This window comes from Lepus europaeus, chromosome 16 (assembly GCF_033115175.1).
Source record: "Lepus europaeus isolate LE1 chromosome 16, mLepTim1.pri, whole genome shotgun sequence".
Taxonomy (NCBI): domain Eukaryota; kingdom Metazoa; phylum Chordata; class Mammalia; order Lagomorpha; family Leporidae; genus Lepus; species Lepus europaeus.
The window spans coordinates 80,604,892-80,675,986 of NC_084842.1; the positions used below are offsets into that span (position 1 = coordinate 80,604,892).

Genomic DNA, 71,095 nt, shown 5'->3' on the forward strand with positions numbered 1-71,095 from the left:
CCCAGAAGATAAGCCAGCAGGAGGACAAGCAGGACCAGCAGCACCAGACACAGCCAACCCAGCAGGATGAGCACAGCTTCAGCAGAAGTTCCAGTAGATGACCCGGGAGTGACGGGGCTCCCGGAGCTTGTTCTGCAGCATCGCCCTGGGCCCCAGTCTTCCTCCTGGCTGAGAAGGGAGCAGGTGCTCAGACAGGTGGTGTCTTAGGCTCCTCTGTGTGTGTGCAGCTCCCAGGTTCCCATAAGACCGGGACGTCTGTGCTAGGAGAGCACAGGGCGGTGTTGGGACAGAGTTTGTCTTCTGCCCTCTGCTGATGCTCACTTCCTGAGGTGTGACTGGCAGAGGCTGTGACCTGGGCGCCTGGCCCCTGGGCCCCCAGTGCTGTGTCTGAGCTGAAGGAGTCAGCCTGGTGATTTCAGTGAGACACCTGCACTTCCTGCTGAATTCACAAGCATAATATACTCAGGTGCTGGTTCAAAAAACGTTCACCCAGTGTTTGTGTCTCTCTGTGTCTGTTTCAACATCATCTTCTCAATCTAAACCAGAATATCAGTGGGTGGAACAGCCAGGGTGGGACTTCCACACCCATCCTCAGTGGTCCCCTGATGGGACCCAATCCAGGGTCCTTGCTTCATAGAGTCGTCCACTGGACTGTGGTTTTGGACTGGTATTCAGTGTGGTGATTTCAGGAGGGGAACCCAGTGAACCGTGGGGTTTGTTCACGGTCAGGGTTGCATAGTTTGTAAGGGAGACACAAGACTGGAACTCAGGAGTTCTGACAGCGTGCGGACAGCTAGATGAACCCCACTCCTCACTCAAGTCAGAGCAGCCAGCCCCTGTCATGTGTAGGTGCCCCGCCTTGCAGAGCTCCTTCCTGGGCAGTGGGAGAGAGGCCTGGGTACACACAGCAGCCTGAGAGGAGGCTGTAAGGGAAGCAGGAGGACACTGCAGGCATTTTCCTAGAGGCCAAGATGCCCAGGGCTCAGTACAGTGCCTGGTGCAACACTGGCTCTGCTCCTTTCCCAGTTCCTCCACATACAGGCCCTGGTGTGCAGTGGTGGTGACTAAAGTCACTGGGTTTCCCCCACCCACGTAGGAGAACTTGGTTAAGTATCCAGCTACATGATAGTCTCCAGGTTGAGGCTTGACCAGATTAGGAGTTAACCTGTGGAAGCAGAGCTCAATCTCTTTCTCTCTCCCAATGAACAAACTTAAGAAATAAAAGAATAAACTAACCAACACATGGGCAGTGCAGGCAGAAAGTGCTGGAAGACTTGGGGCTGAGGTTAACAGAAACAAACTGGAGCGCCCTCCTGAGCATCTTAGGAATGCAATGGGGGTAATGGGAACCAAGCTGGCACAGGGCAGCAAAGGGATGTGAGAATGGCAGAGGCTGGGCTAGGTCAAGAGGGAGGGGTGCAGGAGTGACTGCAGTCATTTATACACTAGTATAATAGATCTGATGTGTTTTAACTTAGGAGTTGGGAGGAGCAGAAGCACTGTTGTCAGTCCCTTGTCACCACCCCACCAAGAAGGAAACGTGAGGAAGCAGGGTAGTAGCACTGCTGCTTTTGGTGCCTCTGACAGACTCCGGGGGGATGGGCAGGTGGGGGACAGGACAACACTCTGCACTCACCAGAACATCAGGACATACACTGAGGTTTGCAGGGGTCAATGCACAGGGTGACAGCCTCACAGGGACATTTGGTATCACACCAACTCCACAGAAACCAATATCTGTCTCTCACTTGCTATGTACCAGGACCTGTGCTAAGTTCTTCCCAGGGACCATGCATTCACTCCCTCTCTCCCTCCCTAAAGAAATACAATTCAAAATCTCATTTTGACAGCCTCTCTCCTTGAGAGAAAACCATCTCTACGGAACCTCTCCTTAAAAACACAGTGTTGTTGAGACTGTGAGAAAATTGGGAACTTTGAGCAATTCAAAACTGAACTACGATTTGGTGTGGGAATTCTGCTGGTGGCATACACCCCACATGACAGAGGGCACATCTCCACTAGGTGTTGGCACTTCACATGCACAGCAGTGTTGTTCTCAGGAGCTGTAACAGAGAGGAGCACCCTCGTGTGCACTGGTGGGTGAAAGGACAGGTAACATATGGCACGGAAATCTATACAGTATTTTTCAGGTCTTCCACAAATGTAGATTCTGACATCCATGGCACAGAGAACAACAATGAGGATGTTACACACAGTGAAAGAAGCCATCACATAGATTAATGTTGTACCATGCCACCTACATGAAAGACCTAGAGGGAACTGTTAGAGACAGCAAGTTGAATACTGGCTGCCAGGGACGTGGGTTTGGTGAAATTGAACGTTAGCATTTATACATTTATACGTTCATCATTGAATGAGACTAGGCGTTATGGAGGTGGATGGTAGTGATAGTTATAAAACTATATGAAAAATTTTGATAGGACTAATCTACATAAAAATGGCTATGATGACTAATTTTATATGTCTTTTACTGTAATTTCAAAGAAAGTTTAAAAAATCTTTTCCTCAAATGAGACCAGCATAACTGAATATCCAAAAGAAGCACGACAACCAGCCATTTCTTCATTCTGTACAAAAAGTAACCTGAAATTGGGAGCGGCAAGATTGCGGAATAGGCAGACAGCAAACTATTAGTCCGGAGAGAGAGACAGGTTAATATAAGTGGAGATACTGCAGGGTCAAGGAAGAGTAGGGGATGAAACAGCAGAGGAAACTCTTCCGGAACTAGTAATTCACAGTGTACCTGCGTGGAGAGCGTGGGAGCCCAAGTTCGGGACACCAGCAGCAGACTCAACGCACCAGCGCTGGAACGCGAGGTGAGCTGAACCACAATAGCCCGAGACACCAGCGGGCAAGCGGAAAGAGGAGGCTAGAGGGAACGAGGCTTGAAACTTCGTGGGGAAAAGTTCACCAGGCTAACTAGAAGAGAGAGAGGAAAAAAATAAAAAAAGCGACCGATACGGACACAAGTTTCTCTCTCTCCGCTCACCTCTCAAAGGCAAGCAAGACAGAGCAGGCGCCATTTTGGACATACGTCATAAGCAGGGCGACCTCAGGTCTGCACCAGCCCTGAGCCTAGCAGAAAAACCTGACTCTGGGGGGAGGGGTGAAATAACAGGAGATTAGCATCTAACTTGGCAACCCAGTGGGAGATTTCAGGAGAATTGGAGCCCACACTGAGGGCAGCACAGATTCCCTGTGTGGTCCTCGGAAAAGAGCTTCCGATCTCTGGCTCCTGTGGGTATATCATTTGCCTGCTAACTACCTCCAAGTACGTTCAGCTGTGTGGAATTACTTCCCTTTTGAATCAAAAAAGAGAGAGATTTACCACACCTAACCTGGGAGTGTCATCTTTGACACACCCTCAGCCCTGAGGAACCAAACACAGCTCTCAGTCCACGCTCATCTCAAGCCTCTAAGGCACCACTGAAAGCAGACAGTCCACTTAATATAGAGCCATAGTGTAACAAGAAAAAACACCACAGTGAAGAAACCAAATATCTCCAACATGCCAAACAACAAACGCAAAAACCAAGCTAACAAGAACAAGGAAGACACTATGACACCCCCAAATGAAAAAGACACCCCAATTCAAGAATATGAAGATGAGGAGATTGAAGAAATACAAGAAGCAGATCTCAAAAAATTGATAAGAACATTAAGAAGTTCTCAAAAACAAATTCTTGAACTACAGAAATCCTTAATGGACAAGGTAGAAAATCTCTCTCATGAAAATGAAATATTAAGGAGGAATCAAAATGAAATGAAACAACTAGTGGAACAAGAAATGGTGATAGTGACAAGAAATCTTAATGAAATGAAGAATTCAATAGATCAAATGACAAACACATTAGAGAGTCTTAAAAACAGAATGGGCGAAGCAGAAGAGAGAATATCAGACTTAGAAGACAGAGAACACGAAAGGAAACAATCAAATCAAAGAAAAGAAGAAGAAATCAGAAATCTAAAAAATACTGTCAGGAATCTACAGGATACTCTTAAAAAACCCAACATTCGAGTTCTAGGAGTACCTGAAGGCATGGAGAGAGAGAAAGGATTAGAAGGCCTTTTTAGTGAGATACTAGCAGAAAATTTCCCAGGTTTGGAGAAAGACAGAGACATCCTAATACAGGAAGCTCATAGAACCCCTAATAAACATGACCAAAAGAGATCCTCACCACGACACGTCGTAATCAAACTCACCACAGTGAAACACAAAAAAAAGATCCTAAAATGTGCAAGAGAGAAACGCCAGATTACTCTCAGAGGATCTCCAATTAGACTCACAGCTGACTTCTCTTCAGAAACCCTACAAGCTAGGAGAGAATGGCGAGACATAGCCCAGGTGCTAAGAGAGAAAAACTGCCAGCCCAGAATATTATATCCTGCAAAGCTCTCATTTATGAATGAAGGTGAAATAAAGACCTTTCACAGCAAACAGACATTGAAAGAATTTGTCGCCACTCGTCCAGCCCTGCAAAAGATGCTTAAAGATGTGTTACATACAGAAACACAGAAACACGGTCACCAATAGGAAAGAAGGTAAAGGTAGGAAACCTCACACCAAAAGATCACAGGAATCTCAAACCATATACTAGAAAGTATCTTTGGCTAATGGCAGGGCAAAGTTACTCCTTCTCAATAGTCACATTGAATGTTAATGGCTTGAACTGTCCAGTTAAAAGACACCGATTGGCTGATTGGGTTAAGGAACAAAACCCATCCTTTTGCTGCTTACAAGAAACCCATCTATCCAACAATGATCCATACAGGCTGAGAGTGAAAGGCTGGAAAAAGATATACCACGCCAACAGAAATGAAAAGAGAGCGGGCGTAGCCATCTTAATATCGGACAACATAAACTTTACCACAAAAACTGTTAGGAGAGACAAAGAGGGGCACTATTTAATGATTAAGGGATCCATTCAACAGGAAGATATAACGATTATCAACGTATATGCACCTAATTACAGGGCACCAGCTTATTTAAAAGACTTGTTAAGGGACTTAAAGGGAGACTTAGACCCCAATACAATAGTACTGGGGGACTTCAATACTCCACTCTCAGAGATAGACAGATCAACAGGACAGAAGATCAACAAGGAGACAGTAGATTTAAATGACACTATAGCCCAAATGGATCTAACAGATATCTACAGAACATTTCATCCTACATCTAAGGACTTTACATTCTTCTCAGCAGTACATGGAACCCTCTCTAGGATTGACCACATACTAGGCCATAAAGCAAGTCTCAGCAAATTCAAAAGAATTAGAATCATACCATGCAGCTTCTCAGACCACAAAGGAATGAAATTGGAAATTGGCAACTCAGGAATCCCTAAAGCACGTGCAAACACATGGAGATTGAACAACATGCTCCTGAATGAACAATGGGTCATAGAAGAAATTAAAAGAGAAATCAAAAATTTTCTGGAAGTAAATGAGGATAACAGCACAACATACCAAAACCTATGGGATACAACAAAAGCAGTGTTAAGAGGAAAGTTTATATCAATAGGTGCCTACATCAAGAAATTGGAGAGGCACCAAATAGATGAGCTTTCAAGTCATCTCAAGGATCTAGAAAATCTGCAGCAAACCAAACCCAAACCCAGTAGGAGAAGAGAAATAATTAAAATCAGAGAAGAAATCAACAGGATTGAATCCAAAAAAACATTACAAAAAATCAGCCAAACGAGGAGCTGGTTTTTTGAAAAAATAAACAAAATTGACACCCCATTGGCCCAACTAACTAAAAAAAGAAGAGAAAAGACCCAAATAAATAGGATCAGAGATGAAATGGGAAACGTAACAACAGACGCCACAGAAATAAAAAGAATCATCAGAAATTACTACAAGGACTTGTATGCCAGCAAACAGGGAAATCTATCAGAAATGGACAGATTCTTGGACACATACAACCTCCCTAAATTGAGCCAGGAAGACATAGAAAACCTAAACAGACCAATAACTGACACAGAAATTGAAACAGTAATAAAGGCCCTTCCAACAAAGAAAAGCCCAGGGCCAGATGGATTCACTGCTGAGTTCTACCAGACATTTAGAGAAGAACTAACTCCAATTCTTCTCAAACTATTCAGAGCAATCGAAAAAGAGGGAATCCTCCCAAATTCTTTCTATGAAGCCACCATCACCTTAATTCCTAAGCCAGAAAGAGACGCAACATTGAAAGAGAATTACAGACCAATATCCCTGATGAACATAGATGCAAAAATACTCAATAAAATTCTGGCCAATAGAATGCAACAACACATCAGAAAGATCATCCACCCAGACCAAGTGGGATTCATCCCCGGTATGCAGGGATGGTTCAACATTCGCAAAACAATCAACGTAATACACTACATTAACAGACTGCAGAAGAAAAACCATATGATTCTCTCAATAGACGCAGAGAAAGCATTTGATAAAATACAACACCCTTTCATGATGAAAACTCTAAGCAAACTGGGTATGGAAGGAACATTCCTTAATACAATCAAAGCAATATATGAAAAACCCACGGCCAACATCCTATTGAATGGGGAAAAGTTGGAAGCATTTCCACTGAAATCTGGTACCAGACAGGGATGCCCACTCTCACCACTGCTATTCAATATAGTTCTGGAAGTTTTGGCCAGAGCTATTAGGCAAGAAAAAGAAATTAAAGGGATACAAATCGGGAAGGACGAACTCAAACTATCCCTCTTTGCAGATGATATGATTCTTTATTTAGGGGACCCAAAGAACTCTACTAAGAGACTGCTGGAACTCATCGAAGAGTTTGGCAAAGTAGCAGGATATAAAATCAATGCACAAAAATCAACAGCCTTTGTATACACAGGCAATGCCACGGCTGAGGAAGAACTTCTAAAATCAATCCCATTCACAATAGCTACAAAAACAATCAAATACCTTGGAATAAACTTAACCAAAGACGTTAAAGATCTCTACGATGAAAACTACAAAACCTTACAGAAAGAAATAGAAGAGGATACCAAAAAATGGAGAAATCTTCCATGCTCATGGATTGGAAGAATCAATATCATCAAAATGTCTATTCTCCCAAAAGCAATTTATACATTCAATGCAATACCCATCAAGATCCCGAAGACCTTCTTCTCAGATCTGGAAAAAATGATGCTGAAATTCATATGGAAACACAGAAGACCTCGAATAGCCAAAGCAATCCTGTACAACAAAAACAAAGCCGGAGGCATCACAATACCTGATTTTAGGACATACTACAGGGCAGTTGTTATCAAAACAGCATGGTACTGGTACAGAAACAGATGGATAGACCAATGGAACAGAATAGAAACACCAGAAATCAATCCAAACATCTACAGCCAACTTATATTTGACCAAAGATCCAAATCTAATCCCTGGAATAAGGACAGTCTATTCAATAAATGGTGCTGGGAAAATTGGATTTCCACGTGCAGAAGCTTGAAGCAAGACCCATACCTATCACCTTACACAAAAATTCACTCAACATGGATTAAAGACTTAAATCTACGACCCGAAACCATCAAATTATTAGAGAGCATTGGAGAAACCCTGCAAGATATAGGCACAGGCAAAGACTTCCTGGAAAATACTCCAACAGCACAGGCAGTCAAAACCAAAATTAACATTTGGGATTGCATCAAATTGAGAAGTTTCTGTACTTCAAAAGAAACAGTCAGGAAAGTGAAGAGGCAACCAACAGAATGGGAAAAAATATTCGCAAACTATACTACAGATAAAGGATTGATAACCAGAATCTACAAAGAAATCAAGAAAATCCACAACAACAAAACAAACAACCCACTTAAGAGATGGGCCAAGGACCTCAATAGACATTTTTCGAAAGAGGAAATCCAAATGGCCAACAGACACATGAAAAAATGTTCAAGATCACTAGCAATCAGAGAAATGCAAATCAAAACCACAATGAGGTTCCATCTCACCCCGGTGAGAATGGCTCACATTCAGAAATCTACCAACAACAGATGCTGGAGAGGATGTGGGGAAAAAGGGACACTAACTCACTGTTGGTGGGAATGCAAACTGGTTAAGCCACTATGGAAGTCTGTCTGGAGATTCCTCAGAAACCTGAACATAACCCTACCATACAACCCAGCCATCCCACTTCTTGGAATTTACCCAAAGGAAATTAATTTGGCAAATAAAAAAGCCATCTGCACATTAATGTTTATTGCAGCTCAATTCACAATAGCTAAGACCTGGAACCAACCCAAATGCCCATCAACAGTAGACTGGATAAAGAAATTATGGGACATGTACTCCATAGAATACTATACAGCAGTAAGAAACAACGAAACCCAGTCATTTGCAACAAGATGGAGCAATCTGGAAAACATCATGTTGAGTGAATTAAGCCAGTCCCAAAGAGACAAATATCATTTGTTTTCCCTGATCGGTGACAACTGAGCGCCAAAGGGGAAACCTGTTAAGTGAAATGGACACTATAAGCAACAATGAACTGATCAGCTCCTGTCCTGACTTTAGATGTACAATGCAATACTTTATCCTTTTTAGTATTTGATGTTGTTGTTGTGGTTCTAGTACTATTGGTTGAACTCAGTAATTAACACACAATTATTCTTAGGTGTTTAAATTTTAACTGAAAAGTGATCCCTGTTAAATCTAAGAGTGGAAAAAGAGAGGGAGGAGATGAAGAGCTATGGGTTATTTAACTATGTGCTTATTTTCAAAGACTTGAATAATCACCTTGTAACAATTATCAGACTTGGTCTATGTTATGTCATGATTTTAAGGAATCTTATTTCAACCAGATATTTTGGATTTTGATATTGGTCTATTATGCTATGTTATATGTGCGTACATATTGTATGTCCACATGGGGAAATTTTATTAAGAGTTTTATTTTAAATGGCTTTTAGATAAGATTGTCCATAAATTTAAGCTGCTAAAATCAATCAAAGATACATTTTAATTTGTATGACCTGAATCTGTGTATCATATGTTTTAAACTTGTTGGTAGAAAGAAACTAAAAACATTTTATATGGTTGTGCTTAAGTTTACTGGTTAAACAAACTACACCATGTTAGATATTTAAGAGGTGTTTTCAAATACATGATTCTTAAAATTTATAGAAGGCATTGGACCTTCCGGTAAATGTTTTATTATGTTCTTATCTAAGGGTTGAAACGGTTTGCTAAGTATTCATGTAATATTGCTATTGTCAGCAAGTGATCTAGGACTTGCTCCCTCATTTCTCTATTCTAAGCCCAACTTCTTCTTTCACTTCTCTATTCTCTTCAAGGTAGGGAACTAATTCTATTATGAAGGAATCTGTGGGATGCACAATTTAATCTTTAGACCTTATAAGAGATGGCTGACATTTTTCTGTAATAGCATAGCCAAAATAAGAACTTAACTAATAATCTCATAGCTAGATTCACATCGCCATCAGCGAAGTATACAGTAAGTAGAAAAAAAAAAACCTCCCTTTCAGACCAAAGGAAAAGAAAGTTTTAAAGTGAGAATATAATTTTCCTCATGGGCATTGTCTACCTTAGAAAAACTACTACAGAACATGCCTGTGACTATAGACTTGTAGTTCAGGCCACCGAAGATTAGAGATGGGACACGGGCACTCCCTTGACTTGCATCCTCTGGTCTGCTTGAACACAAACCAGGAGGAAAAGAAAGCTAGGCATCAGAAGCAATGGGTGGCAGGCCTATTAATGGCTGATCTGTGCAGTGATCTGCCCTCAAGGAGACCCAACAGGCCAGTCCACTGCAGTGGCTTTCAATGTGGTAAGCCTGGGCTTCAGCAGAAGTCAGCTTGTGAAGAGCCCTGGCAGCTCTGCCAAGAGTTGGATCACTGGAAATGGACCTGCCCTGGAATCGAAGGATGCCCAGGTCAGAGCCACAGATCTTATTGGCTCCAAGCTGAAAAGCCCTTCACTCAGCCCAACTTCCAAAGTGACCACTGCAGCTGAGGGGATGGTCAAGTAGGGTCAGCAACATTGCAGGCAGAACTGTAAATTTCTTGTTAGAGATGCCCCCTGCCTTTACCTGGCCAGCTCTCCTCCCAGGCCAGCCAAGTAATGAAAGTCAACAGAGTGCCTTCCCCTAGGTGGTTCACACCTCCCTTAGGATATACCCCATGTGAAGAGATAGATAGGTCTGGGCCTCTTAACTTACAAGGCCTAAAACCCAACAGATTATTATCAAGCCCCTTCTATCAGGTTCTATTTGCCTCTCAATCAGAAAAAATTACTTGTAGCTTAGACAGCACCTTTCTTAGCTCCTCTAATAATGACTCTGTCCTTTGTTCTAGACCCTGTCTAGTGCACTTGAGCCTCATTCCTTTGTAATCATAACCTCTACTCTACCACCAATGGCTCTACTCCCAACCTGTGTGTACTGATGGTCCTCTTCCCCACTTAATGCTGTATAATTGTTCAGACCTGGTTAAGGCCACTCTTAGGATCATTGGTTACTATCCTCACCCTGTCTTTTATGACCTTGTCTAAATATGATCAGAGTCGGGGAACTTGGAAGGCTTCCATAGCCTTGGCAACTCATGATGACAACCTAGGGTGGTTACTGGTGCCATAAACTAGAGTGTCAATTTGTTGGGTCAACAACAGGAGCCACTGTGCGCTTGCTCCTGATGTGGGATCTCTGTCCTTGATGTACTGTACATTTTGATTTAATGCTATAACTAGTACTCAAACAGTATGTTTCACTTTGTGTTTCTATGTGGGTGCAAACTGTTGTAGTATTTATACTAAATTGATCTTCTATATATAAATAGAATTGAAAATGAATCTTGATGTGAATGGAAGGGGAGAGGGAGTGGGAGAGGGGAGGGTTGCGGGTGGGAGGGAAGTTATGGGAAGGGGAAGCCATTGTAATCCATAAGCTGTATACTGGAAATTTATATTCATTAAATAAAAGTTAAAAAAAAATAAAAAAAAATAAAAAAAAAGTAACCTGAAATTGGATTATATATCTAAACACAACAGGTGTTTACTCTGCAGGTTTTGGGGGTGTGACTTTCCTCCATGGTGGTCTAGCCTGTTTGTTCAAATCCAGTAGTCACTGAGTCTCCTTCTGCCACTCAACCACCTACCCAGAGGCAGACCTCACTTACAGAGAGGTCAGTATTCATGGATGTACATAATGAGAGAACTGGCCAAGTTCAATGTTGTCCCCTCTTGCTTCCCAGTAAACTGCAGTGAGAGTCCTCCAGAGTTTAGAAATTCTAACAACTCATCAAGAGCTCATGATCCGGAACCTTTTTCCAATAAGTAGAAGCTCGTAGAGTTAGAAGAAACCAATGTGAGTCCACGACTCCTTGTTGTCCCCAGGATGTCCCCTAACATGTTACCAGTAGGATCAAGAAACACAACACAACACAACAGAGCAATGGTAGAGGGATTCTAGGCTGAGAGGGATACAGAGAGCTGGTCTTTCTGAAATGCAACCTTTTCTGTTCCAGTTTCAACAATGGGCATCCTCTGTCAGAGGTCCAGCTGACTAAGACTCAAGCCACAGTGCTACGAACACCAGGTGTCCAGCTTATTTTTCAGTCAAGTCTCTTTTTAATAGTCCAGCGGTTATCTTTTATCTTACAGATATCACACCATGAACTTTAGGGAACAGGTCTCAGTGGCTTGGGTCTTTCCACTGCTTCTGACAAAGTGTGCTTCTCTAAGTGGAGCAGACTGGGGCTTCCATAGAACCCAGCGACACCTAGTCATTCACAGGAGAAGGTGAGAGGCGCAGCCTGTCCCTCCGGGGTGTGACCCGAGGCAAGAGCACTGGCTGGCTGTCTGGCTCATGGACTGCAAGCTTTTATTCAGTCTCTTCACACAGACTTCTCATGGGCTAGATGACTGCTGCCACCTAGTGGAAGCATCAGTATTTACTGGGCTGAGTTTTCAGCCAACCAAGCCCAAGCATCCTCAGGGAGGAGAGTTCTAAGGCCCTGGGGATGGGGAATCTGCTTGATGTCCACGTCTGTCCTTAGGTCTGAGGGGTCCCAGGCAGGATGGGGAGTCCTGGGTGCAGTGGGGTCTGGCACTCCTTTCTAAGAACCCAATTCTCCATTAAGTGCCTGAGGCTTCATCCCTAACAGAGTGTAGCAGGGAGCCCTGTTCCAATGAGGGCTCTGGGCCCCCCTGCCACACTTCACCACACACGCCACTCAACATGCCTTCAGCAGCAGACACCTGTATTCCCACACATCCTTGGGTTTATAGATCCTGAATATACGGCTGCCAGGGCACCTGTTCACCACCTCCAAAGCGTCTGTTGTAAAGTTGTCCAGATAACATTTGATCTACACAGGCAGTGAGCACATAGCTATCATATTAACTAGTGGCATTGACCCACATACTCCCTGCTACATATTCCTGTTTTCACATGCAGGATTCAAATTTCATTTGATTACTGAACCAAAAGGACATTGGGCCAATGACTGAACATTTAACAATCACCATACTTACTGCAAGAAATATTTGACAAATTCTAGGGAGATGCACACATTGTAAATATAATTTCTTAGGTTTTAGGAGATATATGATAACCTTTGGGTGGCATGAAAAATATGTTGTCAGAGGATCAGCAGCAGGAGTGCCCAGCTTCCTGCAGGATCACAATAGACTTGAGAGAGACATGTGTCCTTGAAAGGGGTCTTTGATGCTGAATAACTGCCATCGTTCTGGGGCACCCAGATCTGTAATGTTGCAAAGGGACACTCAGCAAGGGATGCGCCAGGCTCTCCTTTTTTTTAGGTGTTTTATTCAAAGTATGAATTTGACTGATTGCCAAAAAATTCAAAGAAAATGCATTCTGTGAAAAATATACACATGGATTAAACAAATTTTTTAAGGATTTATTCATTGATTTGAAAATGAGAATTACAGAGAGAGCAGAAGAGAAAGAGAGATCTTCCATCTGACGTTCACCCTCTAAATGTCTACAATGGCTGGACCAGGCTGAAGCCAGGAGCCAGGAGCTTTCTCAGGGTCTCCAAATGGTGCAGCGACCCTCGTACTTGGGCCATTTCTGCTGCTTTCCAAGGCCATTAGCAGGGAACAGTATTGGAAGTGGAATAGCTGGGACTCAAACTGGCCCCCATGTGGCATGCTGAGGTCCCAGGGGGAAGTCTTTCCCAGGATGCTGAAATAGCTGACTCTCAAACTTCGTTGAACCAAAACAAATGTATCTCTTAACTGCATTCTTTTCCCATGATTTTGAAGCACTCTTGCATTGCAGGTGATAGCAATGGCCACACCAGCACAGAGCCATAAAGATCTGCTGTGACCAGGCTGGGAAAGACTTGCAGATGCCCTGTGCTGTGCAGGTGAGTGGGCTTATCAGTCAGCTGGAAGGAGATCTCCCTGCTCAAGGGCAAGGAGGAAGCTCTGCTCACCCCAGGGCTTGTCTCTCGGGATGGGGTCAGTGCATGAGGTCACCATGGAGTCCCCAGTTCCTCTGGAAACTACAACAGGTGTCCTGACATCAGTCTGGGAAGGAAGTGAAACTAATCAGTTGGATCATACTGCTAGATAGGAAACTTGTTCAACTTTTGGATGGATTAATTTCTTAATCTAAGTTAATTATCTCATCGAATTCTGTAGATAATTGAGTTTTAAGAATATTGTAAAATTTTAGCCGACACGTGTGAATGTACATATTTTTAGATTAAGATTGGTATTATGACAAATGGATGGTAGTGGTAAAACGAGCGCACTTAGCAAATGCATCACCGGATTGAGTTTTCTTTGGTTGGGTACATTCAAATCCTCTCTTACAACTAGTATTAAATGGACAATAAATTATTGCCCACAGCAGTCCCCCACTGTGCTATAGAGCGTCAGAGCTGCCATTTTGTGCTCGCTCCTCACCCCTTCCTCATCTCTTCCTCTCTCTATCTTCTCAGTCCCTGGGGACCACTATTTGTTCTCCACTTCTCTTTCAGATCAACTTTTTCAGCTTCCACTGTTAGGGGAGGACATGTGGTATTAATCTTTCTGTGTCTGTCTTGTTTCTCTTAAACTACTGTCCTTTATTTCCTCCCACATTGCACCCATGACAGTATTCTATTATTTATTTGGCCCTGACCATGCTTCCCTGTATGTCTATGCCTATGTCCATGTGAACGCATCAGATTTCCTCTGTGTCCCAGCCACAGCCGTGACTCTTGTCTTTCTGATAATCATTCTTCTGCCTGCGCTTTGATGAGATCTGATTGTGGGCGGCCTGCTTCCCAGCAAAGCTGAGCCCTGCTGGCTGCAGTCAGATCCTCTGTTCCTCCCAGTGTCACACCCACAGACGTGCGTTAACTGTCAGTGTCAGTGCTGGGCTCTGCCAGGTCCTCAACTTGCTGGGTCCTACCTGTGCCCTCTTCCCGTCCCTCAGTCGAATTCCTGTGCCTTTGTCATTTTCACTGGCAGCGTTGTTATCTCAAACTTTTCTAAGCAGTGTCCCCAAAGGACCCCAGAGCTGAGAAGGGGCAGTGGTGGGAGATGTGCAGGGCATAGGAGTAGAAGCAGGCGTGCTCATAGGGAATCAAGATGCATTCAATTAGCAACATGTGTGCTAAATCAATGTGAAGTTCATTTCAGGTAACAGTGGATAGTTTTCCACCCAGCACTTTCCCTGCCGGACCTGCCTGGTTCCACACAGCACTTTACCTAAAGGACCTGGCTGGCTGGGAAGAAGGGACATGGCTGGGGGCAGTGTGAGCTCAGCTCCTCAGGTATGTGAGCTGTAAACCCCTGTGTGCTTGGGCTCCTGTACAAATAGTGGACCCTGCCATGCACCACCCCTGAGACAGCTGCAAGCCTGCAACTCGCCTGGCATCGGGGATTGCGCTGGATCTGCAGACTCAGGACTGGTAAGAGCCTCGCTCGCGCCCTCTCCAGAGCTTCATTTCCTGCCCCACTTCCCCAGGCTCTGAGGGGCCCCAGTGTGCTCAGGAGGAGACCGTTGGACACGCCTGGGCCATCAGCTGCCATATTAGTTCTCCAGTCCCACCTTCTGTGGCTCTGGTCCACCCCCAACCCTGCAGGTGGCCCCAACTCAGGTGGAAATGGAGTAGGGCCATTTCCTGGGCCTATGCCCCTGAGAAACAAATTTCATGGCTTCTGGGAATAGTTCACAGTGTGTGGATCATCTTATCATCAGTGCCACATCCTGCTGGGTTCACAGCTGTCTTCCTTTTGCCAGCATTGTCTCATGGTTAGGCGAGCAGTGCAGGGCAGGGGTGAGCTACAAGAGGTGGCAGGAAGGGTCAGGGAGATGAGGTCGCTCTCTGTGGGGCTCTGTTCCTCCACACCACGGGACCGCCACAGTTACTTACCTGGCCGGGCCTCACAGTCGGGGCTCTTCATTGGAGCTGTTCTGTAATCAGCCTGGTTGTAGGGTTCTAGTGTGGATTAAACAAGGTGAGACTGGAATGCTGGGCCAGTGCTCAGTGGGTAGTCAGTGCCATAGAATTGAACTTCTCTTCTCCTGCTCAGTGTGGTTTGATGGTTCTCCTGGTGAACTTGGTGCATTAACCGCTGTTCCCAGTATGGAATTAGGCCCCTACTTCCATGCTCAATGGTGACTAGGCAGTGGGAGACTGAGCTGGCGACAGAGGTTTTCAGAGTGGCTCGGGAGGAAGCAGGTGCCTTAGCACAGAATAAGCTGCTCCCCTGTGCAAGCCTGCAGAGAGAAAGGGCAGTTGTGGAGGACGGGGAGACAATGGGTCCTGAAGTTCTTAGGAGAACAGTTAAGTCCAGGGCTAGTAAGGGAGGAGTCACCAGCCTGGTAGTTGGTTCTGGTTAGTTACGATGTGAAGAAGGGAAGGGAAATGCATTTGTGTATGGTTTCTGTTGGCACTGAAGGCCTTGCTAGGAATTCAGTAATTTTTGTCAAGGATTGGTGAAGGGCATTTGTATGCTCAGCACCCAGGTTCCAGACCCAATCAGGTGGGATTCTTGTCACCTGCACTCAAACGCGGTCTGAAACTCGTCACTCCTCTCCCCGTTTCTCTTTCCCACTGGGGTCAGAAGAGCTCCCCCCTTCATGCCTTTCCTGAGCTCTTACTCCTCCCAGACAGCTCTACCCCAACCCCACCCCACCCAGCCCCTGTGTCAGCCTCCATGGGTTCAGCCTCTGGGTCACCTCCTGGCACCTTCAGGACTCTCCCTGCCCCCTTTGCATCTTGGGTCCTGGGTGTGTGGAGCAATAGATAGAGACCAAGCACGGGGCAGCAGGAGGAGTTGCTGATGAATTCGTGCAGACCTTGAGAGCCAGGTGCAGGAACTGAGGCACAGAGGAGAAATGACATTTCCTAGAAGAGATTGAGGACACAGATGGGACAGAATCCCTGGGCGGTGCTATTTACAGTTCCCAGGGATCAGCGTCAAATTCTTAAAGACCCAAGGCTTTCTCATTCACCTAATTAGTGCATGGCATGCAGTAGGTGCTCAGTAAGTGCTTGCTGAGTGAGTGCTGCAGGACCGAGTGGGTGGGAGGAGCAGGAGTGGTTGAGTGAGGGGACGAGGGACTGAGAGTTAACAAGGCTCGGTGAGTGTGGAGGGAAGGTGAGGACTGGCAGCCTGGGTCACTGCAGTCTCAGGTCAGGCGCAGCTGGGAGAGGTTGGGCTGCTTGCCCTGGCATCCCAGAGCCAGAGGATGCTTGGTCTCCTCCTTAAGTAGCAGGACTGTGGCAGGGAGGAGGGAGGCCACTCTGTACCTTTTCACCTCCACTTGTTTCTGACCCTACACAATGGAAGCCAGCACCTCTGAATCAGAATCATCGACCCCACACTCTGTCCTGTGCCTGAATTCCAGCACTAACCTCTGCACCACGGAGCCTGCAAACTGACCCTGAACTAAGGACCCTGCACCACTGACCCTGAACCAAGGACCCTGGACACTGACCTACCTCCTGACTCTGCACCCTGACCCTGCACTACTGACCTTACACCACTGACCCTGCCTTTTGTCCAACAGGTGCCCGCCCAGCTGAACCATGTGGACCCGCAGTCTCACCCTGCTCTCCGTCCTCCTGCTGGCTGCTCAGGTGCTCTGCACAGAGGCCCAAGACAGAGAACAGGATAAAGTGAATTTGGAGGCGGAGCAGGATGGGTGGGTTCCTCTGGAGAAGCCCATGATAGTGTCAACAAGCCCGCCAACCCAGGTCATTGTCACTGGCAGCTTTGTGAGCAGAGACCAAGCCAAATGCAAAGTGACCGTGACCACACAGGAGGAAGGAGTCCATCTGCAGGTCGATTGTGTTCGATTGGAGCACGAGTTTTCCTGTGTCTTTGCGGGCAATCCCACGGCGTGCCTACACTGCTTGAACAACGACAAGGTCTACTGGAGACAAATTGGCTGGCACCTGCGCCATTTGAACCGCATCTGTGAGGACTCCAAGGTCATCTTGAATACCAGGGTGTGTAGTACGAAGTATCCAGAATCCAATCTCAAGCTGGTGAACTCCACTCTGGCTCGCAAGACGTCTGTCCAGGGAATGAAGCCCACCCCAACGATGTCAGTCAAGGGGAAGCAGCCATCCCAGACAGAGCCATCCAAAGACAAACATTAAGAGTTCTCCACCGTGGCAAAGAAGAGCAAAAGGCCCAGCCCCATCAGACAAGTCAAAACACCATAAGCCACTCCCACAAATCCTAGAATGCATCCCAGAAGACAAGGCAGCACAAGGGCCAGCAGGACCAGCAGCACCAGACACAGCCAACCCAGCAGGATGAGCACAGTCCAGCAAGTTCCAGTAGATGACCCGGGAGTGACGGGGCTCCCGGAGCTTGTTCTGCAGCGTCGCCCTGGGCCCCAGTCTTCCTCCTGGCTGAGAAGGGAGCAGGGGCTTCTGGCATGTCCTGTCTTGAGCCCACTTGTGTATGCAGCTCCCAGGTTCCCACAAGGCAGGACGTCTGTGCTAGGAGAGCACAGGGCGGTGTTGGGACAGAGTTTGTGTTCTTCTCTTTGCTGATGCTCACTTCCTGAGGTGTGATTGGCAGAGGCTGTGACCTGGGTGCCTGGCCCCTGGGCCCCCCGTGCTGTGTCTGAGCTGAAGGAGTCAGCCTGGTGATTTCAGTGAGACACCTGCACTTCCTGCTGAATTAACAAGCATAATAAACTCAGGAGCTGTTTCAAAATACGTTAACCCAGTGTTTGTGTCTCTGTGTCTGGTCCCACGTGATCTCATCAATAAACAGGAGTGTGAGTGGGTGGAACAGCCAGGGTAGGACTTCCCCACCCATCCTCAGTGGTCCCCTGATATTACCTGGTCCAGTACCCCTGTCTTCATAGAATCATCCATTGGACTGTATGGTTTGACCCATATAAAGTGTGGTGATTTAAGGAGGGGAACCCAGAGTGCTGTGTATTTATTTGGTCGCTGTCAGGGTTGCATAGCTTGTAAGGGAGAAGCAAGACTGGAACCTAGGTGTTCTGGCAGTGTGCAGACAGCTAGATGAACCCCCACTCCTCACTCAAGTCAGAGCAGCCAGCCCCTGCCTTGGGAATGGCTCCCGCTTTGCAGAGCTAATTCCTGGGCAGTGAGAGTGAGGCCTGGGTGCACACAGCAGCCTGATAGGAGGTCCTTAAGGAAGGAGAAGGCGCTGCAGACATTTGTCCTAGTGGCCAAGATGCCCAGGGCTCAGTCACAGTGCCTGGGTCCAACACTACTGCTCCTTTCTCAGTTCCTGCCCATACAGGCCCTGGTGTGCAGTGGTGGTGACTAAAGTCACTGGGTTCCCCAAACCCACGTGGGAGTACTTGGTTGAGTTTCAGCTCCATGATTGACTCCCGTTTGAGGCATGGCAGGTATTGGAGTTAAGCAGTAGAATGAGTTCAATCTCTTTCTCTCACCATGAATGAATAAAAAAAAAAAAAAAACTGAAGAAACACATGGGCAGTGCAGGCAGAAAGTGCTGGGAGACTTGGGGCTGAGGTTAACAGAAACAAACTGGAGCGCCCTCCTGAGCATCTCAGAAATGGAATGGGGTAACGGGAACCAGGCTGGTACAGGGCAGCAAAGGGATGTGAGAATGGCAGAGGCTGACCGAGGTCAAGAGGGAGGGGTGCAGGAGTGACTGCAGTCATTCTCACACTAGTATAAAAGATCTGATGTGTTTTAACTTAGGAGTTGGGAGGAGCAGAAGCACTGTTGTCAGTCCCTTGTCACCACCCCACCAAGAAGGAAACGTGAGGAAGCAGGGTAGTAACTGCTGCTTTTGGTGCCCTGACAGACTCCGGGAGGATGGGCAGGTGGGGGACAAAACAACACTCTGCACTCACCAGAACACCAGGACATACACTGAGGTTTGTAGGGGTCAATGCACAGGGTGACATCTCACAGTTGGAAAGCACACCAACTCCACTGAAACCAACATCTGTCTCTCACTTGCTATGTCCCAGGACCTGTGCTAAGTTCTTTCCAGAGACCATGTATTTACTCCCTCTCTCCCTCCCTAAAGGAATAGAATTCAAAATCTCATTGAGAGACAACCTCAAAACCATTTGTGTGGAAACTCTGCAAAAATACAGTGTTGTTGAGACTGTGGGAACTTTGAGCAATTCAAAATGAACTACGATTTGGTATGGGGATTCTACTACTGGTGTCCACCCCACATGACAGAGGGCACATCTCTTCTAGGTATTAGCACTTCACACACACAGCAGTGTTGTTTCAGGAGCTGTAACAGAGAGGAGCACCCTCGTGTGCACTGGTGGGTGAAAGAACAGATAACATATGGTACAGAAATCCTATAGAGTATGTTTCAGGTCTTCAGAAAAAGGAGATTCTGACATCCAGGGTACAGAGAACAACTATGAGGATTGTACACACAGTTTAAGATGCCTTCACAGAGACTAATATTGTACCATGCCTCCTACATGAGAGACCTAGAGGAAACCTTTGGAGACAGATAGTTGAATGCTGGAAGCCAGGGACTTGGGTGAGGTGATATTGAACATTCATTTATACATTTATACGTTCTTCATTGTATGAGATTAGAAGTTATGCAGGCGATTGTACTGATATTTATTCAACTACATGCAAAAGTTAATAGGACTAATTTATCTAAAAATGGCTATGATGATAAATTGTATATGTCTTTCACAGTAATTTCAAAGAAAGTTTAAAAAACCTTTTCCTCAAATGACACCAGCATAACAGAATATCCATAAGACAACAGGACAACCAGCCATTACTTCATTCTGTACAAAAAGTAACCTGAAATTGGTTATATATCTAAACTCAACAGGTGTTTACACTGTAGGTTTTCGGAATCTGACTTTCCTTGCATGGTGGTCTAGCCTGTTTGTTCAAATCCAGTAGTCACTGAATCTCCCTTTGCCACTCAACTACCCACCCACAGCCAAACCTCCCTTAGAGAGAGGTCAGTATTCATGGATGGATGTAATGAAAGAACTTGCCAAGCTCAATGTTGTCCCCTATTGCTTCCCAGTGGAAGCGCTGTGGGAGTCCCCAGAGTTGACAGATCCTACCGACTCATCTTGATTCTCATGCTCTGGAATCTTCCATATCCAATAACCAAAACCATTACTGGTAGAAGAAACCAATTTGATTCTACAACTCCTTGTTTTTACCCAGGATGTCCCCTAACATGTTACCAATAGGATCAAGTACATAGCAACAACTACAACATCAAAATATACAGAGCAATGATTGAGGGATTCTGGGCTGAAATGATACAGACAGCAGGTCTTTCTGAAATGCAACCTTTTCTGTTCCAGTTTCAACAATGGGCATCCTCTCTCAGAGGTCCAGCTGCATAAATGCTCCTGACATCTGACTGAGACCCAAGCCACAGTGATAAGAACACCAGTGTCCAGCTATTTTTCAGTCTAGTTTTTCCTTCATAGCCCAGAGGTCTTCTTTTAATCCTACTGATATCACACCATGAATTTTAGGGAACAGGGCTCAGCAGCTTGGGTCCTTTCCACTGCTTCTGACAAAGCGGCTTCTCTGAGAGGAGCAGGCTGGGGCTTCCGTAGAACCTGGTAGCTTGCTCTCTGCTTCCTTCTCTTTCTGATCGTTTTCCTTCAACAGTTCAGGAAGCTAGCTCGGCTCTCAGCGTGCTCAATATGCTCAAAAGCCACCTTCCTTCTCTTGTTCAGAATCTTGTCCTTGACTTGTTTCTTTACAACGATGCCTGCAGCAAGCTGGGTATCACTGTAGCTCTCCAGTTTCACCATGGGAACATTTACACGGCATGGCAGTGCATAGAGGTCCTGTTCCCAGGTAATGGAATATCATGTTCCTTGTGGATCGAGTGTATGTGGCCAAGGATACAACACCATATTCTCTAAGTCTAGAAGAATGTGGATCTGGTGTCTCTCCTGTTTCCCTTGGTGTTGGTCATCTTGGGGAATTACTATAAGATGGTAGTCACAGCCAATAGGGCAGTCAAGTCATGAAAATGCATTCCAGTGCTTGGGGATGTCACCAACCTGAGAATGACAAGGAGCTTGAAGTGGCCCTGACTGTCCTGGCTGTGAGCCACTATAGGGGCTCCTTTTAAGTGCACAGTGTGGCATCACCTAACTCTGAGTGATACAGCTACCAAAACTATGGTGGAGCAGTACTCAATGCACCTGTGGTATGGCCAGATTCTGCCACATCACAGAGAGCAACTCCAGTATGACATTGAGTCAAGTGCCCTACAGGCCTTAGTGCCACCAGATGGCAACCCAAGAACAACATGGATTCGGCAGGGAGGGTCAGGCCTACCCCTCGAGCCAAACCAGACCTATCAGTTGCTGAGAGGGGCGCAATTATGTTATGCCATTAAATTGCCACAGCACACAGCTGGAATACCAATTACACAATCATATGTTACTGGCAGAAATGCTCTTACCCAGTCCCACAGTGGACAGAGGTAATGATGATAATCTCCAGGAGTACACAGGCCCAATCATCTTGATTGTCCCACTCAATCTTAGGGTGGGATCACTATTCCCATGGGCATCCACATAAGGTACAAAGAAAGGCTTGCTAGGCTGCAGTACTGATGGCCATGGCTTGCAGCCCACTGTAGAGTGTCCCCAACACAGCAGTCATCTCTCAGCGACACCTCGTCTTTCACAGGAGAAGGTGAAAGGGGCAGCCTGTCGCTCCGGGGTGTGACCCCAGGCAGGTGCACTGGCTGTCTGTCTGGCTCATGGACTGCAAGCTTTTATTCAGTCACTGCACACAGACTTCTCATGGGCTAGATGACTGCTGCCACCTAGTGGAACCATCAGTATTAATTGGGCTGAGTTTTGAGTCAACCAAGCCCAAGCATCCACAGGGAGGAGAGTTCTAAGGCCCTGGGGATGGGGAATCTGCTTGATGTCCAAGTCTGTCCTTAGGTCTGAGGGGTCCGAGGCAGGATGGGGAGTCCTGCGTGCAGTGCGGTCTGGCACACCTTTCTGAGACTCCAGGTCTCCACAAGTGCCAGTAGCTTCATCCCTAACAGAGTGTAGCAGGGAGCCCTGCTCCAATGGGGGCTCAGGGCGCCCCCTGCCACACTTCAAAACACACTCCACTCAACATGCTTTTCAGCAGAACATGTCCTGGGATTTATGGACCCTAGAGTCTATAAATGCTGAAACAGCTGTTTGACAGCCTCTAATGCACCTGTTGTGAAGTTGTCCAGACCTGCACAGTTTGCACAGAACCTGTCTCAGCTCTACCAGGCACTGAGTTAATAGTTATCATATTAACTAGTGGCATTGACCCACAAGATCTCTGCTACATATTCCTGTCTTCACATGCACTATTCAAATGTCATTGGATCACTGAGTCAAAAGGATATTGGGTCAATAACTGAACATTTAACAATCAAATTACTTCCTGCAGAAAGGATATGGCAAAGTCTAGATAGCCTGTAAGTATAATTTATTCGGTGTCTGTTGGTCTATAACTAAAACATACGTTGAAATAAGATCAGCAACAGGAGTGCCCAGCCTCCTGCAGGAAGGCAATAGACTTGAGTTAGAGCAAAATGTGTCCTTCCAAGGGGTCTTTGATGCTCATAAATGCAATATTCTGGGGCACCCAGATCCGCAATATTACCAAAGCAACAAGCAGCAAGGGATGTTCCAGGCTCATCTGTCTCTTAGGAAGTTTATTCAAAGTATGTATTTGACTGATTATCAAAGAATTCATGGAAAATGCATGCTGTGAAAAATCTACACATGGATTATAAAAACTTTTGAGAGATTAATTTATTGCTTTGAAAAATCAGAATTATAGACAGAGCAGCAGAGACAGGAAAAGAGATCTTCATCTGCCAGTTCACTATCTAAATATCTACAATGGCCATGTCTGGACCAGGCTGAAGCCAGGAGCCAGGAGCTTTCTCAGGGTCTCCAAACGGTGGAGGGACCCTCGTACTTGGGCCATTTCTGCTGATTTCCAAGGCCATTAGCAGGGAGCAGCATTGGAAGTGGAATAGCTGGGACTCAAACTGGCCCCCATGTGGCATGCTGAGGTCCCAGGGGAAAGTCTTTCCCAGGATGACACAATGCCTGACTCTCAACCTTTTTAGAACCAAAACAAATGTATCTCTTAACCGCATTCTTTTCCCATGATTTTGAAGCACTCTTGCATTGCAGGTGATAGCAATGGCCACACCAGCACAGAGCCATAAAGATCTGCTGTGACCAGGCTGGGAAAGACTTGCAGATGCCCTGTGCTGTGCAGGTGAGTGGGCTTATCAGTCAGCTGGAAGGAGATCTCCCCGACCAAGGGCAAGGAGCCAGCTCTGCTCACCCCAGGGCTTGTCTCTCGGGATGGGGTCAGTGCATGGGGTCACCATGGAGTCACCAATCCCTCTGGAAACTACAACAGGTGTCCTTCATCAGTCTGGGAAGGAAGTAAAACTAATCAGCTGGATCGTACTGCTAGATAGGAAACTTGTTCAACTTTTGGATGGATTAAGTTCTGAGTTTAAGATTAATTAGTCTTTGAATTCTGTCAGATGATTGAGTTTTAAAAATATTTTGTAAAATCTTAGTCAACATGTGAGAATTGTATGAATTTATAGATTAAGGTTGGCATTTTGACACACAGATGTAATATGAAGTGGCAAAACCAGGGTTCTTAGCAAATGCATCACCTGATAGAGTTTTCTTTGGTTGGGAAGATTCAAATCCTCTCTTCCAATATTTAGAAATGGACAATATTGTCCACAGTAGTCCCCCCACTGTGGTGTAGGGCATAGAGCTGAGCCACCAAATGTGCTTCCATTTTGTGCGTGCTCCTCATCCCTTCCCCATCTCTTCCTCTCTCGTCTTCTCAGTCCATGGGGACCACTATTTAGTCTCCACTTCTCTTTCAGATCAAAATTTTCAGCATCCACCGTTAGGAGAGATTATGTTGCTATTTGTCTTTCTGTGTCTGTCTTGTTTCTCTTAATATAGTGTCCTTTAATTCCACCCACATTCCAGCAATATATTTCATGATTTATTTTGCCCTGATGATGCTTCACTGTATGTCTATGTCTATGCCCATGTGAACACATCAGATTTCCTCTCCCCGTTTATCCACTGCAGGGCCCTGGTCTATGGTGAGCAGTAAGTGCCACAGTCACACCTCTCCCCCAGCTCACGTCCTTTCCTATACACACACCCGGGGTGGGGTTGCTGGATCTGGGGGAGATCTGTCTGCAGTGTCTGAACAGCCCCCACGCTGCTCTCCATAGTGGCCATGCTGGTTCACATTTCCACCAGCAGTGTGTGAAGTCCTCCTTCCACTGCGACCCTGCCACAGCTGTGACTCTCGGTCTTTCTGAATATCACTCTTCTGACTGGGGTGGGAGGAGATCTGACTGTGGCTTTGATTGCTCATCCCTGGAGATGTGATGTTGAGCATTTTCCAATGTGCCTGGTGGCTGTTTCTGGCTTTCTTTTGAGAAATCGGACAAATGATTTCTTCAGAGAGAACCTGAAAGAGGTTTCAGTCCCTGTGAAGGTGAAGAGGGGGGCCTGCTTCCCAGCAAAGCTGAGCCCTGCTGGCTGCAGTCAGATCCTCTGTTCCTCCCAGTGTCACCCCCAGAGACCCGCGTTAACTGTCAGTGTCAGTGCTGGGCTCTGCCAGGTCCTCAACTTGCTCGGTCCTACCTGTGCCCTCTTCCCATCCCTCAGTGGAATTCAATGGCTTTGTCATTTTCACTGGCAGTGTTGTTATCTCAAAATTTTCTAAGCAGTGGCCCCAAAGGACCCCAGAGCTGAGAAAGTGCAACGGTGGGAGAATGTGCAGAGCTTAGAGGTAGAAGGAGGCGTGCTCATAGGGATTCAAAAGCCATTCAATTAGTAACATGTGTGTTAAATCATGTGAAGTTCATTTCAGGTAACAGTGGATCATATTCCACACAGCACTTTACCTAAAGGACCTGGCTGGCTGGGAAGAAGGGACATGGCCGGGGGCAGTGTGAGCTCAGCTCCTCAGGTATGCGAGCTGTAAACCCTGTGGGCTTGGGCTCCTGTACAAATAGCGGACCCTGCCCTGCACCACCCCTGGGACAGCTCCAAGCCTGCAACTCGCCTGGCATCGGGGATTGCGCTGGATCTGCAGACTCAGGACTGGTAAGAGCCTCGCTCGCTCGCTCTCTCTCCAGAGCTTCATTTCCTGCCCCACTTCCCCAGCCTCTGAGGGCCCCCAGTGTGGTAGGAGGAGGCTTTGGGACATGACTGGGGTGTCAGCTGGCATATTAGTCTTTCTGTCCCACCCTCCGTGGCTCTGGCCCATTCCTAATCCCTGGAGTTGGTCCAGCTCCTAGGTGGAAACCTGAATAAGGCCATTTTCTGGGCCTGGCCCATTTTCAAACAAATTTCTTTCTTTCTGGGAAAAGATCACAGATTACATGAATCATCTTATCATCAGTGCTGATTCCAACTGGTTCACAGCTGTCTTCCTTTTGACGGCATTGTCTCAAGGTTAGGGGAGTGGTGCAGAGTAGGGGTGATCTACAAGAGGTGGCAGGAAGGGACAGGGCGCTGGGGTCGCTCCCTGCGGGGCTCTGTTCTCCACACCACAGGACTGGCACAGTTACTTACCTGGCCGGGCCTCTCTGTCAAGGCTCTTCCCCAGGGCTGTTCCTGTAATCAGCCTGGTTGTAGGGTTCTTGTGTGGATGAAAGAAGGTGAGACTGGAACGCTGGGCCAGTGCTCAGTGTGTAGCCAGTGTTCCATAGAATTGGACTTTTCTACTGCCAGTGTGGTTTGATAGTTCACCTGGTGAACGTGAGCATTAACCGCTGTTCTTGGATGGAGTTAGGCCCCCTGATCCACACTGGACAGTGACAAGCCAGAGAGAAGACTGAGCAGGGGGACAAGGAGTTTACAGAGCGGCCTGGGAGGAAGCAGGTGCCTTGGTCCAGAACAAGCTGTTCCCCTGTGCAAGCCTGCAGGGTGACTGTTAAGGGAGAAAGGGCAGTTGTGGAGGACAGGGTAACAATGGGTCCTGCAGTTCTTAGGAGAACAGTTTAAGTCCAGGGCTAGTAAGGGAGGAGTCACCAGCCTGGTAGTTGGTTCTGGTTAGTTACGATGTGAAGTGGGGAAGGGAAATGCATTTGTGTATGGTTTCTGTTGGCACTGAAAGCCTTGCTAGGAATTCAGTAATGTTTGAAAAGGGTCAGCAAAGAACATTTGTATGTTCAGTACCCAGGTCCAGAATGCAATCATGTTTGATTGTTGTCACCTGCACTCAAACGCGGTCTGAAACTCGCCACTCCCCTCCCCGTTTCTCTTTCCCACTGGGGTCAGAAGAGCTCCCCCCTTCATGCCTTTCCTGAGCTCTTACTCCTCCCAGACAGCTCTACCCCAACCCCCAACCCACCCAGCCCCCGTGTCAGCCTCCATGGGTTCAGCCTCTGGGTCACCTCCTGGCACCTTCAGGACTCTCCCTGCCCCCTTTGCACCTTGGATCCTGGGTGTGTGGAGCAATAGATAGAGACCAAGCACGGGGCAGTGGGAGGAGTTGCTGAAGAATTCGTGCAGACCTGGAGTGCCAGGTGCAGGAACTGAGGCACAGAGGAGAAATGACATTTCCTAGAAGAGATTGAGGACACAGATGGGATTGAATCCCTGGTCAGTGCTCTTTACAGTTCGAGGGATCGTGGGAATCTCTTAAGGACCCAAGGCTTTCTCATTCACCTCAGTGTGTAGACAACCTAACTAGTGCATGGCATGCAGTAGGTGCTCAATAAGTGCTTGCTGAGTGAGTGCTGAAGCATGGAGTGGGTGGGAGGAGCAGGAGTGGGTGAGTGAGGGGACGAGGGACTGAGAGTTAACAAGGCTCGGTGAGTGTGGAGGGAAGGTGAGGACTGGCAGCCTGGGTCACTGCAGTCTCAGGTCAGGTGCACGTGGGAGAGGTTGGGCTGCTTGTCCTGGCATCCCAGAGCCAGAGGATGCTTGGTCTCCTCCTTAAGTAGGCAGGCCTGTGGCAGGGAGGAGGGAGGCCACTCTGTAATTTTTCACCTCCATTTGTTCTGACCCTGCACAATGGAAACCTGTACCACTGACCCTTCACCCTGAACCTGATCCACTGACCCTGCACACTTACCCTGCACCCTGACCCTGCACCACTGACCCTGCCTTTTGTCCAACAGGTGCCCGCCCAGCTGAACCATGTGGACCCACAGTCTCACCCTGCTCTCCGTCCTCCTGCTGGCTGCTCAGGTGCTCCGCACAGAGGCCCAAGACAGAGAACAGGATGAAGTGAATTTGGAGGCGGAGCAGGATGGGTGGGTTCCTCTGGAGAAGCCCGTGATAGTGTCAACAAGCCCACCAACCCAGGTCATTGTCACTGGCAGCTTTGTGAGCAGAGATCAAGCCAAATGCAAAGTGACCGTGACCACACAGGAGGAAGGAGTCCATCTGCAGGTCGATTGTGTGCGATTGGAGCACGAGTTTTCCTGTGTCTTTGCGGGCAATCCCACGGCGTGCCTACACTGCTTGAACAACGACAAGGTCTACTGGAGACAAATTGGCTGGCGCCTGCGCCGTTTGAACCGCATCTGTGAGGACTCCAAGGTCATCTTGAATACCAGGGTGTGTAGTACCAAGTATCCAGAATCCAATCTCAAGCTGGTGAGCTCCACTCTGGCTCGCAAGACTTCTGTGCAGGGAATGAAGCCCACCCCCACGATGTCAGTCAAGGGGAAGCAGCCATCCCAGACAGAGCCATCCAAAGACAAAAGTTAAGAGTTCTCCACCGAGGCAAAGAAGAGCAAAAGGCCGCCCCCACCACAAGTCAAAACACCATAAGCCACTCCCACAAATCCAAGAATGCATCCCAGAAGACAAGGCAGCACGAGGGCCAGCAGGACAGCAGCACCAGACACAGCCAACCCAGCAGGATGAGCACAGCTCCAGCAGAAGTTCCAGTAGATGACCCGGGAGTGACGGGGCTCCCGGAGCTTGTTCTGCAGCGTCGCACTCGGCCCCAGTCTTCCTCCTGGCTGAGAAGGGAGCAGGTGCTCAGACAGGTGGTGTCTTAGGCTCCTCTGTGTGTGTGCAGCTCCCAGGTTCCCATAAGACCGGGACGTCTGTGCTAGGTGAGCACAGGGCGGTGTTGGGACAGAGTTTGTGTTCTGCCCTCTGCTGATGCTCACTTCCTGAGGTGTGATTGGCAGAGGCTGTGACCTGGGCGCCTGGCCCCTGGTCCCCCAGTGCTGTCTCTGAGCTGAAGGAGTCAGCCTGGTGATTTCAGTGAGACACCTGCACTTCCTGCTGTATTAACAAGCATAATAAACTCAGGTGCTGGTTCAAAATACGTTCACCCAGTGTTTGTGTCTGTGTCTGGTCCCACCTGATCTCATCAATAAACAGGAGTGTAAGTGGGTGGAACAGCCAGGGTGGGACTTCCACACCCATCCTCAGTGGTCCCCTGATATTACCCGGTCCAGTACCCCTGTCTTCATAGAATCATCCATTGGACTGTATGGTTTGACCCATATAAAGTGTGGTGATTTCAGGAGGGGAACCCAGAGTGCTGTGTATTTATTTGGTCACTGTCAGGGTTGCATAGCTTGTAAGGGAGAAGCAAGACTGGAACCTAGGTGTTCTGGCAGCGTGCAGACAGCTAGATGAACCCCCACTCCTCACTCAAGTCAGAGCAGCCAGCCCCTGCCTTGGGAATGGCTCCCGCTTTGCAGAGCTAATTCCTGGGCAGTGAGAGTGAGGCCTGGGTGCACACAGCAGCCTGATAGGAGGTCCTTAAGGAAGGAGGAGGCGCTGCAGGCATTTGTCCTAGTGGCCAAGATGCCCAGGGCTCAGTCACAGTGCTTGGGTCCAACACTACCTCTGCTCCTTTCTCAGTCCCTGCCCATACAGGCCCTGGTGGTGACTAAAGTCACTGGGTTCCCCAAACCCACGTGGGAGTACTTGGTTGAGTTTCAGCTCCATGACTGACTCCCGTTTGAGGCATGGCAGGTATTGGAGTTAAGCAGTAGAATGAGTTCAATCTCTTTCTCTCACCATGAATGAATTAAAAAAAAAAAACTGAACAAACACAAGGGCAGTGCAGGCAGAAAGTGCTGGGGGACTTGGGGCTGAGATTAACAGAAAAAACTGTAGCCGCCCTCCTGAGCATCTCAAGAATGGAATGGGGTAACGGGAACCAGGCTGGTACAGGGCAGCAAAGGGATGTGAGAATGGCAGAGGCTGACCGAGGTCAAGAGGGAGGGGTGCAGGAGTGACTGTAGTCATTTACACACTAGTATAATAGATCTGATGTGTTTTAACTTAGGAGTTGGGAGGAGCAGAAGCACTGTTGTCAGTCCCTTGTCACCACCCCACCAAGAAGGAAACATGAGGAAGCAGGGTAGTAACTGCTGCTTTTGGTGCCTCTGACAGACTCCGGGAGGATGGGCAGGTGGGGGACAGACAACACTATGCACTCACCAGAACATCAGGACATACACTGAGGTTTGCAGGGGTCAATGCACAGGGTGACAGCCTCATACGGACATTTGGGTATCACACCAACTCCACAGAAACCAACATCTGTCTCTCACTTGCTATGTACCAGGACCTGTGCTAAGTGCTTCCCAGGGACCATGCATTCACTCCCTCTCTCCCTCCCTAAAGAAATACAATTCAAAATCTCATTTTGACAGCCTCTCTCCTTGAGAGAAAACCATCTCTATGGAACCTTTTTAAAAACACAGTGTTGTTGAGACTGTGAGAAAATTGGGAACTTTGAGCAATTCAGAATGAACTACGATTTGGTGTGGGAATTCTGCTGGTGGCATAGACCCCACATGACAGAGGGCACATCTCCACTAGGTGTTGGCACTTCGCATGCACAGCAGTGTTGTTCTCAGGAGCTGTAACAGAGAGGAGCACCCTCGTGCGCACTGGTGGGTGAAAGGACAGGTAACATATGGTACAGAAATCCATAGAGTATTTTTCAAGTCTTCCGCGAATGTAGATTCTGACATCCATGGCACAGAGAACAACTATGAGGATTGTACACACAGTGAAAGCAGCCATCACATAGATTAATGTTGTACCATGTCACCTACATGAAAGACCTAGAGGGAACTGTTAGAGACAGCAAGTTGAACACTGGCTGCCAGGGACATGGGTTTGGTGAAATTGAACGTTAGCATTTATACATTTATACGTTCATCATTGAATGAGACTAGGAGTTATGAGGTGGATGGTAGTGATATTTATAAAACTATATGAAAAATTTTGATAGGACTAATCTACATAAAAATGGCTATGATGACAAATTTTATATGTCTTTTACTGTAATTTCAAAGAAAGTTTAAAAAATCTTTTCCTCAAATGAGACCAGCATAACTGAATATCCAAAAGAAAACATGACAACCAACCATTACTTCATTCTGTACAAAAAGCAACCTGAAATTGGATTATATATCTAAACACAACAGGTGTTTACTCTGCAGGTTTTGGGGGTGTGACTTCCCTCGCATGGTGGTCTAGTCTGTTTGTTCAAATCCAGTAGTCACTGAGTCTCCTTTTGCCACTCAACCACCTACGCACAGGCAGACCTCACTTACAGAGAGGTCAGTATTCATGGATGTACATAATGAGAGAACTGGCCAAGTTCAATGTTGTCCCCTCTTGCTTCCCAGTACACTGCAGTGAGAGTCCTCCAGAGTTTAGAAATTCTAACAACTCATCAAGAGCTCATGATCCGGAACCTTTTTCCAATAAGTAGAAGCTCGTAGAGTTAGAAGAAACCAATTTGAGTCCACGACTCCTTGTTGTCCCCAGGATGTCCCCTAACATGTTACCAGTAGGATCAAGGAACAAAACACAACACAACAGAGCAATGGTAGAGGGATTCTAGGCTGAGAGGGATACAGAGAGCTGGTCTTTCTGAAATGCAACCTTTTCTGTTCCAGTTTCAACAATGGGCATCCTCTGTCAGAGGTCCAGCTGACTAAGACTCAAGCCACAGTGCTACGAACACCAGGTGTCCAGCTTATTTTTCAGTCAAGTCTTTTTTAATAGTCCAGCGATTATCTTTTATCTTACAAATATCACACCATGAACTTTAGGGAACAGGTCTCAGTGGCTTGGGTCTTTCCACTGCTTCTGACAAAGTGTGCTTCTCTAAGTGGAGCAGACTGGGGCTTCCATAGAACCCAGCGACACCTAGTCATTCACAGGAGAAGGTGAGAGGGGCAGCCTGTCGCTCAGGGGTGTGACCCCAGGCAGGAGCACTGGCTGGCTGGCTGGCTCATGGACTGCAAGCTTTTATTCAATCTCTTCACACAGACTTCTCATGGGCTAGATGACTGCTGCCACCTAGTGGAAGCATCAGTATTTACTGGGCTGAGTTTTCAGCCAACCAAGCCCAAGCATCCACAGGGAGGAGAGTTCTAAGGCCCTGGGGATGGGAAATCTGCTTGATGTCCAAGTCTGTCCTTAGGTCTGAGGGGTCCCAGGCAGGATGGGGAGACCTGGGTGCAGTGGGGTCTGGCACTCCTTTCTAAGACCCCAAGTCTCCATTAAGTGCCTGTAGCTTCGTCCCTAACAGAGTGTAGCAGGGAGCCCTGTTCCAATGGGGGCTCGGGGCCCCCTGCCACACTTCACAACACACTCCACTCAGCATGCCTTCAGCAGCAGACACCTGTATTCCCACACATCCTTGGGTTTATAGATCCTGAATATACGGCTGCCAGGGCACCTGTTCACCGCCTCCAAAGCATCTGTTGTAAAGTTGTCCAGATAACATTTGATCTACACAGGCACTGAGCACATCGCTATCATATTAATTACTGGCATTGACACACATACTCCCTGCTACATATTCCTGGTTTTACATGCAGGATTCAAATTTCATTTGATTACTGAACCAAAAGGACATTGGGCCAATGACTGAACATTTAACAATCACCATACTTACTGCAAGAAATATTTGACAAATTCTAGGGAGATGCACACATTGTAAATATACTTTCTCAGGTTTTAGGAGATATATGAGAACCTTTGGGTAGCATGAAAAATATGTTGTTAGAGGATCAGCAGCAGGAGTGCCCAGCCTCCTGCAGGATCACAATAGACTTGAGTTGAGAGAGACATGTGTCCTTCAAAGGGGTCTTTGATGCTGAATAACTGCCATCGTTCTGGGGCACCCAGATCTGTAATGTTGCAAAGGGACACTCAGCAAGGGATGGGCCTAGCTCTCCTTTTTTTTAGGTGTTTTATTCAAAGTATGAATTTGACTGATTGCCAAAAAATTCAAAGAAAATGCATTCTGTGAAAAATATACACATGGATTAAACAAATTTTTTAAGGATTTATTCATTGATTTGCAAATGAGAATTACAGAGAGAGCAGAAGAGAAAGAGAGATCTTCCATCTGACGTTCACCCTCTAAATGTCTGCAATGTCTGGACCAGGCTGAAGCCAGGAGCCAGGAGCTTTCTCAGGGTCTCCAAATGGTGCAGCGACCCTCGTACTTGGGCCATTTCTGCTGCTTTCCAAGGCCATTAGCAGGGAACAGCATTGGAAGTGGGACAGCTGGGACTCAAACTGGCCCCCATGTGGCATGCTGAGGTCCCAGGGGGAAGTCTTTCCCAGGATGACACAATGCCAGAATCAAACTTTTTTGAACCAAAACAAATGTATCTCTTAACTGCATTCTTTTCCCATGATTTTGAAGCACTCTTGCATTGCAGGTGATAGCAATGGCCACACCAGCACAGAGCCATAAAGATCTGCTGTGACCAGGCTGGGAAAGACTTGCAGATGCCCTGTGCTGTGCAGGTGAGTGGGCTTATCAGTCAGCTGGAAGGAGATCTCCCCGACCAAGGGCAAGGAGCCAGCTCTGCTCACCCCAGGGCTTGTCTCTCGGGATGGGGTCAGTGCATGAGGTCACCATGGAGTCACCAATCCCTCTGGAAACTACAACAGGTGTCCTTCATCAGTCTGGGAAGGAAGTGAAACTAATCAGTTGGATCATACTGCTAGATAGGAAACTTGTTCAACTTTTGGATGGATTAATTTCTTAATCTAAATTAATTATCTCATCGAATTCTGTAGATAATTGAGTTTTAGGAATATTGTAAAATTTTAGCCGACACGTGTGAATTGTACATATTTTTAGATTATGATTGGTATTATGACAAATGGATGGTAGTGGTAAAACGAGCGCACTTAGCAAATGCATCACCTGATAGAGTTTTCTTTGGTTGGGAAGATTCAAATCCTCTCTTCCAACTAGTATTAAATGGACAATAAGTTATTCCACAGCAGTCCCCCACTGTGCTATAGAGCGTCAGAGCTGCCATTTTGTGCTCGCTCCTCACCCCTTCCTCATCTCTTCCTCTCGCTATATCTTCTCAGTCCCTGGGGACCACTATTTGTTCTCCACTTCTCTTTCAGATCAACTTTTTCAGCTTCCACTGTTAGGGGAGGACATGTGGTATTAATCTTTCTGTGTCTGTCTTGTTTCTCTTAAACTACTGTCCTTTATTTCCTCCCACATTGCACCCATGACAGTATTCTATTATTTATTTTGCCCTGATCATGCTTCCCTGTATGTCTATGCCTATGTCCCTGTGAACACAACAGATTTCCTGTGTGTCCCAGCCACAGCCGTGACTCTTGTCTTTCTGATAATCATTCTTCTGCCTGCACTTTGATGAGATCTGATTGTGGGCGGCCTGCTTCCCAGCAAAGCTGAGCCCTGATGGCTACAGTCAGATCCTCTGTTCCTCCCAGTGTCACCCCCACAGACGTGCGTTAACTGTCAGTGTCAGTGCTGGGCTCTGCCAGGTCCTCAACATGCTGGGTCCTACCTGTGCCCTCTTCCCGTCCCTCAGTTGAATTCCTGTGCCTTTGTCATTTTCACTGGCAGCGTTGTTATCTCAAACTTTTCTAAGCAGTGTCCCCAAAGGACCCCAGAGCTGAGAAGGGGCAGTGGTGGGAGATGTGCAGGGCATAGGAGTAGAAGCAGGCGTGCTCATAGGGAATCAAGATGCATTCAATTAGCAACATGTGTGCTAAATCATGTGAAGTTCATTTCAGGTAACAGTGGATAGTTTTCCACCCAGCACTTTCCCTGCCGGACCTGCCTGGTTCCACACAGCACTTTACCTAAAGGACCTGGCTGGCTGGGAAGAAGGGACATGGCTGGGGGCAGTGTGAGCTCAGCTCCTCAGGTATGTGAGCTGTAAACCCCTGTGGGCTTGGGCTCCTGTACAAATAGCGGACCCTGCCCTGCACCACCCCTGAGACAGCTCCAAGCCTGCACCTCGCCTGGCATCGGGGATTGCGCTGGATCTGCAGACTCAGGACTGGTAAGAGCCTCGCTCGCTCGCGCTCTCTCCAGAGCCTCATTTCCTGCCCCACTTCCCCAGGCTCTGAGGGGCCCCAGTGTGCTCAGGAGGAGACCGTTGGACACGCCTGGGCCATCAGCTGCCATATTAGTTCTCCAGTCCCACCTTCTGTGGCTCTGGTCCACCCCCAACCCTGCAGGTGGCCCCAACTCAGGTGGAAATGGAGTAGGGCCATTTCCTGGGCCTATGCCCCTGAGAAACAAATTTCATGGCTTCTGGGAATAGTTCACAGTGTGTGGATCATCTTATCATCAGTGCCACATCCTGCTGGGTTCACAGCTGTCTTCCTTTTGCCAGCATTATCTCATGGTTAGGCGAGCAGTGCAGGGCAGGGGTGACCTACAAGAGGTGGCAGGAAGGGTCAGGGAGATGAGGTCGCTCCCTGCGGGGCTCTGTTCCTCCACACCATGGGACCGCCACAGTTACTTACCTGGCCAGGCCTCACGGTCGGGGCTCTTCATTGGAGCTGTTCTGTAATCAGCCTGGTTGTAGGGTTCTTGTGTGGATTAAACAAGGAGAGAATGGAACGTGGGCCAGTGCTCAGTGGGTAGTCAGTGTCATAGAATTGAACTTCTCTTCTCCTGCTCAGTGTGGTTTGATGGTTCTCCTGGTGAACTTGGTGCATTAACCGCTGTTCCCAGTATGGAATTAGGCCCCTACTTCCATGCTCAATGGTGACTAGGCAGTGGGAGACTGAGCTGGAGACAGAGGTTTTCAGAGTGGCTCGGGAGGAAGCAGGTGCCTTAGTACAGAACAAGCTGTCCCCCTGTGCAAGCCTGCAGAGAGAAAGGGCAGTTGTGGAGGACGGGGAGACAATGGGTCCTGAAGTTCTTAGGAGAACAGTTAAGTCCAGGGCTAGTAAGGGAGGAGTCACCAGCCTGGTAGTTGGTTCTGGTTAGTTACCATGTGAAGAAGGGAAGGGAAATGCATTTGTGTATGGTTTCTGTTGGCACTGAAGGCCTTGCTAGGAATTCAGTAATTTTTGTCAAGGATTGGTGAAGGGCATTTGTATGCTCAGCACCCAGGGCCAGAGCCCAATCATGTGTGATTCTTGTCACCTGCCCTCAAACGCGGTCTGAAACTCGCCACTCCTCTCCCGGTTTCTCTTTCCCACTGGGGTCAGAAGAGCTCCCCCCTTCATGCCTTTCCTGAGCTCTTACTCCTCCCAGACAGCTCTACCCCAACCCCCACCCCACCCAGCCCCCGTGTCAGCCTCCATGGGTTCAGCCTCTGGGTCACCTCCTGGCACCTTCAGGACTCTCCCTGTCCTCTTTGCATCTTGGGTCCTGATTGTCTGGAGCAATGAGATAGAGACCAAGCACGGGGCAGCAGGAGGAGTTGCTGAAGAATTCGGGCAGACCTGGAGTGCCAGGTGCAGGAACTGAGGCACAGAGGAGAAATGACATTTCCTAGAAGAGATTGAGGACACAGATGGGACTGAATCCCTGGTCGGTGCTATTTACAGTTCCCTGGGATCAGCCTCAAATTCTTAAAGACCCAAGGCTTTCTCATTCACCTAATTAGTGCATGGCATGCAGTAGGTGCTCAGTAAGTGCTTGCTGAGTGAGTGCTGCAGGACCGAGTGGGTGGGAGGAGCAGGAGTGGGTGAGTGAGGGGATGAGGGACTGAGAGTTAACAAGGCTCGGTGAGTGTGGAGGGAAGGTGAGGACTGGCAGCCTGGGTCACTGCAGTCTCAGGTCAGGTGCACGTGGGAGAGGTTGGGCTGCTTGTCCTGGCATCCCAGAGCCAGAGGATGCTTGGTCCACTCCTTAAGTAGACAGGACTGTCGCAGGGAAGAGGGTGGGCACCCTGTAACTCTACACCTGCACTTGTTCCTGTCCCTGCACGCTGACCATTGCACCACTGAGCTGTGTCTGACCCTGCACCTCTAACCTCTGCACCCCTGACTCTGATTTTGTCCCACAGGTGCCCGCCCAGCTGAACCATGTGGACCCACAGTCTCACCCTGCTCTCCCTCCTCCTGCTGGCTGCTCAGGTGCTCTGCACAGAGGCCCAAGATGGAGAACAGGATGAAGTGAATTTGGAGGCGGAGCAGGATGGGTGGGTTCCTCTGGAGAAGCCCGTGATAGTGTCAACAAGCCCACCAACCCAGGTCATTGTCACTGGCAGCTTTGTGAGCAGAGACCAAGCCAAATGCAAAGTGACCGTGACCACACAGGAGGAAGGAGTCCATCTGCAGGTCGATTGTGTGCGATTGGAGCACGAGTTTTCCTGTGTCTTTGCGGGCAATCCCACCGCGTGCCTACACTGCTTGAACAACGACAAGGTCTACTGGAGACAAATTGGCAGGTGCCTGCGCCGTTTGAACCGCATCTGTGAGGACTCCAAGGTCATCTTGAATACCAGGGTGTGTAGTACCAAGTATCCAGAATCCAATCTCAAGCTGGTGACCTCCACTCTGGCTCGCAAGACGTCTGTCCAGGGAATGAAGCCCACCCCAACGATGTCAGTCAAGGGGAAGCAGCCATCACAGACAGAGCCATCCAAAGACCAAAGTTAAGAGTTCTCATTGAGCCAATGCAGAGCAAAAGGCCTGCCCCCACCACAAGTCAAAACAACAGAAACCACTCCCACAAATCCAAGAATGCATCCCAGAAGACAAGGCAGCAGGAGGGCCAGCAGGCCCAGCAGCACCAGACACAGCCAACCCAGCAGGATGAGCACAGCTCCAGCAGAAGTTCCAGTAGATGACCCGGGAGTGACGGGGCTCCCGGAGCTTGTTCTGCAGCGTCGCCCTTGGCCCCAGTCTTTCTCCTGGCTGAGAAGGGAGCAGGTGCTCAGACAGGTGGTGTCTTAGGCTCCTCTGTGTGTGTGCAGCTCCCAGGTTCCCATAAGACCGGGACGTCTGTGCTAGGAGAGCACAGGGTGGTGTTGGGACAGAGTTTGTGTTCTGCCCTTTGCTGATGCTCACTTCCTGAGGTGTGACTGGCAGAGGCTGTGACCTGGGCGCCTGGCCCCTGGTCCCCCAGTGCTGTCTCTGAGCTGAAGGAGTCAGCCTGGTGATTTCAGTGAGACACCTGCACTTCCTGCTGAATTATCAAGCATAATAAACTCAGGTGCTGGTTCAAAATACGTTCACCCAGTGTTTGTGTCTGTGTCTGGTCCCACCTGATCTCATCAATAGACAGGAGTGTCACTTGATGGAACAGCCACAATGAGACTTCCCCACCCATCCTCAATGATGCCCTGATGGTGCCCAGTCCAGTGCCCCTGTCTTCATAGAGTCGTCCACTGGACTGTGGTGTTTGAATGGCATGCAATATGGTGATTTCAGGAGGGGAACCCAGTGTACCATGGGGTTTTAACACGGTCAGGGTTGCATAGTTTTGAAGGGAGAAGCAAGACTGGAACCCAGGAGTCCTGGATGCCATGTCTACATGCTAGAGGTCCCCTGTCCTCACTGAAATCAGAGCAGCCAACCCCTGCCATAGGAATGGCTCCCACTTTGCAGAGCTCCTTCCTGGGCAGTGGGAGAGAGGCCTGGGTACACTCAGCAGCAGGAGAGAGGGCTGTAAAGGAAGGAGGAAGAAGCTGCATCATTTGCCCTAGAGGCCAAGATGCCCAGGGCTCAGTCACAGTGCCTGGTCCAACACTGGCTCTGCTGCTTTCTCAGTTCCTGGCCATACAGGCCCTGGTGTGCAGTGGTGGTGACTAAAGTCACTGGGTTTCCCCCACCCACGTGGGAGAACTTGGTTGAGTTTCAGCTCCATGTTTGACCCCCATTTGAGGCACGGCAGGTGTTTGGAGTAAACCTGTGGAAGCAGAGCTCCATCTCTTTCTCTCTCTCAATGAATAATCAAAAAAAAAAAAAACGTGCACATACATGGGCAGTGCAGACAGAAAGTACTGGGAGACTTGGGGCTGAGATGAACAGAAGCAAACTGGAGCCGCCCTCTTGAGAGCATCTCAGCAGTGGAATGGAATAACGGGAACCAAGCTGGCACAGGGCACCAAAGGGAGGTGAGAGTGGCAGAAGCTGGGCGAGGTCAAGAGGGAGGGGTGCAGGAGTGACTGCAGTCATTCACACACTAGTATAAAAGATCTGATGTGTTTTAACTTAGGAGTTGGGAGGAGCAGAAGCACTGTTGTCAGTCCCTTGTCACTACCCCACCAAGAAGGAAACGTGAGGAAGCAGGGGAGTAGCACTGCTGCTTTTGGTGCCTCTGACAGACTCCGGGAAGATGGGCAGGGGGGGGAAAGGACAACACTCTGCACTCACCAGAGCACCAGGACATACACTGAGGTACATTTGGTATCACACCAACTCCACTGAAACCAACATCTGTCTCTCACTTGCTGTGTACCAGGACCTGTGCTAAGTGCTTCCCAGGGTCCATGCATTCACTCCCTCTCGCCCTCCCTCTAAAGAAATAGAATTCAAAATCTCATTGAGAGACAACATCAAAACCATTCGTATGGAACCTCTGCAAAAACGCAGTGGTGTTGAGAGTGTGGGAACTTTGAGCAATTCAAAATGGACTATGATTCCGTGTGGGGATTCTACTACTGGTGTCCACCCCACATGACAGAGGGCACATCTCTACTAGGTATTAGCACTTCGCATGCACAGCAGTGTTGTTCTCAGGAGCTGTAACAGAGAGGAGAACCTGGTGTGCACTGGTGGGTGAAAGGACAGGTAACATATGGTACAGAAATTCTATAGGGAATTATTCAGGTCTTCAGCGAATGTAGATTCTGACATCCATGGTACAGAGAACAACTATGAGGATTGTACATACAGTGAGAGAAGCCAACACATAGATTAATGTTGTACCATGTCACCTACATGAGAGACCTAGAGGAAACTGTTAGAAAAAGCAAGTTGAATACTGGTTGCCAGGGACTTGGGTGAGGTGAAATTGAACATTAGCATTTATACATTTATGCGTTCATCATCGTGTCAGATTAGATTATGCAGGTTGATTGTAGTGATACTAATTCAACTATATGCAAAAGTTAATAGGACTGATGTATCTAAAAATGGCTATGATGATAAATTTTATATGTCTATTACTATAATTTCAAAGAAAGTTTAAAAAACCTTTTCCTCAAATGACACCAGCATAACTGAATATCCAAAAGAAAACATGAGAACCAGCCATTACTTCATTCTGTACAAAAAGTAACCTGAAATTGGTTATATATCTAAACTCAACAGGTGTTTACCCTGTAGGTTTGGGAATCTGACTTTCCTTGCATGGTGGTCTAGCCTGTTTGTTCAAATCCAGTAGTCACTGAATCTCCCTTTGCCACTCAACTACCCACCCACAGCCAAACCTCCCTTAGAGAGAGGTCAGTATTCATGGATGAAAGAACTTGCCAAGTTCAATGTTGTCCCCTCTTGCTTCCCAGTGGAAGCGCTGTGGGAGTCCCCAGAGTTGACAGATCCTACCCCCTCATCTTGATTCTCATGCTCTGGAATCTTCCATATCCAATAACCAAAACCATTACTGGTAGAAGAAACCAGTTTGATTCTACAACTCCTTGTTTTTACCCAGGATGTCCCCTAACATGTTACCAATAGGATCAAGTACATAGCAACAACTACAACATCAAAATATACAGAGCAATGATTGAGGGATTCTGGGCTGAAATGATACAGACAGCAGGTCTTTCTGAAATGCAGCCTTTTCTGTTCCAGTTTCAACAATGGGCACCCTCTCTCAGAGGTCCAGCTGCATAAATGCTCCTGACATCTGACTGAGACCCAAGCCACAGTGATAAGAACACCAGTGTCCAGCTATTTTTCAGTCTAGTTTTTCCTTCATAGCCCAGAGGTCTTCTTTTAATCCTACTGATATCACACCATGAATTTTAGGGAACAGGGCTCAGCAGCTTGGGTCCTTTCCACTGCTTCTGACAAAGCGGCTTCTCTGAGAGGAGCAGGCTGGGGCTTCCGTAGAACCTGGTAGCTTGCTCTCTGCTTCCTTCTCTTTCTGATCGTTTTCCTTCAACAGTTCAGGAAGCTAGCTCGGCTCTCAGAGTGCTCAATATGCTCAAAAGCCACCTTCCTTCTCTTGTTCAGAATCTTGTCCTTGACTTGTTTCTTTACAACGATGCCTGCAGCAAGCTGGGTATCACTGTAGCTCTCCAGTTTCACCATGGGAACATTTACATGGCATGGCAGTGCATAGAGGTCCTGTTCCCAGGTAATGGAATATCATGTTCCTTGTGGATCGAGTGTATGTGGCCAAGGATACAACACCATATTCTCTAAGTCTAGAAGAATGTGGATCTGGTGTCTCTCCTGCTTCCCTTGGTGTTGGTCATCTTGGGAAATTACTATAAGATGGTAGTCACAGCCAATAGGGCAGTCAAGTCATGAAAATGCATTCCAGTGCTTGGGGATGTCACCAACCTGAGAATGACAAGGGGCTTGAAGTGGCCCTGACTGTCCTGGCTGTGAGCCACTATAGGGGCTCCTTTTAAGTGCACAGTGTGGCATCACCTAACTCTGAGTGATACAGCTACCAAAACTATGGTGGAGCAGTACTCAATGCACCTGTGGTATGGCCAGATTCTGCCACATCACAGAGAGCAACTCCAGTATGACATTGAGTCAAGTGCCCTACAGGCCTTAGTGCCACCAAGATGGCAACCCAAGAACAACATGGATTCGGCAGGGAGGGTCAGGCCTACCCCTCGAGCCAAACCAGACCTATCAGTTGCTGAGAAGGGCGCAATTATGTTATATCATTAAATCACCACAGCACACAGCTGGAGGCCCAGTAAAGCAACCATATGTACTGGCAGAAATGCTCTTACCCAGTCCCACAGTGCATTGAAGTAATGATGATAATCTTTGGCAGGCCCAATCATCTTGATTGTCCCACTCAATCTTAGGGTGGGATCACTATTCCCATGGTATCCACATAAGGTACAAAGGAAGGCTTGACAGGCTGCAGTAGTGATGGCCATGGCTTGCAGCCCCACTGTAGAGTGTCCCCAACATAGCAGTCATCTCCAAGCGACATCTAGTCATTCACAGGAGAAGGTGAAAGGGGCAGCCTGTCGCTCAGGGGTGTGACCCCAGGCAGGAGCACTGGCTGGCTGTCTGGCTCATGGACTGCAAGCTTTTATTCAGTCTCTTCACACAGACTTCTCATGGGCTAGATGACTGCTGCCACCTAGTGGAAGCATCAGTATTTACTGGGCTGAGTTTTCAGCCAACCAAGACCAAGCATCCTCAGGGATGAGAGTTCTAAGGCCCTGGGGATGGGAAATCTGCTTGATGTCCAAGTCTGTCTTAGGTCTGAGGGGTCCCAGGCAGGATGGGGAGACCTGGGTGCAGTGGGGTCTGGCACTCCTTTCTAAGACCCCAAGTCTCCATTAAGTGCCCGTAGCTTCATCCCTAACAGAGTGTAGCAGAGAGCCCTGTTCTAATGGGGGCTCAGGGCGCCCCCTGCCACACTTCACAACACACTCCACTCAACATGCCTTCAGCAGAACATGTCCTGGGGTTTATAGACCCTAGAGTCTATAAATGCTGAAACGCCTGTTTGACAGCCTCTGATGCACCTGTTGTGAAGTTGTCCAGACCTGCACAGTTTGCACAGAACCTGTCTCAGCTCTACCAGGCACTGAGTCAATAGTTATCATATGAACTAGTGGCATTGACCCACAAGATCTCTGCTACATATTCCTGTCTTCACATGCAATATTCAAATGTCATTGGATCACTGAGTCAAAAGGATATTGGGTCAATAACTGAACATTTAACAATCAAATTACTTCCTGCAGAAAGGATATGGCAAAGTCTAGATAGCCTGTAAGTATAATTTATTCGGTGTCTGTTGGTCTATAACTAAAACATACGTTGAAATAAGATCAGCAACAGGAGTGCCCAGCCTCCTGCAGGACGGCAATAGACTTGAGTTAGAGCAAAATGTGTCCTTCCAAGGGGTCTTTGATGCTGATAAATGCAACATTCTGGGGCACCCAGATCCGCAATATTACCAAAGGAACAAGCAGCAAGGGATGTTCCAGGCTCATCTGTCTCTTAGGAAGTTTATTCAAAGTATGTATTTGACTGATTATCAAAGAATTCATGGAAAATGCATGCTGTGAAAAATCTACACATGGATTATAAAAACTTTTGAGAGATTAATTTATTGCTTTGAAAAATCAGAATTATAGACAGAGCAGCAGAGACAGGAAAAGAGATCTTCCATCTGCCAGTTCACTAACTAAATATCTACAATGGCCATGTCTGGACCAGGCTGAAGCCAAGTACCAAGAGCCTTCTCAGGGTCTCCAAATGGTGCAGCGACCCTCATTCTTGGGCCATTTCTGCTGATTTCCAAGGCCATTAGCAGGGAACAGCATTGGAAGTGGGACAGCTGGGACTCAAACTGGCCCCCATGTGGCATGCTGAGGTCCCAGGGGAAAGTCTTTCCCAGGATGACACAATGCCTGACTCTCAACCATTTTAGAACCAAAACAAATGTATCTCTTAACCGCATTCTTTTCCCATGATTTTGAAGCACTCTTGCATTGCAGGTGATAGCAATGGCCACACCAGCACAGAGCCATAAAGACCTGCTGTGACCAGGCTGGGAAAGACTTGCAGATGCCCTGTGCTGTGCAGGTGAGTGGGCTTATCAGTCAGCTGGAAGGAGATCTCCCCGACCAAGGGCAAGGAGGAAGCTCTGCTCACCCCAGGGCTTGTCTCTCGGGATGGGGTCAGTGCATGATGTCACCATGGAGTCACCAATTCCTCTGGAAACTACAACAGGTGTCCTTCATCAGTCTGGGAAGGAAGTAAAACTAATCAGCTGGATCATAACTGCTAGATAGGAAACTTGTTCAAGTTTTGGATGGATTAAGTTCTGAGTTTAAGATTAATTAGTCTTTGAATTCTGTCAGATGATTGAGTTTTAAAAATATATTGTAAAATCTTAGCCAACACGTGAGAATTGTATGAATTTATAGATTAAGGTTGGCATTTTGATACACAGATGTAATATGAAGTGGTAAAACCAGGGTTCTTAGCAAATGCATCACCTGATAGAGTTTCTTTGGTTGGGAAGATTCAAATCCTCTCTTCCAATATTTAGAAATGGACAATATTGTCCACAGTAGTCCCCCCACTGTGCTGTAGGGCATAGAGCTGAGCCCCCAAATGTGCTTCCATTTGGTGCGTGCTCCTCATCCCTTCCCCATCTCTTCCTCTCTCGTCTTCTCAGTCCCTGGGGACCACTATTTAGTCTCCACTTCTCTTTCAGATCAAAATTTTCAGCATCCACCGTTAGGAGAAAACATGTGCTATTTGTCTTTCTGTGTCTGTCTTGTTTCTCTTAACATAGTGTCCTTTAATTCCACCCACATTCCAGCAATATATTTCATGATTTATTTTGCCCTGATGATGCTTCACTGTATGACTATGTCTATGCCCATGTGAACACATCAGATTTCCTCTCCCCGTTTATCCACTGCAGGGCCCTGGTCTATGGTGAGCAGTAAGTGCCGCACTCACATCTCTTCCCCAGCTCACGTCCTGTCCTGTGCACACAACCGAGGTGGGCTTGCTGGATCTGGGGGAGATCTGTCTGCAGTGTCTGAACAGCCCCCATGCTGCTCTCCATAGTGGCCATGCTAGTTCACATTTCCACCAGCAGTGTGTGAAGTCCTCCTTCCACTGCGACCCTGCCACAGCTGTGACTCTCGGTCTTTCTGAATATCACTCTTCTGACTGGGGTGGGAGGAGATCTGACTGTGGCTTTGATTGCTCTTCCCTGGAGATGAGATGTTGAGCATTTTCCAATGTGCCTGGTGGCTGTTTCTGGCTTTCTTTTGAGAAATCGGACAAATGATTTCTTCAGAGAGAACCTGAAAGAGGTTTTAGTCCCTGTGAAGGTGAAGAGGGGGGCCTGCTTCCCAGCAAAGCTGAGCCCTGCTGGCCGGAGTCAGATCCTCTGTTCCTCCCAGTGTCACCCCCACAGGCCTGCGTTAACTGTCAGTGTCAGTGCTGGGCTCTGCCAGGTCCTCAACTTGCTGGGTCCTACCTGTGCCCACTTCCCATCCCTCAGTGGAATTCCTGTGCCTTTGTCATTTTCACTGGCACTGTTGTTATCTCAAACTTTTCTAAGCAGTGGCCCCAAAGGACCCCAGAGCTGAGAAAGTGCAACGGTGGGAGAATGTACAGAGCTTAGAGGTAGAAGGAGGTGTGCTCATAGGGATTCAAAAGCCATTCAATTAGCAACATGTGTGTTAAATTGATGAGAAGTTCATTTTCAGGTAACAGTGGATAATATTCCACCCCGCACTTTCCCTGCAGGACCTGCCTGGTTCCTAAGGGCAAGTAGCATGGCCAGGGGCAGTGTGAGCTCAGCTCCTCAGGTATGCGAGCTGTAAACCCTGTGGGCTTGGGCTCCTGTACAAATAGCGGACCCTGCCCTGCACCACCCCTGGGACAGCGGCAAGCCTGCAACTCGCCTGGCATCGGGGATTGCGCTGGATCTGCAGACTCAGGACTGGTAAGAGCCTCGCTCGCTCGCTCGCTCGCTCGCGCTCTCTCCAGAGCTTCATTTCCTGCCTCACTTTCCAGGCTCTGAGGGGCCCCAGTGTGGTAGGAGGAGGCCGTGGGACATGACTGAGCTGTCAGCTGGCGTATTAGGTCTCCCATCCCAGCCTCCGTGGCTCTGGTCCACCCCCAACCCTGGAGGTGGCCCAAACACAGGTGGTAATGCAGACAGGGCCATTTTCTAGGCATATCCCCTTTTTCAAACAATTTCTTTCTTGCAGGGAAAAGTCACAGCTGTTGTGAATCATCATCAGTGCTAATTCCAACGTGGTTCAATGTTGTTGTCTTTTTGCCAGCATTTTCTCAATTTTAGGAGAGTGGAGCAGAGTAGGGGTGATCTACAAGACGTGGCAGGAAGGGACAGGGCGCTGGGGTCACTCCTTGCAGGGCTCTGTTCCACCCACATCACAGGACCGCGACAGTTACCTACCTGGCTGGGCCTGACTGTCGGGGTCTTCCTTGGAGCTGTTCTGTAACCAGCCTGGTTGTAGGGTTCTTGTGTGGATTAAACAAGGAACCACTGGAACGCTGGGCCAGTGCTCAGTGGGTAGTCAGTGTCATAGAATTGAACTTCTCTTCTCCTGCTCAGTGTGGTTTGATGGTTCTCCTGGTGAACTTGAGCATTAACCGCTGTGCCCAGATGGAGTTAGGCCCCCTGATCCACACTGGACAGTGACTAGGGCAGAGAGAAGACTGAGCTGGGGGACAAGGAGTTTACAGAGTGGCCTGGGAGGAAGCAGGTGCCTTGGTTCAGAACAAGCTGTCCCCCTGTGCAAGCCTGCAGGGTGACTGTTAATGGAGAAAGGGCAGTTGTGGAGGACAGGGGACACAATGGGTCCTGCAGTTCCTAGGAGAACAGTTAAGTCCAGGACTAGTAAGGGAGGAGTCACCTGCTTGGTAGGTGGTTCTGGTTACTTACGATGTGCAGTAGGGAAGGGAAATGCATTTGTGTATGGTTTCTGTTGGCACTGAAGGCCTTGCTAGGAATTCAGTAATTTTTGAAAAGGGTCAGCAAAGAACATTTGTATGTTCAGTACCCAGGGCCCAGACCCAATCAGGTGGGATTCTTGTCACCTGCACTCAAACGCGGTCTGAAACTCGCCGCTCCTCTCCCTGTTTCTCTTCCAAACTGGGGTCAGATGAGATCCCTCCTCCCAAACAGCTCTGGCCCAACCCCTACATCACCAGCCCTGGTGTCAGCCTCCATGGGTTCAGCATCTGGTTCTCCTCCTGGCACCTTCAGCACTCTCCCTGCCCCCTTTGCATCCTGGGTCCTGGGTGTGTGGAGCAATGAGATAGAGACCAAGCACGGGGCAGCGGGAGGAGTTGCTGATGAATTCATGCAGACCTTGAGAGCCAGGTGCAGGAACTGAGGCACAGAGGAGAAATGACATTTCCTAGAGAGATTGAGGACACAGATGGGACTGAATCCCTGGTCGGTGCTATTTACAGTTCCAGCGATCGTGGGAATCTCTTAAGGACCCAAGGCTTTCTCATTCACCTCAGTGTGTAGACAACCTAACTAGTGCATGGCATGCAGTAGGTGCTCAGTAAGTGCTTGCTGAGTGAGTGCTGCAGGACCGAGTGGGTGGGAGGAGCAGGAGTGGGTGAGTGAGGGGACGAGGGACTGAGAGTTAACAAGGCTCGGTGAGTGCGGAGGGAAGGTGAGGACTGGCAGCCTGGGTCACTGCAGTCTCAGGTCAGGTGCACATGGGAGAGGTTGGGCTGTTTGTCCTGGCATCCCAGAGCCAGAGGATGCTTGGTCTCCTCCTTAAGTAGGCAGGACTGTCGCAGGGAAGAGGGTGGGCACCCTGTAACTCTACACCTGCACTTGTTCCTGACTCTGCAAGCTGACCATTGCACCACTGAGCTGTGTCTGACCCTGCACCTCTAACCTCTGCAGCCCTGACTCTGATTTTGTCCCACAGGTGCCTGCCCAGCTAAACCATGTGGACCCGCACTCTCACCCTGCTCTCCGTCCTCCTGCTGGCTGCTCAGGTGCTCCGCACAGAGGCCCAAGACAGAGAACAGGATGAAGTGAATTTGGAGGCGGAGCAGGATGGGTGGGTTCCTCTGGAGAAGCCCGTGATAGTGTCAACAAGCCCGCCAACCCAGGTCATTGTCACTGGCAGCTTTGTGAGCAGAGATCAAGCCAAATGCAAAGTGACCGTGACCACACAGGAGGAAGGAGTCCATCTGCAGGTCGATTGTGTGCGATTGGAGCACGAGTTTTCCTGTGTCTTTGCGGGCAATCCCACCGCGTGCCTACACTGCTTGAACAACGACAAGGTCTACTGGAGACAAATTGGCTGGCACCTGCGCCGTTTGAACCGCATCTGTGAGGACTCCAAGGTCATCTTGAATACCAGGGTGTGTAGTACCAAGTATCCAGAATCCAATCTCAAGCTGGTGAACTCCACTCTGGCTCGCAAGACGTCTGTCCAGGGAATGAAGCCCACCCCAACGATGTCAGTCAAGGGGAAGCAGCCATCCCAGACAGAGCCATCCAAAGGCAAACATTAAGAGTTCTCCACCGTGGCAAAGAAGAGCAAAAGGCCCAGCCCCATCAGACAAGTCAAAACAACAGAAACCACTCCCACAAATCCAAGAATGCATCCCAGAAGACAAGGCAGCAGGAGGGCCAGCAGGACAGCAGCACCAGACACCGCCAACTCAGCAGGATGAGCACAGTCCAGCAGAAGTTCCAGTAGATGACCCGGGAGTGACGGGGCTCCCGGAGCTGGTTCTGCAGCGTCGCACTCGGCCCCAGTCTTCCTCCTGGCTGAGAAGGGAGCAGGTGCTCAGACAGGTGGTGTCTTAGGCTCCTCTGTGTGTGTGCAGCTCCCAGGTTCCCATAAGACCGGGACGTCTGTGCTAGGAGAGCACAGGGTGGTGTTGGGACAGAGTTTGTGTTCTGTCCTCTGCTGATGCTCACTTCCTGAGGTGTGATTGGCAGAGGCTGTGACCTGGGCGCCTGGCCCCTGGGCCCCCCGTGCTGTCTCTGAGCTGAAGGAGTCAGCCTGGTGATTTCAGTGAGACACCTGCACTTCCTGCTGAATTCACAAGCATAATAAACTCAGGTGCTGGTTCAAAATACGTTCACCCAGTGTTTGTGTCTCTGTGTCTGGTCCCACCTGATCTCATCAATAAACAGGAGTGTCAGTGGATTGACCAGCCAGGGTGGCTTTGCACCCATCCTCAGTGGTCCCCTGATGGGACCCTATCCAGTGTCCTTGCTTCATAGAGTCGTCCATAGACTGTGGTGTTGGATCGGTGTGCAGTGTGGTGATTTCAGGAGGGAAACCCAGAGTGCTGTGTATTTGGTCACTGTCAGGGTTGCATAGCTTGTAAGGGAGACACAAGACTGGAACTCAGGAGTTCTGGTAGCCGTTTTTACAAGCTAGAGGAACCCCCTGTCCTCACTCAAGTCAGAGCAGCCAGCCCCTGCCTTGGGCATGGCCCCCACTTGCAGAGCTCCTTCCTGGGCAGTGAGAGTGAGGCCTGGGAACACACAGCAGCCTGATAGGAGGTCCTTAAGGAAGGAGGAGGGAGCTGCAGGCATTTCTCCTGGTGGCCAGTTGCCCAGGGCTCAGATCACAGTGCCTGGGTCCTACACTTCCTCTGCTAATTTCTCAGTTCCTGCCCATACAGGCCCTGGTGTGCAGTGGCGGTGACTAAAATTTCTGGGTTTCCTCGACAAGTGTGGGTGAACTTGGTTGAGTTTCCAGCTCCATGTTTGACTCCCATTTGAGGCTCGCAGGTGTTTGTTGTTAACCTGTGGAAACAGAGCTCCATGTCTTTCTCTCTCCCAATGAACAAATTTAAAAATAAAAAAAAACAAACCTGAGCAAACACATGGGCAGTGTAGGCAGAAAGTGATAGAAGACTTGGGGATAAGATTAACAGAAACAAACAGGAGCTGCCCTCCTGAGCATCTCAATAATGGAATGGGGTAACGGGAACCAAGCTGGCACAGGGCACCAAAGGGAGGTGAGAGTGGCAGAAGCTGGGCGAGGTCAAGAGGGAGGGGTGCAGGAGTGACTGCAGTCATTTACACACTAGTATAATAGATCTGATGTGTTTTAACTTAGGAGTTGGGAGGAGCAGAAGCACTGTTGTCAGTCCCTTGTCACCACCCCACCAAGAAGGAAACGTGAGGAAGCAGGGTAGTAACTGCTGCTTTTGGTGCCTCTGACAGACTCCGGGAGGATGGGCAGGGGGGGACAGGACAACACTCTGCACTCACCAGAACATCAAGACATACACTGAGGTTTGCAGGGGTCAATGCACAGGGTGACAGCCTCATACGGACATTTGGGTATCACACCAACTCCACAGAAACCAACATCTGTCTCTCACTTGCTATGTACCAGGTACTGCGCTAAGTGCTTCCCAGGGACCATGCATTCACTCCCTCTCGCCCTCCCTCTAAAGAAATAGAATTCAAAATCTCATTGAGAGACAACATCAAAACCATTCGTGTGGAACCTCTGCAAAAACGCAGTGGTGTTGAGAGTGTGGGAACTTTGAGCAATTCAAAATGGACTATGATTCCGTGTGGGGATTCTACTACTGGTGTCCACCCCACATGACAGAGGGCACATCTCTACTAGGTATTAGCACTTCACACGCACAGCAGTGTTGTTCTCAGGAGCTGTAACAGAGAGGAGAACCTGGTGTGCACTGGTGGGTGAAAGGACAGGTAACATATGGTACAGAAATTCTATAGGGAATTATCAGGTCTTCAGCGAATGTAGATTCTGACATCCATGGTACAGAGAACAACTATGAGGATTGTACATACAGTGAGAGAAGCCATCACATAGATTAATGTTGTACCATGCCACCTGCATGAGAGACCTAGAGGAAACTGTTAGAAAAAGCAAGTTGATTTACTGGTAGCCAGGGACTTGGGTGAGGTGAAATTGAACATTAGCATTTATACATTTATGCGTTCATCATCGTGTCAGATTAGATTATGCAGGTTGATTGTAGTGATACTTATTCAACTATATGCAAAAGTTAATAGGGCTGATCTATCTAAAAACGGCTATGATGATAAATTTTATGTCTTTTACTGTTTCTTTACAACAATGCCTGCAGCAAGCTGGGTATCACTGTAGCTCTCCAGTTTCACCATGGGAACATTTACATGGCATGGCAGTGCATAGAGGTCCCGCTCCCAGGTAATGGAATATCATGTTCCTTGTGGATCATGTGTATATGGCCAAGAATACAGCAACATATTCTCTAGAAGGCCGGAAGTATGTAGATCTGATGTTTCTCCTGCTTCCCTTGGTGTTGGTCATCTTGGGGAATTACTATATTATGGTAGTCATAGCCAATAGAGCATGCAGTCATGAAAAGTCCACTCCGCAGCTTGGAGATGCTACCAACCTGAGAATGACAAGGGGCTTGAAGTGGCCCTGACTGTCCTGGCTGTGAGCCACTATAGGGGCTCCTTTTAAGTGCACAGTGTGGCATCACCTAACTCTGAGTGATACAGCTACCAAAACTATGGTGGAGCAGTACTCAATGCACCTGTGGTATGGCCAGATTCTGCCACATCACAGAGAGCAACTCCAGTATGACATTGAGTCAAGTGCCCTACAGGCCTTAGTGCCTCCAGATGGCAACTCAAGAACAACATGGATTTGGCAGGGAGGGTCAGGCCTACCCCTTCAGCCAAACACAGACCTATCAGTTGCTGAGAGGGGTACAATTATGTTATGTCATTAAATCACCACAGCACACAGCTGGAATACCAATTACACAACCATATGTTACTGGCAGAAATGCTCTTGCCCAGTCCCACAGTGGACAGAGGTAATGATGATAATCTCCAGGACTACACAGGCCCAATCATCTTCAGTGTCCCACTCAATCTTAGGGTGGGATCACTATTCCCATGGGCATCCACATAAGGTACAAAGAAAGGCTTGACAGGCTGCAGTAGTGATGGCCATGGCTTGCAGCCCCACTGTAGAGTGTCCCCAATACAGCAGTCATCTCCCAGAAACACCTAGTCATTCACAGGAGAAGGTGAAAGGGGCAGCCTGTCCCTCAGGGGTGTGACCCGAGGCAGGAGCACTGGCTGTCTGTCTGGCTCATGGACTGCAAGCTTTTATTCAGTCACTTCACACAGACTTCTCATGGGCTAGATGACTGCTGCCACCTAGTGGAAGCATCAGTATTTATTGGGCTGAGTTTACAGCAAACCATGCCCAAGCATCCTCTAAGGCTTTGGGGATGGGAAATCTGCTTGATGTCCAAGTCTGTCCTTAGGTCTGAGGGGTCCCAGGCAGGATGGGGAGACCTGGGTGCAGTGCGGTCTGGCACTCCTTTCTAAGACCCCAGGTCTCCACAAGTGCCAGTAGCTTCGTCCCTAACAGAGTGCAGCAGGGAGCCCTGTTCCAATGGGGGCTCTGGGTCCCCTGCCACACTTCATCACACATGCCACTCAAATGCTTTTCAGCAGAACATGTCATTGGGTTTACAGACCCTGGATGTACGGCTGCCAAAACAGCTGTTCGACAGCCTCTGATGCATCTGTTGTGAAGTTGTCCAGACCTGCACAGTTTGCACAGAACCTGTCTCAGCTCTATCCAGGCGCTGAGCCAATAGTTATCATATTAACTAGTGGCATCTACCCACATAATCCCTGCTACATAGTCCTGTTTTTACATCCAGAGTTCAAATTTAATTTGATTACTGAGCCAAAAGGACATTGGGCCAATGACTGAACATTAAAAAATCATGATATTTACTGCAAGAAATACTTGACAAATTCTAGGGAGATGCATACATTATAAGTATAACTTATTAGGTTTTAGGAGATATATGCTAACCTTTGGGTAGCATGAAATATATATTGCTAGAGGATCAGCAACAGGAGTGCCCAGCCTCCTACAGGTTGGCAATAGACTTGAGTTTGAGAAAAATGTGTCCTTCAGAGGGGTCTTTGATGCTGAATTACTGCCATTGTTCTGGGGTCCCCAGATATGCAATGTAGCAAAGGGATACGCAGCAAGAGATGTTCCAGGTTCACCTATCTCCTAACTCTTTTATTCAAAGTATGAATTTGACTGTCAAAAAATTCATACAAAATGCATGCTGTGAAAAAATTTACACATGGATTCACAACTTTCTAACAACCTATTTATTGATTTGAAAGTCAGAATTAGAGAGCAGGAGAGACAGAGAGAGATCTTCCATCTGCCAGTTCACTCTCTAAATGTCTAAAATGGCCAGGTGTGGCCCAGGCTGAAACAGGATCCAAGAGCCTTCTCAGGGTCTCCAAATGGTGGAGGGATCCTCATACTTGGGCCATTTTTGCTGCTTTCTCAGGCCATTAGCATGAAGCAGCATTGGAAGTGGAATAGCTGGGACTCAAACTGGCCCCCATGTGGCATGCTGAGGTCCCAGGGGAAAGTCTTTCCCAGGATGCTGAAATACCTGACTCTCAAACTTTCGTGAACCAAAACAAATGTGTCTCTTAACTGCATTCTTTTCCCATGATTTCGAAGCACTCTTGCAGTGCAGGTGATAGCAATGGGCACAGCATCACAGAGCCATAAAGATCTGCTGTGACCAGGCTGGGAAAGACTTGCAGATGCCCTGTGCTGTGCAGGTGAGTGGGCTTATCAGTCAGCTGGAAGGAGATCTCCCCGACCAAGGGCAAGGAGCCAACTCTGCTCACCCCAGGGCTTGTCTCTCAGGATAAGGTCAGTGCATGATATCACCATGGAGTCACCAATTCCTCTGGATACTACAACAGGTGTCCGTTATCAATCTGGGAAGGAAGTAAAACTAATCAGCTGGATCATACTGCTAGATAAGAAATCTTGTTCAACTTTTGGATGGTTTATGTTCTGAGACTAATTTTAATTAGCTCATTGAATTCTGTCAGATGATTGAGTTAATATATTTTTAAAATTTAGTTGACAATTGAGAATTGTACTCATATAGGGTAAGATGAGTAGTTTAGCACATAAACATGTAGTTGTAAAACCAGGGTATTAGCCGATGCATCACTTCAAAAATATTTTTTGGGGAGCATTCACATCCTCTCTTCCAACTAGTATTAAATGGACAATAAGTTATTCCACAGCAGTCCCCCACTGTACTATAGAGCGTTAGAGCTGCCATTTTGTGCTCGCTCCTCACCCCTTCCCCATCTCTTCCGCTCTCGTCTTCTCAGTCCCTGGGGACCACTATTTAGTCTCCACTTCTCTTTCAGATCAAAATTTTCAGCATCCACCGTTAGGAGAGAACATGTGCTATTTGTCTTTCTGTGTCTGTCTTGTTTCTCTTAATATAGTGTCCTTTAATTCCACCCACATCCCAGCAATGACAGAATTTCATGATTTATTTTGCCCTGATGATGCTTTAATGTATGTCTATGTCTATGCCCATGTGAACACATCAGATTTCCTCTCCCCGTTTATCCACTGCAGGGCCCTGGTCTATGGTGAGCAGTAAGTGCCGCACTCACATCTCTTCCCCAGCTCACGTCCTGTCCTGTGCACACACACCCGAGGTGGGGTTGCTGGATCTGGGGGAGATCTGTCTGCAGTGTCTGAACAGCTCCCATGCTGCTCTCCATAGTGGCCATGCTGGTTCACATTTCCACCAGCAGTGTGTGAAGTCCTCCTTCCACTGCGACCCTGCCACAGCTGTGACTCTCGGTCTTTCTGAATATCACTCTTCTGACTGGGGTGGGAGGAGATCTCACTGTGGCTTTGACTCACGTTTCCCTTATGATGGTGATGGTGATCATTTCCTTATATACTTGGAGGCCATGTCTCTGCCTTCTTTTGAGAAATCTGCCAGACGTCAGTCAGATGAATGCTTCAGAGAGAACCTGAACGAGGTTTTAGTCCCTGTGAAGGTGAAGAGGGGGGCCTGCTTCCCAGCAAAGCTGAGCCCTGCTGGCCAGAGTCAGATCCTCTATTCCTCCCAGTGTCACCCCCAGAGACCCGTGTTAACTGTCAGTGTCAGTGCTGGGCTCTGCCAGGTCCTCAACTTGCTGGGTCCACCCTGTGCCCACTTCCCATCCCTCAGTGGAATTCCTGTGCCTTTGTCATTTTCACTGGCAGCATTTTTATCTGAAAACTTTCTAAACAGTTGTCCCAAAGGACCCCAGAGCTGAGAAGGGGCTGTGGTGGGGGATGTGCAGGGCATAGGAGTAGAAGGAGGTGTGCTCACAGGGATTCAAAAGCCATTCAATTAGTAACATGTGTGTTAAATTGATGAGAAGTTCATTTTCAGGTAACAGTGGATAGTATTCCACCCAGCACTTTCCCTGCAGGACCTGCCTGGTTCCTAAGGGCAAGTAGCATGGCCAGGGGCAGTGTGAGCTCAGCTCCTCAGGTATGTGAGCTGTAAACCCCTGTGGGCTTGGGCTCCTGTACAAATAGCGGACCCTGCCCTGCACCACCCCTGGGACAGCTCCAAGCCTGCAACTCGCCTGGCATCGGGGATTGCGCTGGATCTGCAGACTCAGGACTGGTAAGAGCCTCGCTCACTCGCTCGCTCGCTCAACAGAGCTTCATTTCCTGCCTCACTTCCCAGACTGAGGATCTCAGTGTGGTCAGGAGGAGCTGTGGGATATGACTGAGCTGTCAGCTGGCGTATTAGGTCTCCCATCCCAGCCTCCGTGGCTCTGGTTCACCCCCAACCCTGGAGTTGGCCCAAACACAGGTGGAAATGCAGACAGGGCCATTTTCTAGGCATATCCCCTTTTTCAAACAATTTCTTTCTGGGAAAAGTCACAGCTGTTGTGAATCATCATCAGTGCTAATTCCAACGTGGTTCAATGTTGTTGTCTTTTTGCCAGCATTTTCTCAAGATTAGGAGAATGGAGCAGAGTAGGGGTGATCTACAAGAGGTGGCAGGAAGGGACAGGGCGCTGGGGTCGCTCCCTGCAGGGCTCTGTTCCTCCACACCACAGGACTGGCACAGTTATTTACCTGGCCGGGCCTCTCTGTTAAGGCTCTTCCCTAGGGCTCCTGTAATCAGCCTGGTTGTAGGGTTCTTGTGTGGATTAAACAAGGTGAGACTGGAACGCTGGGCCAGTGCTCAGTGTGTAGTCAGTATTCCATAGAATTGGACTTTTCTTCTGCCCAGTGTGGTTTGATAGTTCACCTGGTGAACTTGAGCATTAACCGCTGTTCTTGGATGGAGTTAGGCCCCCTGATCCACACTGGACAGTGACTAAGGCAGAGAAGAGACTGAGCAGGGGGACAAGAAGTTTACAGAGTGGCCTGGGAGGAAGCAGGTGCCTTGGTCCAGAACAAGCTGTCCCCCTGTGCAAGCCTGCAGGGTGACTGTTAAGGGAGAAAGGGCAGTTGTGGAGGACATGGGAGACAATGATCCTGAAGTCCTTAGGAGAACAGTTTAAGTCCAGGACTAGTAAAGGAGGAGTCACCAGCCTGGTAGTTGGTTCTGGTTACTTACGATGTGCAGTAGGGAAGGGAAATGCCTTTGTGTATGGTTTCTGTTGGCACTGAAGGCCTTGCTAGGGTTTCAGTAATTTTTGTCAAGGGTCAGCAAAGAACATTTGTATGCTCAGCACCCAGGGCCCAGACCCAATCAGGTGGGATTCTTGTCACCTGCACTCAAACGCTGTCTGAAACTCGCCGCTCCTCTCCCCGTTTCTCTTCCCCACTGGGGTCAGAAGAGCTCCCCCCTTCATGCCTTTCCTGAGCTCTTACTCCTCCCAGACAGCTCTACCCCAACCCCCACCCCACCCAGCCCCTGTGTCAGCCTCCATGGGTTCAGCCTCTGGGTCACCTCCTGGCACCTTCAGGACTCTCCCTGTCCTCTTTGCATCTTGGGTCCTGATTGTCTGGAGCAATGAGATAGAGACCAAGCACGGGGCAGTAGGAGGAGTTGCTGAAGAATTCGTGCAGACCTTGAGTGCCAGGTGCAGGAACTGAGGCACAGAGGAGAAATGACATTTCCTAGAAGAGATTGAGGACACAAATGTGACTGAATCTCTGGTCGGTGCTATTTACAGTTCCCAGGGATCAGCCTCAAATTCTCAAAGACCCAAGGCTTTCTCCTTCACCTCAGTGTGTAGCCAACCTAACTAGTGCATGCAGTAGGTGCTCAGTAAGTGCTTGCTGACTGAGTGCTGCAGGACCAAATGGTGGGAGGAGCAGGAGTGGGTAAGTGAGGGGACGAGGGACTGAGAGTTAACAAGGCTCGGTGAGTGCGGAGGGAAGGTGAGGACTGGCAGCCTGGGTCACTGCAGTCTCAGGTCAGGTGCACATGGGAGAGGTTGGGCTGCTTGTCCTGGCATCCCAGAGCCAGAGGATGCTTGGTCTCCTCCTCAATCAGGCAAGACTGTGGCAAGGAGGAGGGAGGCCACCCTGTAATTTTTCACCTCCAGTTGTTCTGACCCTGCACAATGGAAACCTGCATCACTGACCCTGCACCCTGACCCTGCACTATTGACCAATACTATTGACCCTGCAACCTGACCCTATGCCTCCACACTGCACCACTGACCCTTCACCCTGAACCTGCTCCACTGACCCTGCACACTTACCCTGCACCCTGACCCTGCAACACTGACCACATCCTAACCTTGCACGACTGACCCATTACTAATGACCCTGAACCCTGATCCTGTACCTCGACCCTGCACTACTGACCCTGCACCCTTGACCCTGCACCACTGACCATGTACCCTGACCCTGCACCCTGATCCTGTGATCCTGACTGTCCATGACCCTGTGCCACTAACCTCTGCACCTCTGAACCACTTACCCTGAACCCTGACCCCTGCACCACTGACTTGACCCTGACCCTGCCTTTTGTCCAACAGGTGCCCGCCCAGCTGAACCATGTGGACCCGCACTCTCACCCTGCTCTCCCTCCTCCTGCTGGCTGCTCAGGTGCTCCGCACAGAGGCCCAAGACAGAGAACAGGATGAAGTGAATTTGGAGGCGGAGCAGGATGGGTGGGTTCCTCTGGAGAAGCCCGTGATAGTGTCAACAAGCCCGCCAACCCAGGTCATTGTCACTGGCAGCTTTGTGAGCAGAGATCAAGCCAAATGCAAAGTGACCGTGACCACACAGGAGGAAGGAGTCCATCTGCAGGTCGATTGTGTGCGATTGGAGCACGAGTTTTCCTGTGTCTTTGCGGGCAATCCCACGGCGTGCCTACACTGCTTGAACAACGACAAGGTCTACTGGAGACAAATTGGCTGGCGCCTGCGCCATTTGAACCGCATCTGTGAGGACTCCAAGGTCATCTTGAATACCAGGGTGTGTAGTACCAAGTATCCAGAATCCAATCTCAAGCTGGTGAACTCCACTCTGGCTCGCAAGACGTCTGTGCAGGGAATGAAGCCCACCCCAACGATGTCAGTCAAGGGGAAGCAGCCATCCCAGACAGAGCCATCCAAAGGCAAACATCACGTCTTCTACTAAGAGGCATCCAAGAGCAAAAGACCCACCATCACCATACTAGTTAAAACAACACAAACCACTCCACAGAGCAGTTCAAGATGGAAACAACCATTCAGACAACACCACAGCTGCACCAGGAAACCAACGCTACTCAGACAAAAGAGCTGTCAGTGACCACCACCGGCCAAGCACAGACACAAGCCACAGCCAGCACTAAACTCACCGTCATGAATACAACAGTCATCAAATCCAAGAATGCATCCCAGAAGACAAGTCAGCATGAGGGCAGCAGGACCAGTAGCACCAGACACAGCCAACCCAGCAGGATGAGCACAGCTCCAGCAGAAGTTCCAGTAGATGACCCGGGAGTGACGGGGCTCCCGGAGCTTGTTCTGCAGCGTCGCACTCGGCCCCAGTCTTCCTCCTGGGTGAGAAGAGAGCAGGGGCTCAGACAGGTGGTGTCTTAGGCTCCTCTGTGTGTGTGCAGTTCCCAGGTTCCCATAAGACCGGGACGTCTGTGCTAGGAGAGCACAGGGTGGTGTTGGGACAGAGTTTGTGTTCTGCCCTTTGCTGATGCTCACTTCCTGAGGTGTGATTGGCAGAGGCTGTGACCTGGGCGCCTGGCCCCTGGGCCCCCCCGTGCTGTCTCTGAGCTGAAGGAGTCAGCCTGGTGATTTCAGTGAGACACCTGCACTTCCTGCTGAATTAACAAGCATAATAAACTCAGGTGCTGGTTCAAAATACATTCACTCAGTGTTTGTGTCTCTGTGTCTGGTCCCACCTGATCTCATCAATAGACAGGAGTGTCACTTGATGGAACAGCCACAATGAGACTTCCCCACCCATCCTCAATGATGCCCTGATGGTGCCCAGTCCAGTACCCCTGTCTTCATAGAGTCGTCCACTGGACTGTGGTGTTTAAATGGCATGCAATATGGTGATTTCAGGAGGGGAACCCAGTGTACCGTGGGGTTTGATCACGGTCAGGGTTGCATAGTTTGTAAGGGAGAAGCAAGACTGGAACTCAGGAGTCCTGGTAGCTGTGTCTACAAGCTAGAGGAACCCCCTGTCCTCACTCAATTCAGAGCAGCCAGCCCCTGCCTTGGGCATGGCCCCTTTCTTGCAGAGCTCCTTCCTGGGCAGTGGGGGAGAGGCCTGGGTAGACACAGCGGCAGGAGAGGGGGCTGCAAGGGAAGCAGGAGGACACTGCAGGCGTTTTCCCAGAGGCCAAGATGCCCAGGGCTCAGTCACAGTGCCTGGGTCCTTTCTCAGTTCCTGGCCATACAGGCCCTGGTGTGCAGTGGTGGTAACTAAAGTCACTGATTTCCCCCACCCACATGAAATAACTTGATTGAGTTTCAGCTCCATGTTTGACTCCCATCTGAGGCACAGCAGGTATTTGGAGTAAACCTGTGGAAGCAGAGCTCAATCTCTTTCTCTCTCACAGTGAACAATTTGAAAAAAAAAAAAAAACTGTGCAAACACATGAGCAGTGCAGGCAGAAAGTGCTGGGAGACTTGGGGCTGAGGTTAACAGAAACAAACTGGAGCCGCCCTCTTGAGAGCATCTCAGGAATGGAATGGGGTAACAGGAACCAAGCTGGCACAGGGCACCAAAGGGATGTGAGAATGACAGAAGCTGACCGAGGTCAAGAGGGAGGGGTGCAGGAGTGACTGTAGTCATTCACACACTAGTATAATAGATCTGATGTGTTGCACTGTTGTCAGTCCCTTGTCACCACACCACCAAGTAGGAAACGTGAGGAAGCAGGGTAGTACCACTGCTGCTTTTGGTGCCTCTGACAGACTCCGGGAGGACGGGTAGGTGGGCGGACAGGACAGCATTGTGCACTCACCAGAACACCAGGATATACACTGAGGTTTTCAGGGGTCAATGCACAGGGTGTCAGCCTCACAGGGACATTTGGTATCACACCAACTCCACTGAAACCAACATCTGTCTCTCACTTGCTATGTACCAGGACCTGTGCTAAGTTCTTCCCAGGGACCATGCATTCACTCCCTCTCTCTAAATAGAATTCAAAATCTCATTCAGAGACAACCTCAAAAACATTTCTATGGAATCTGCAAAAACACTGTGTTGTTGAGACTGTGGGACAACGGGGAACTTTGAGCAATACAAAATGAACTACGATTTGGTGTGGGAATTCTGCTGGTGGCATAGACCCCACACGACAGAGGGCACATCTCCACTAGGTGTTGGCACTTCAGATGCGCAGCAGTGTTGTTCTCAGGAGCTGTAACAGAGAGGAGCACCCTCGTGTGCACTGGTGGGTGAAAGGACAGGTAACATATGGTACAGAAATCTATAGAGTATTTTTCAGGTCTTCAGAGAATGTAGATTCTTTTTTTTTTTTTTTTTTTTTTGACAGGCAGAGTGGACAGTGAGAGAGAGACAGACAGAAAGGTCTTCCTTTTTGCCGTTGGTTCACCCTCCAATGGCCGCCGCGGTAGCGCGCTGCGGCCGGCGCACCGCGCTGATCCGATGGCAGGAGCCAGGTGCTTCTCCTGGTCTCCCATGGGGTGCAGGGCCCAAGGACTTGGGCCATCCTCCACTGCACTCCCTGGCCACAGCAGAGAGCTGGCCTGGAAGAGGGGCAACCGGGACAGGATCGGTGCCCCGACTGGGACTAGAACGCGGTGTGCTGGCGCCGCAAGGCGGAGGATTAGCCTAGTGAGCCATGGCGCCGGCGAGAATGTAGATTCTGACATACATACCACAGAGAGCAACTATGAGGATTGTACACACAGTGAAAGCAGCCATCACATAGATTAATGTTGTACCATGCCATCAACATGGGAGACGTAGAGGAAACTGTTAGAAAAAGCAAGTTGAATACTGGTTGCCACTGACATGGGTGAGGTGAAATTGAATGTTAGCATTTATACATTTATATGTCCATCATTGTATGAGACCTGAAGTTATGGAGGTTGATTATAGTGATATTTATTCAACTATGTGCAAAAGTTGATAGGACTAAACTATCCTAAAATGGCTATGATAGTTAATTTTATGTCTTTTACTCTAATTTCAAAGAAAGTTTAAAAATTCTTTTCCTCAAATGAGACCAGCATAACTGAATATCCATAAGAAAACATGACAACCAACCATTACTTCATTCTGTACAAAAAGTAACCTGAAATTGGTTATATATCTAAACTCAACAGGTGTTTACCCTGTAGGTTTGGGAATCTGACTTTCCTTGCATGGTGGTCTAGCCTGTTTGTTCAAATCCAGTAGTCACTGAATCTCCCTTTGCCACTCAACTACCCACCCACAGCCAAACCTCCCTTAGAGAGAGGTCAGTATTCATGGATGGATGTAATGAAAGAACTTGCCAAGTTCAATGTTGTCCCCTGTTGCTTCCCAGTGGAAGCGCTGTGGGAGTCCCCAGAGTTGACAGATCCTACCCACTCATCTTGATTCTCATGCTCTGGAATCTTCCATATCCAATAACCAAAACCATTACTGGTAGAAGAAACCAATTTGATTCTATGACTGCTTGATTTCACCCAGGATGTCTCCCCCTCCCACCCCCCCGCCCCTGCTCCATGTTATCAATAGAATCAGGAAAGAAAAAGCAATGGTTGAGGGATTCTGGGCTGTAAGGGATACAGAGAGCTGGTCTTTCTGAAATGCAACCTTTTCTGTTCCAGTTTCAACAATGGGCATCCTTTGTCAGAGGTCCAGCTGACTAAGACTCAAGCCACAGTGCTATGAACACCAGGTGTCCAGCTTATTTTTCAGTCAAGTCTTTTTTAATAGTCCAGCGATTATCTTTTATCTTACAGATATCACACCATGAACTTTAGGGAACAGGTCTCAGTGGCTTGGGTCCTTTCCACTGCTTCTGACAAAGTGGCTTCTCTGAGTGGAGCAGACTGGGGCTTCCATAGAACCCAGCGACACCTAGTCATTCACAGGAGAAGGTGAGAGGGGCAGCCTGTCGCTCCGGGGTGTGACCCGAGGCAGGAGCACTGGCTGGCTGTCTGGCTCATGGACTGCAAGCTTTTATTCAGTCTCTTCACACAGACTTCTCATGGGCTAGATGACTGCTGCCACCTAGTGGAAGCATCAGTATTTACTGGGCTGAGTTTTCAGCCAACCAAGCCAAGCATCCTCAGGGAGGAGAGTTCTAAGGCCCTGGCGATGGCGAATCTGCTTGATGTCCAAGTCTGTCCTTAGGTCTGAGGGGTCCCAGGCAGGATGGGGAGACCTGGGTGCAGTGGGGTCTGGCACACCTTTCTAAGAACCCAAGTCTCCATTAAGTGCCCGTAGCTTCGTCCCTAACAGAGTGTAGCAGGGAGCCCTGTTCCAATGAGGGCTCAGGGCGCCCCCTGCCACACTTCACAACACACTCCACTCAACATGCCTTCAGCAGCAGACACCTGTATTCCCACACATCCTCGGGTTTACAGACCCTAAAGATAGGGCTGCCAAGACACCTCTTCAAGCACTTCTAAGGCATCTGTTGCAAAGTTGTCCAGATAACATTTGCACAGAACCTGTCTCAGCTCTATCTAGGCAGTGAGCACATAGCTATCATGTTAACTGGTGACATTGACCCACATAATCCCTGCTACATATTTCTTTTCTTATATGCAGAGTTCAAATTTAATTTGATTACTGAGCCAAAAGGACATTGGGCCAATGACTGAACATATAACAATCACGATACTTATTGCAAGAAATATTTGACAAATTCTAGGGAGATGCAAACATTATAAGTATAATTTATTAGGTTTCACCAGATATATGATAATCTTCAGGTAGCATAAAAATATATTATTAGAGGATCAGCAACTGGACTGTCCAGCCTCCTGCAGGATAGGAATAGACTTGAGTTAGAGAAAAATGTGTCCTTAAAAGAGGTCTTTGATGCTGAAAAACAACCATCGTTCTGGGGTCCCCTGATATGCAATGTTTCAAACAGACACTCAGCAGAGAATGTTCTAGGCTCACCTTCCTTCTAGCTGTTAGATCAAAGTATGAATTTTTCTGATTGTCAATAAATTCATAGAAAATGCATGCTGTGAAAAATATACACATGGATTCAAAATTTTTAAAGGTTTTTTTTTATTGCTTTGAAAGTCAGAATTATAGAGAGAGCAGGAGAGACAGAGAGAGATCTTCTAACTGCCAGGTCACTCTCTAAATGTCTAAAATGGCCAGGTGTGGCCCAGGCTGAAGCCAGGATCCAAGAGCCTTCTCAGGGTCTCCAAATGGTGGAGGGATCCTCACACTTGGGCCATTTTTGCTGCTTTCTCAGGCCATTAGCATGAAGCAGCATTGGAAGTGGAATAGCTGGGACTCAAACTGGCCCCCATGTGGGATGCTGAGGTCCCAGGGGAAAGTCTATCCCAAGAGGACACAATGCCAGACCCTCAAACTTTCATGAACCAAAACAAATTTATCTCTAAACCGCATTCTTTTCCCATGATTTTGAAGCACTCTTGCATTGCAGGTGATAGTAATGGCCACACCAGCACAGAACCATAAAGATCTGCTGTGACCAGGCTGGGAAAGACTTGCAGATGCCCTGTGCTGTGCAGGTGAGTGGGCTTATCAGTCAGCTGGAAGGAGATCTCCCTGACCAAGGGCAAGGAGGAAGCTCTGCTCACCCCAGGGCTTGTCTCTCGGGATGGGGTCTGTGCATGAGGTCACCATACAGTCACCAATTCCTCTGGAAACTACAACAGGTGTCCTTCATCAGTCTGGGAAGGAAGTAAAACTAATCAGCTGGATCATAACTGCTAGATAGGAAATCTTGTTCAACTTTTGGATGGTTTAAGTTCTGAGTCTAAGATTAATTAGCTCATTGAATTCTGTCAGATGATTGCATTTTAGAAATAATTGTAAAATTTTAGCTGACCTCCAGCATTGCGGCTCACTTGGCTAATCCTCCACCTGCGGTGCTGGCACCCCGGATTCTAGTGCCTGTTGGGGCACCGGACTCTGTCCCGGTTGCTCCTTTTCCAGTCCAGCTCTCTGCTGTGGCCTGGGGAGGCAGTGGAGGATGGCCCAAGTGCTTGGGCCCTGCACCCACGTGGGAGACCAGGAGAAGCACTTGGCTCCTGGCTTTGGATCGGCGCAGTGAGCCGGCCGCAGCACGCCAGCCGCAGCGGCCATTTTTGGGGGTGAACCAATGGAAAAGGAAGACCTTTCTCTCCGTCTCTCTCTCTCACTGTCTAACTCTGCCTGTCCAAAAAGAAAAATGTTTTAGCTGACACATGAGAATTGTATGTATTTATAGATTAAGACTGGTATTTTGACACATAGATGTATTATGAAGTGGTAAAACCAGGGTAATTAGTAAATGCATCTCCTCATAGATTTTTTTTTGCTTGGGATTATTCAAATCCTCTCTTCCAATATTTAGAAATAGACAATAAGTTATTGCCCACAGCAGTTCCCCCACTGTGCTATAGAGCGTCAGAGCTGAGCCCTCCAGTGCGCTGCCATTTTGTGCTCCCTCCTCACCCCTTCCCCATCCCTTCCTCTCTCTATCTTCTCAGTCACTGGGGACCACTATTTATTCTCCACTTCTCTTATAGATCAACTTTTTCAGCTTCCATTGTTAGGGGAGAATGTGTGGTATTTGCCTTTCGGTGTCTGTCTTGGTTCTCTTAATATACAGTCCTTTATTGCCACCCACATTCCACCAATGAAAGTATTTCATTAATTTATGGCCCGATAATGTTACACTGTATGTCTATGCCCATGTGAACACATAGATTTCCTCTCTCCGTTCATCACTGTCTATGGTGAGCAGTAAGTGCCACACTCACATCTCTTCCCCAGCTCACGTCCTGTCCTGTGCACACACCCGGGGTGGGGTTGCTGGATCTGGGGGAGATCTGTCTGCAGTGTCTGAACAGCCCCCATGCTGCTCTCCATAGTGGCCATGCTGGTTCACATTTCCACCAGCAGTGTGTGAAGTCCTCCTTCCACTGCGACCCTGCCACAGCTGTGACTCTCGGTCTTTCTGATAATCACTCTTCTGACTGGGGTGGGAGGCGATCTGACTGTGGCTTTCACTCACATTTTCCTGATGATGTGATGGTGAGCATTTCCCTATGTACCTGGTGGCCATTTCTCTCTCTTCTTTTGAGAAATCTACCAGACACCGTTCAGATGTTTGCTTCAGAGAGAAACTGAAAGCCGTGGCTACTCTGGTTCTGGTTTTAGACCCTGTGAAGGTGAAAGAAGAGAGGAGCCTATTTCTCAATCAAAGCTGGCCCCTGTTGGCTGGAGTCAGATCCTCTCTCCCTCCCCTGGGTCACACTCAGATGACACTATCCCGTGTTAGTACCTGACTCTGCTGTATTTGACACGGGGTGTAAGTTCTCAGGTCATAAACAAGACACGGCATCTACCTGTACCCACACCCAGAACCCCAGTGGAATTTCCATACCCTTGTCATTATAAGTGGCAGCCTTATTGTCTCTGAATTTTTCATCAGTGGCCTAAAGGACCCCAGAGCAGGGGCTGGGCAGTGGTAGCCGGAATGTCAAGGGTATAGGAGCAGATGGAGGAATTGTAGAGATTCATAAGCTATGATGAAACATATCCCTTAAATGAATGTGAAATCCTTTCAGATTACAGTGGATAGTACTATTGTAAATAAGATGCCAGTATGTTTAAGGATGTAACCACATTCCTATTTGTTGTGTGGCCTTTTTGAAATCAGTCTAGATTTCGTGAATGGATTCTATGAATTTGTGTCTAAGCTATCTGTTTTAGTGCCCTGGCTTTCCATGTAACTACCAGTCTGTTCTTAGATCATCTTCCTTTTCCTCCTTTCCACACTGTACACAATGAGAGTACGTCTGTCCTAAGCAGGGTGCATAGATTGAGATGATCCAGAGGAACTGGATTACCGCAGCTCCAGTGGGGTTGATGTTACTCTCGTCATCAGTGCTTCTGAACCGCTGCTAACGAAATCTGTGAGCGCTGTGATGGGTGAGTCTGTGTCCATGTTGCAAAATGCTCCTCATCTTTGGGAAGATTGGGAGCCACTGGTGTGGATGAATTTGTTTTTTAAGATTTTATTAAATCTTAAAAAGAGGTAGAGTTGCAGACAGAGAAGGGGAGAGACAGAGAGAGAGGTCTTACATCTGCTGGTTCACTCCCCAAATGGCTGCAATGGCTGGAGCTGGGCCGATCCGAAGCCAGGAGCCAGGAGCTTCTTCTGGGTCTCCCACGTGGATGCAGGGGCCTAAGCACTTGGCCCATCTTCCACTGCTTTTCCAGACACATTAGCAGAGAGCTGGACTGCAAGAGGAGCAGCCAGGATAGGAACCAGCGCCAGTGTGGGCAGTAGCTTAGCCCACTATGCCACAGAGCTGGCCCCTGGTTGAACTCTTGACTGCACTCCTCCTCACCAACTTTAGCCATGACCTCCTTCCACTGCAGGATGAAAACCTGCAGAGTCTCTCCCTTCTGGGAGCAGCTCACTGCCTGTTAGAGAGCGGCTGCTCCTACCGTGAGTCCTGTCTCAGGTTTCCGGGCTCTGTGTCGCTCACCACAAAGTATTGCTCTTTGGCCATGGTGACAAGTGTGACATCAGGACAGGGCTCAAGCCTTCCTGTAGACACTTTCCCTGCGATGGTTCTCGCTGCAGCTCAGATCAACCTCGCTGATAGCCCTGTCTTCAGGGACGAGAGATTAGGCTGAGAAAACAAAGCAGAGCTGCAAAAAAACACCAGGCTTGAACAGTCGTCACATGCTTTGTGCTTTTGTATCTGTGACGTTTTAATATCTTTGGTGGCCTTGCAGAGCTGAGGAGAGACCGTCTCATCTGGGATTAGCTAATTCGTAAAAGTAGTAATCCCTGTATCTAACTCTGGTCCCCAGGCCAGTATGTGCTCTGCCAGAAATCACCCCAGGGTCAGGCCCGGAGAGTCAGGCCTCACGCCCCAGCAGGTGCTGCAAGTATTCAAGCTGGCCCATCCTCCAGCGGCTCTCTGCCCAGCCCTGACTTTCCCGGGACAGCTTCAGTAAAGGCTCTGCTCTCGGCCTTTGCATTCATCCAGCTTCGTGCCTCCCTGGGACAAAACCCACTGCTCCTACTGATGCGGCCATGCCTGGTGTGACATGGCCCCCTTGTCCTTGGAAGTGTAAGTAACAAGTGCTTTTTTCTCAGTGGCATTATTCTCTCTGTGTCATCGCTCAGTCACCTGCATGAATTAAGATCCCACAGCTACATTTGGAGACACCTGGAGGACGGCTTGCAGCTCCTTCACTGACTATCAGGCATCAGGTAGGCCTGGGGAGGCTGCCGAAACAGAAGACCCGGCCGGGCAACACCAGCGAGCACCACCAGGGGTCAGTACAGTGCGCCCAGGAGCTGGGTATTGCGCTCTGGGCAGGGCTCTTAATAAGGATCTTCCCTTGTTCTGGTGGACAAACAAGTGCCCCTTCACAGTCCACTGGGGTTGTCGTGGATCATCAGTCCCCTGGATGTTGTGACTATTTTTAGTGACTCCAAATATGGACAGGCTCATTTGTTACAGGTCAGTGCAAAGGAATAAGGCACCCTCCCCAAGGGAAATCATGACTCTCCCAAACCTTAAAGATCGCTCAAGGGCAACTCTGTGTGGTTGCTTGCTCTGTAGGTTCATGATTTGTCCCTTGTCCAGGTGAGTTACAAAGCACCAGTCACATCCTTGGAAGTCGTTGATTCAAAGCTTGATGAATAAAGAAAGAGGGAAGAACATTTCATCCTGGCTCCCCCTGAGACGTCTGAAGAGGGTCCTCAGCCTGTAGGGAGTTGTCAATCTCTTGGCCAATGTGCTTGGGCCCTGCTGAGTCCAAGGTCAACACACGGACTCTCCTCCTAAATCAAAACCGTCCCAAAGTCAGGATGTTGCCACCACTGCCCTCTCGGATATAAATCCCAGCACCGTGAGGACCACTGGGCACCGCAGAAAAGGAGCACAGGTTTGGGGCCGTGAGGAGTTGGTCGGGTGAATGCTCCAAGGCAAAAAAAAAAGGGGGGGAGTAAAAAAGAAAATACTTAAATACTTAATCCTCTGGAAGATATACGCCATTGGAGAACATTTTGTTGGGAAAACAGGGGAGAGGAAGGAACTGATGATACTTTGAACAGTGGACAGTGGCTGCCCAGGGCACTGGACACTACCTCCCTTTTCCTCAGAATTACTTACTGTCCAGTCAACAGCTGACAAGTATTTTGCTCTTGAACACTCCGGTTAGTGCCCTCACAGACTCCTGCACTGTAGCAGCTTTGCCAATCTCTTCTATGTCTCTTGGAGTCTCTGCATTACTTATGGTGGCCTTAAATTGGCCAAGAGATTCTGATACAAAAAGTTATTTCTTGGACCTGCCCTGGAGTCGAAGGATGCCCAGGTCAGAGCCACAGATCTTATTGGCTCTAAGCTGAAAAGCCCTTCACTCAGCCCAACTTCCAAAGTGACCACTGCAGTTGAGGGGACAGCCAAGTAGGGTCAGCAACATTGCAGGCAGAACTATAAATTTCTTGTTGGAGATGCCCCCTGCCTTTACCTGGCCAGCTCTCCTCCCAGGCCAGCCAAGTAATGAAAGTCAACAGAGTGCCTTCCCCTAGGAGGTTCACACCTCCCTTAGGATGTACCCCATGTGAAGAGATAGATAGGTCTGGGCCTCTTAACTTACAAGGCCTAAAGCCCACCAGATTATTATCAAGCCCCTACTGACAGATTCTATTTGCCTCTCAATCAGAAAACTTAATTGTAGCTTAGACAGCACCTTTCTTAGCTCCTCTAATAATGACTCTGTCCTTTGTTCTAGACCCTGTCTAGTGCACTTGGGCCTCATTCCTTCGTAATCATAACCTCTACCACCAATGGCTCTACTCCCAACCTGTGTGTACTGATGGTCCTCTTCCCCACTTAATGCTGTATAATTGTTCAGACCTGGTTAAGGCCACTCTTAGGATCATTGGTTACTATCCTCACTCTGTCTTTTATGACCTTGTCTAAATATGATCAGAGTCGGCAAACTTGGAAGGCTTCCATAGCCTTGGCAACTCATGACGAGAGCCTAGGGTGGTTACTGGTGCCATAAACTAGAGTGTCAATTTGTTGGGTCAACAACAGGAGTCACTGTGCACTTGCTCCTCACATGGGATCTCTGTCTTTAATGTGCTGTACATTGTGATTTAATGCTATAACTATACTCAAACAGTATGTTTCAATTTGTGTTTCTATGTGGGTGCAAACTGTTGAAATCTTTACTTAATATATACTAAATTGATCTTTTGTATATAAAGAGAATTGAAAATGAATCTTGATGTGAATGGAAGGGGAGAGGGAGTGGGAGATGGGAGGGTTGTCGGTGGGAGGGAAGTTATGGGAGGGGGAAGCCATTGTAATCCATAAGCTGTACATTGGAAATTTATATTCATTAAATAAAAGTTTAAAAAAAAAGTTATTTCTTTCTACCTTGGGCTGTGCACCATCCAAACAGTATAAAATAGAAGCTCTCCCTGACCCGAGCCTGGATTTTCCCTAGCCAGCTTCCCACTGTGCTTTGGGTGTCCTGAGAGTAGCACCCTGGAAGCTTGGCACCACTGCTGAGGGCCTGTTAAGAAGGGATGGAGCCAAAGGTGATTCTGTGGGATTTCCACCTGCAGGAGGCTGTGGCTCCCCATCTTCAGTCCCTTGCCGGATGCCCAGGTGCTGGAGAAGATCATCCCTTTCCGAGGTCCTGAGAAATCCCTTACGATGATCTCAGTGAATAGCAGTGGGATTTGATAGACCATGCAAATGGCCCTGCCAGTCCTTATGCATGAGGGATCTCCATGGTGCAATACTGCGTCCCAGTCCTCAGCCAGGGTGTTCCTGTTGAAGGAAATACTCAAAAAAATAGCACGCTCAGCTGAGCTTCAAGAAGTCATTCTTGGCCAGCAATGACCCTACCTTGATTTTTAAAAATAAGATGTTGGGACCCTGCCTAAATTTGTCCTTTTCAGGGTAAGAAAACCCTCTGGGAATCTCTTGTCCCACAGATTCTCAAGGTCTAATTCAAAATCACACACGTCTCCACTTGTGCTTAGACCACAATGCAAAGCCTCACCACGAGACTTGTTACTCCTTTCAGAGTTACATGCATTGCTGATGGGAACCGAAATGCACATTTTGCTACTCAGTACAGAGTGCTCAGTGTCTGGAGGAAGAGGCATTCGCTAGAACTGTCACGTCCCACATAGGTCCCAGATAGGCTTCGGTTGAGAGACATAAAGGTCTTCTTAGACTACTCCTTTTAGAATTCGAGTTCATGGCATAAACCCCTAAATGAAGTTTTACTTTTCCCTAGGACTTAGACTGTCTTTACAAATTTCTCCGGTTTGTTCCTATCCCATAGGGCAGGGGCACAGGAGGAGATCTACCAGCTCCTGGCACTGTTAGCCACACATGGTTCCATCGGCCAGACGGCTGCTCATCTGACCTATCTGAACCCAAACTTCCACCCAAGACAAAAACTTGCTAAGGGCAGCGCCACACCATTCAGCGGACTGGTGAGCCCCAAACCCTCGCAAGAAGCCGTTGCTTTGACCCCCCACAGGGCAAATGCTGAGAACCATGCCAACTCCAGTGGAAAGGACACCCAACCCCACATACCAGGTGACTTCTCACAGACTCAGAAGCTCACCGCTGGGTATGACATCACTTCAGACAACATCTCACAAAGGATCCTTTAATCTGCTACCAAAACCTCAGAGCCATGAGATACCACTGCTAAGGTTACCATCCGCATATGAGCCAGAGGAATGAACTGTCCATGTCTTGAGGACAGGAGTCAGGTCGTCTCCAACTCGGTATTCCCTTGCATGCCTAAGGCTGCACCTGCGTAGAGTAGTGACTGAATAAATTACAGCCCCTCCCCCTCGGCTGAGCAGACTCTGAACACTGCAGGCTCCTGGGATTTTCCTCTGCGTGTGGCTGAGTTAGACGGCCCCAGTCATAGCAGCCCAGCTTCCTCCAACATAGCAATTAGCCCTTGTATTGCCGTAATTTAGTTCCCCGTCTTTCCGCCTGTTGTCTGCACTCTCCCGGAAGGCCAGAACCACGTGGCCCTCTCGACTGCATCCCCAGCCAGTGGCTAATGGAGGGTCCTGGGCGTTTGCCTCTTGAGTGCTTGTTGGAGCAATGAATAAGTGAAAGGATGATGGGCTGGAGAACTGACAGCCCTGTTGGAGGTCAGCCCTTCTTCCTTCCTTAGTCAGCTGCAATCTAATTCCCCAGCT

At 48.4% G+C, this 71,095-nt stretch overlaps 5 protein-coding genes across 5 annotated transcripts; all 5 read left to right on the forward strand.

Moving 5' to 3' along the window:
* Positions 1-17,039: 17,039 nt before the first annotated feature.
* LOC133775108 (fibroblast growth factor-binding protein 1-like) lies at positions 17,040-17,615 on the forward strand. The gene has a single exon (XM_062213179.1). The coding sequence runs from the start codon at positions 17,040-17,042 to the stop codon at positions 17,613-17,615; it is 576 nt and encodes a 191-aa protein (XP_062069163.1).
* Positions 17,616-27,667: 10,052 nt separating this feature from the next.
* Positions 27,668-28,243, forward strand: LOC133775109 (fibroblast growth factor-binding protein 1-like). Its single transcript, XM_062213180.1, has one exon. The coding sequence runs from the start codon at positions 27,668-27,670 to the stop codon at positions 28,241-28,243; it is 576 nt and encodes a 191-aa protein (XP_062069164.1).
* Positions 28,244-36,808: 8,565 nt separating this feature from the next.
* On the forward strand, positions 36,809-37,384 carry LOC133775110 (fibroblast growth factor-binding protein 1-like). The gene has a single exon (XM_062213181.1). It carries the CDS (start codon positions 36,809-36,811, stop codon positions 37,382-37,384), a length of 576 nt encoding a protein of 191 aa, XP_062069165.1.
* Positions 37,385-47,353: 9,969 nt separating this feature from the next.
* Positions 47,354-47,929, forward strand: LOC133775111 (fibroblast growth factor-binding protein 1-like). The gene has a single exon (XM_062213182.1). The coding sequence runs from the start codon at positions 47,354-47,356 to the stop codon at positions 47,927-47,929; it is 576 nt and encodes a 191-aa protein (XP_062069166.1).
* Positions 47,930-57,258: 9,329 nt separating this feature from the next.
* Positions 57,259-57,846, forward strand: LOC133775112 (fibroblast growth factor-binding protein 1-like). Its single transcript, XM_062213183.1, has one exon. The coding sequence runs from the start codon at positions 57,259-57,261 to the stop codon at positions 57,844-57,846; it is 588 nt and encodes a 195-aa protein (XP_062069167.1).
* The last annotated feature ends 13,249 nt before the right edge of the window (positions 57,847-71,095 follow it).

What these genes read in the sequence shown, in the direction of transcription:
- LOC133775108 (XM_062213179.1), top strand. Translation starts at nt 17,040, where the DNA reads ATGTGGACCCGCAGTCTCACCCTGCTCTCCGTCCTCCTGCTGGCTGCT.
- LOC133775109 (XM_062213180.1), top strand. Translation starts at nt 27,668, where the DNA reads ATGTGGACCCACAGTCTCACCCTGCTCTCCGTCCTCCTGCTGGCTGCT.
- LOC133775110 (XM_062213181.1), top strand. Translation starts at nt 36,809, where the DNA reads ATGTGGACCCACAGTCTCACCCTGCTCTCCCTCCTCCTGCTGGCTGCT.
- LOC133775111 (XM_062213182.1), top strand. Translation starts at nt 47,354, where the DNA reads ATGTGGACCCGCACTCTCACCCTGCTCTCCGTCCTCCTGCTGGCTGCT.
- LOC133775112 (XM_062213183.1), top strand. Translation starts at nt 57,259, where the DNA reads ATGTGGACCCGCACTCTCACCCTGCTCTCCCTCCTCCTGCTGGCTGCT.